The 71,219-nt window shown below is 49.9% G+C and overlaps 2 protein-coding genes and 7 pseudogenes across 2 annotated transcripts; all 9 read left to right on the top strand.

Moving 5' to 3' along the window:
• The window catches only part of LOC132486884 (Golgi-associated RAB2 interactor protein 3-like), a 2,350-nt pseudogene extending 1,296 nt beyond the window's left edge, over positions 1–1,054 (top strand).
• A 3,938-nt stretch (positions 1,055–4,992) lies between these two features.
• Positions 4,993–8,603, top strand: LOC132486883 (Golgi-associated RAB2 interactor protein 3-like; annotated as a pseudogene).
• An 11,384-nt stretch (positions 8,604–19,987) lies between these two features.
• LOC132485901 (Golgi-associated RAB2B interactor protein 3-like) lies at positions 19,988–20,503 on the top strand (the record flags this gene model as incomplete). Its single annotated transcript, XM_060092507.1, has 1 exon — positions 19,988–20,503. A coding segment is annotated over one exon (516 nt), but the record flags the coding sequence as incomplete, so codon positions are not given.
• Positions 20,504–27,190: 6,687 nt separating this feature from the next.
• On the top strand, positions 27,191–27,706 carry LOC132485899 (Golgi-associated RAB2B interactor protein 3-like; the record flags this gene model as incomplete). The annotated part of the gene is made up of 1 exon (XM_060092503.1): positions 27,191–27,706. A coding segment is annotated over one exon (516 nt), but the record flags the coding sequence as incomplete, so codon positions are not given.
• Positions 27,707–34,360: 6,654 nt separating this feature from the next.
• On the top strand, positions 34,361–38,236 carry LOC132486882 (Golgi-associated RAB2 interactor protein 3-like; annotated as a pseudogene).
• Positions 38,237–42,173: 3,937 nt separating this feature from the next.
• Positions 42,174–46,059, top strand: LOC132486881 (Golgi-associated RAB2 interactor protein 3-like; annotated as a pseudogene).
• A 3,936-nt stretch (positions 46,060–49,995) lies between these two features.
• Positions 49,996–52,345, top strand: LOC132486880 (Golgi-associated RAB2 interactor protein 3-like; annotated as a pseudogene).
• Positions 52,346–56,281: 3,936 nt separating this feature from the next.
• On the top strand, positions 56,282–60,167 carry LOC132486879 (Golgi-associated RAB2 interactor protein 3-like; annotated as a pseudogene).
• Positions 60,168–64,106: 3,939 nt separating this feature from the next.
• LOC132486878 (Golgi-associated RAB2 interactor protein 3-like) lies at positions 64,107–67,867 on the top strand (annotated as a pseudogene).
• Positions 67,868–71,219: the final 3,352 nt, after the last annotated feature.

The raw sequence follows: 71,219 nt of genomic DNA, 5'->3' as shown, positions 1-71,219 counted from the left end.
TTGCTCAGCTCCAGGAGGAGAGAGGAGCAGACAGTTCAGATCTCACTTTCTGTCACCTCTATCTTACCTGATTCTCCTCCCCTTGGCTCAGACCACAGAGCTCCACAGAGAAAGGGATCAGGATGAGGCTGGGATTCACAAGCTTCGTGACGTGACTGGACCCACAAAAAGCGCCGAACGATCAGCAGGAGGGATGACCGTGGGCCTGGCGGGAGCCACCATCAAGGATCCAGGAGAAATCGGATCCGGCGAGGCCATTGCAGGTGCCCCAATAGATCAAGTGCAGCCGTGAAAAGCGCCGAAGTATTCAGCGGCAGGAATAACCATGGGCCTGGAGGGAGCCATTATCAAGGATCCAGGAGAAAGCAGAGCCGGCGAGGCCATTGCAGGTGCCCCCCAAGGATTAACTGCAGCCGTGAAAAGTGCCGAAGGATCAGCGGCAGGGTTGACCATGGGCCTGGCGGGAGCCACCATCAAGGATCCAGGAGAAAGCGGATCCGGCGAGGACATTACAGGTGCTGCCAGCTTATCCTTGCAGGACACGAACCTGGTCTTGGCGGATGTTGCCAGCACATCCTCGACGGTGGCAGATGGTCCAGAGAGCAGCATGAGCATGGTGTTGCCAGTTGCAGTCACAACCAGCAAGCCTGCTGCTGGAAGAGCTGAAGGGAAGGTCGCAGACCCCGTGGTCTCCACCTTGCAGACTGAAGGCTACATGTCTGAACGGGATGGAAGCCAGAAGGGCTTCCACCCCAGGGATGAAGCCTGGAGAGAAAAAAAGAAAAGAAGGACACGTCTTCATCGAGGAAAAGTTCCCATCACCGCAGGACACGTGAAGGTCACCACAGGACAGGAGGGGACAAGACCCAGAAATCATCCTCCCACTGGTCCTCATCTGGCCATGGAAACTCCAAAGTTGACAAAGGACGGGAGGACAGCTCGCAAACTGAGGAACAGCCAGTCCGCCACCAGTTCAGGGACTCTAAGTAAGACATCCAGTAAGATCCTCTCCTTCTTTAGGAGCTTCAGAGTCATTCCTGGTTCAGAAACAAGGCTCACACATGACCACTGAGAGGCAGACAAAGCCCCGGTTGGCTTCCATGTTTAGCACACATTTGCTAAAAGGGGAGAAAAAAACAAGGACATGATAAACACAAAATTCACAATACTGGATTTCTGTAGGGTAAAAAGAAGGGAGGGATGGTCTGGGAGGAAAAGCTCTTATGCAAAGCCATATGTCCATGGGAATGTATTATCGTTTCCATTTTATTTTAACATCTCTGACATCAGGATGATTTTTATACTGCTGTCAGCCAAGTGGCAGTCACTGCCTTAGAAATATCTCAACCAATTTGTTTCACTGTTGTTTTCCTTTCAATATATGCACAAGAGATGGATGACAAAGTCTGAAAGAGATCTTTCAAAAACTATAAGATAAAGAAACTAAGGGACATAAATACTCACTATCCAGGAACACAAGAAAGGTTTAGAGGTATTGTTAAGGAATAACAGAATAATCCAAAATGCTCTGTACTGATGAACTATGCAAATTATGTATGCATGTGGAAAGCGATTCTAAAAATAAAAAAAATCATAAATGAGATTAGGAAATCTCATTTCATACTGAGATTATGCATTCTTAAATGCCCATCATAAAAAAGTCTTTCCAATTTAAAAAAAAGTTGTAAATAAATTTCATGAGTCCATGAAAATCATTCAATTGTTAACAACAGTTGATAACAGTTGGATTAGAGTAACTGTTGATAACAGTTAACCACCGTTGGATTTGAGAAGAATGCCTCTGAGAACCATGTGTGTTTTTTGTTTTTGGGGTTTCTTTTTTTGCGGTATGCGGGCCTCTCGCTGCTGTGGCCTCTCCCATTGCGGAGCACAGGCTCCGGACGCACAGGCTCAGCGGCCATGGCTCACGGGCCCAGCGGCTCCACGGCATGTAGGATCTTCCCGGACAGGGACACGAACCCGTGTCCCCTGCATCGGCACGTGGACTCCCAACCACTGCGCCACCAGGGAAGCCCCATGTGTCTTTGTATGAACCGGGGAGTCATCTGCTAGCCTTGCAATTCTCTGCTCATTCCCTTCTGTGACAACAGGGTCTACTAGGATGGAAGTTGGGTTTCCAGTAAAACTTAGGGACTTTCTCTGCAGAGCAAATTAAGTGGTAGAGGTGGAGGAGGTGAGAAATAAGATACGGATTCTGGGAGGAGTGGTAGCTTGGGAGGATGAGAGGAAGCCCTTCTCAGTTGCTCTGGTGGGTGGCTGGAAAATCCCATCTTGTGATTTCCGATACACAAAGACCAATAGATTGCGGGGATCAATGTGTCCTTGGAGTTCACTCTTGAAGCACTGGGTCTTGGTAAGAGGAGAGAAAGAGCCATGTTCTCTAAGACCTGAGAGGGATTTGGGGGAAGCCTTCCGGAAATGTGAGGAGTTACGGGGTAGAGGAGGGAGATAAAGGGGAACTCTTTCCCAAGCCTTTGACTCAGAGCCCCAGATTTTCACTATGCCAGAGGCTGAATCAGCCTACTTAAAACAGCTTCATCTTAGGATTCTGTACCCTTGGCTTTACCTTTTGTCTTTCTTAGCGTGTATTAGGCATTCTCACTCCCTCACCCCAAAGGACTTCTTTAACGTGAACCTAGTTAGTCCACTATGCAGGGCGTTCGCTGAGCAGACCCACAGTTGACACAGTTTACACCTCCAGTGCAGTAGTAAAGTGGAGGTGGGGACTTGCCCACCGCAACGTGCCCTGCCTGGCACTTTCTCTGGATTTCCTTTTCTATCTTGACAGTTCATCAAGAGACACGTGCACAGATACCTACGTATTTCAAAGCAACAGGCATCTTCCTCTGGAGGGAGACATCAATTTGGGTAGCAAGTCAGTACACCCTATCAGATCAAGGCCAGTATTTTGGACAGCAATATTCATCACCATGGTAGCAATTCTGCAGCTGCAAGTGCAATGAGGCAATGGATGGTTGATTACAGACTGACCAATGTCCCAAACTTCAAGTCTGGCAACACACATACATACTAGAAAGGTTTTTTTTTTCCCTACAGCAAAATAAGGTCCTTCACAGGATTGTTGAAGACGTGCTATGGTGGGAGGCATATTGAAGGCAGTGTCGTGGCTGGCACAGCAAGCGTGATGTGATGCTGGGGAACACAGCAGGGGCCACGCCATGCAAGGCTTTGAGGTCCATTTAAAGGATTTTGATTTCTGACCTTGGAGGGATGCAAAGCCATGATATGTTTTCAATAGGGGAGTGGCCTGATCAAATGTGCACTTTGTGGAGGGTACTGTGGTTTCTGTGAAAAGAAGTATTTGGCTGGGGGGGTTGTTAATATGGGACTTTATGTGACTTCCTATTTTTGGCCACAGGATCTATATAATGAGGAGATTGGAGAGTATGTTTTGAAAGACACCGTTCCATTTGAAATATCCACGTGGGGTGCATTTCTTCAACGAAGGACTTGTGGCCCCAGCTGCTGGGGGTGCATCCCACAGAAAGCCTTCAGCTGGCAGTGAGTTTGGAAATTGCCTGGGTTCCTCACCCGAGGTGCACGGCAAGAAATGATTGACGTGGAGTGTGAAGGTCAGGCCATCGTAGCCCAACACAGACCCTCTCGGAAGGGTCACTCCAGTTCAAGAGCTCAGCTTCGGGCTTCCCTGGTGGCGCAGTGGTTGGGAGTCCGCCTGCCGACACAGGGGACACGGGTTCGTGCCCCGGTCCGGGAGGACCCCACATGCCACGGAGCGGCTGGGCCCGTGAGCCATGGCTCCGGAGCCTGTGCTCCGCAACGAGAGAGGCCACAACAGTGAGAGGCCCACGTACCGCAAAAAAAAAAAAAAAAAAAAAAAAAAGCAGGGGTCAAGGAGGGAAGGATTGGGAGTTTGGGATTAGCAGATACAAACTACAGGATGGATAAACAGCACGGTCCTACTGTAGAGCACAGAGAACTATATTCAGTATCCTGTGATAAACCATAATGGAAAAGAATATGAAAAAGAATGTATGTATACAAAAAACTGAATCAGAAATTAACAGAAGAAATTAACACAACACAAATTAACACAACATTGTAAATCAACTATACATCAATAAAAAAGAAGAAGGAAAAGAAAAAAAATACAAACCAAGTTTGGGTTCCCTTTGTGGGGAGGGAGCATGCAGAAGAGGGGCTGGCAGGGTTCTATTTCTTGCTCTGGGTGGCAGCTACAAGGGTGTTCACTTTCTTGTTACTCATTAAGCTATATTTATGGTTTCTGCACTTTCATGAATGTGTGTTATATTTCACAATAAAAAGTTTCTAAAACTGTAAAAAATATAAATATAAATGTAAATATAAACAAAAGTTAGCCTCCTTGAAAAGAGAAAATGGGTGAGAAAATTCTCCATATCCTGGAAATGACAGTACCAATGGGACTCTGACAGGTAGCACTCTTTCTAAGTTCCTGCCAGCACTGTGTTATATACGCTGGGGGCACAGAGAACAGCAATTCCCATAGGATGCCTGCCCTTAGCAAGGACACAGTCCACTTCCAGGATTTTATCCCCAGGACATCATTCAGCAGAAGCACGAAGATGATCCCTGCAGGGAGATTTGTAACAACAAGACTGGAAACCACCCAGATATTTACAAAAGCAGGAGGGTTTTCTCAACCTTTTGATTACAAAGACTATCCAGCCTACCCACACCTATACCCTGGCAGGGTCAGCCTGTTCCCTATGGACATGGTGGTTGGTTTAGGGGGAGGCTGGTGAGCCTGCCCCAAGGGGGTGGGGACTTGGAGGCTCAACCAAGGGGTGTGCGATGTGATGGTGACGGGTCACAAAGGACTTGCGGTATAAATATGGTCGGGCCAAGAGACTCTGGCAGAGTCCTGCAGGGAGGTGACGAGTTGCTTTCGTTCCCTCTCTCTCTCCGAGACTCAATTTGTGGCTGGTGGCTCTGTCTTGAACGAAGAGAGCCATGAGCAGTGGGAGTTCACCTCATTACATGGCCAATAGCTACTGTTCAGTGGGGGTGTTGAGGACCTCCATAGGGGTCCTGCAACGACAACTGTACGAGGGAGGAGAGTATGACATTTTCAAGTACGCTCCCATGTTTGAGAGCGACTTTATCCAGGTCAGCAAGGAAGGAGAACTGATTGACCTAGACAACCGCGTCCGAAGGGTGACTGTGGGCGTCGCATCCACCAGCCCCCTCTTCCCACTACCTGACGTCATGCTGCTGGCCCGAACAACGAAAGTCTGTGAAGAGCATGTCAGATGCGCCCGGATCACCAAGGGGAGAGGTTGCAAGCCCGTGAAGACCCTAGAGCTCACCAGGCTGCTTCCCTTGAAGTTTGTCAAGATCTCCATCCACAACCGTGAGAAACAGCAGCTGTGCCTGAATCTTGCTATGGGCCGTACTTTCTATCTGCAGCTGTGCCCCTCTTCCGATGCACAAAAAGACCTCTTTTCCCATTGGGAAAAGCTTGTCTATATCCTGAGACCACCGGTAGACAGTTACAGCAGTACCCCGATGCTCCAAACTGGAGATGCAGCAACTACAGAGGATGCCAAAATCCTAGTGGGAAGCACCCACAGAGACTCAAGAACACGGGGCAGGGTGCTTTGGGAGAGCACGTCCTTCATAGCCTTTGGTGCTCTCTGAGACTCACCTGGGAAATACCTTCTATTGTTGAAAAGGGTCAGGGACAAACGAGCTATCACTATGGGATTCACCACACTGGAGAGGTTCCGAGTGCTTCTCCACCTTGTCCCACAGGGCTGAATTTCAGAGAGACCTTAGGTATCATATCAGCTGCACTGGTCTCATCACCAGGGCTGTAATCCCTTCTACAGCATCCTGATTGTCTGGTCGCTTCTTGAACACTTACCCCAGCCCAGGTAGTCTCATCAGTTGTGGAACATCATTCACAGTTAGGAAGTCCTTCCTTCGTTGTGTCTCCCCGTGACGCCGACATGCTGATTCAAATCAGCCCAACCCGTGTAGTCACCAAAATGCAGAAGGTGTGCATCCCTTGACCCAGGAACCCCACTTCTAGGAGTCTGTCCTGCAGAGAGAGAAGCACAAGGGTATAAAATTAAAGTGTATATCATGGAGAATTTTATCAGTGCTTTCCCTGACCCTGGGACTGTTCAAGTAAAATGGAGTGGCCGTTTGACAGTCGTGCAGTAGATGGGATCTTGCATCCAATGGGAGCTTAAACTGGGCGATTTCAAAGGTTATTCTAAGTATAAGCCCCTGAGTTGCTCAGCTCCAGGATGACAGAGGAGCAGACAGTTCAGATCTCACTTTCTGTCATCTCTATCTTACCTGATTCTCCTCCCCTTGGTTCAGACCACAGAGCTCCACAGAGAAAGGGATCAGGATGAGGCTGGGATTCACAAGCTTCGTGACGTGACTGGACCCACAAAAAGCGCCGAAGGATCAGCAGGAGGGATGACCGTGGGCCTGGCGGGAGCCACCATCAAGGATCCAGGAGAAAGCGGATCCGGCGAGGCCATTGCAGGTGCCCCCCTAGATCAAGCGCAGCCGTGAAAAGCACGGAAGTATTCAGCGGCAGGAATGACCATGGGCCTGGCGGGAGACATTATCAAGGATCCAGGAGAAAGTGGATCCGGCGAGGCCATTGCAGGTGCCCCCCATGGATCAACTGCAGCCGTGAAAAGCGGCGAAGGATCAGCGGCAGGGATGACCACCGGTCTGGCGGGAGCCACCATCAAGGATCCAGGAGAAAGTGGATCCGGTGAGGCCATTGCAGGTGCCCCCCATGGATCAACTGCAGCCGTGAAATGCATCGAAGGATCAGCGGCAGGGATGTCCATGGGCCTGGCTGGAGCCACCATCAAGGAAACAGGAGAAAGCGGATCTGGCAAGGCCATTGCAGGTGCCCCCCATGGATCAACTGCAGCCGTGAAAAGCGCCAAAGGATCAGCGGCAGGGTTAACCATGGGCCTGGGGGGAGCCATTATCAAGGATCCAGGAGAAAGCGGATTCGGCGAGGCCATTGCAGGTGCCCCCATAGATCAAGTGCAGCCGTGAAAAGTGCAGAAGGATCAGCGGCAGGAATGGCCATGGGCCTGGCTGGAGCCACCATCAAGGATCCAGGAGAAAGTGGATCTGGCGAGGTATTGCAGGTGCCCCCCATGGATCAACTGCAGCCGTGAAAAGCGCCGAAGGATCAGCGGCAGGGTTGACCATGGGCCTGGCGGGAGCCACCATCAAGGAGCCACCATCAAGGATCCTGGAGAAAGCAGATCCGGCGAGGCCATTGCAGGTGCCCACATAGTTCAAGTGCAGCCGTGAAAAGCGCCGAAGTATCAGCGGCAGGAATGACCATGGGCCTGGCGGGAGCCATTATCAAGGATCCAGGAGAAAGCAGATCTGGCGAGGCTATTGCAGGTTTCCCTCATGGATCAAATGCAGCCGTGAAAAGCGCCGAAGTATCAGCGGCAGAAATGACCATGGGCCTGGCTGGAGCCACCATCAAGGATCCAGGAGAAAGCGGATCCGGCGAGGCCATTGCAGGTGCCCCCCATGGATCAACTGCAGCCGTGAAAAGCGCCAAAGGATCAGCGGCAGGGTTAACCATGGGCCTGGGGGGAGCCATTATCAAGGATCCAGGAGAAAGCGGATCCAGCGAGGCCATTGAAGGTGCCCCCATAGATCAAGTGCAGCCGTGAAAAGTGCCGAAGTATTCAGCGGCAGGAATGACCATGGGCCTGGCGGAAGCCATTATCAAGGATCCAGGAGAAAGCGGATCCGGTGAGACCACTGCAGGTGCCCCCCATGGATTAAATGCAGCCGTGGAAAGCGCCGAAGGATCAGCGGCAGGAATGGCCATTGGCCTGGCTGGAGCCACCATCAAGGATCCAGGAGAAAGCGGATCTGGCGAGGCCATTGCAGGTGCCCCCCATGGATCAACTGCAGCCGTGACAAGTGCCAAAGGATCAGCGGCAGGGTTGACCATGGGCCTGGCGGGAGCCACCATCAAGGATCCAGGAGAAAGCGGATCCGGCGAGGACATTACAGGTGCTGCCAGTTTATCCTTGCAGGACATGAACCTGGTCTTGGCGGATGATGCCAGCACATCCTCGACGGTGGGAGATGGTCCAGAGAGCAGCATGAGCATGGTGTTGCCAGTTGCAGTCACAACCAGCAAGCGTGCTGCTGGAAGAGCTGAAGGGAAGGTCGCAGACCCCGTGGTCTCCACCTTGCAGACTGAAGGCTACATGTCTGAACGGGATGGAAGCCAGAAGGGCTTCCACCCCAGGGATGAAGCCTGGAGAGAAAAAAAGAAAAGAAGGACACGTCTTCATCGAGGAAAAGTTCCCATCACCGCAGGACACGTGAAGGTCACCACAGGACAGGAGGGGACAAGACCCAGAAATCATCCTCCCACTGGTCCTCATCTGGCCATGGAAACTCCAAAGTTGACAAAGGACGGGAGGACAGCTCGCAAACTGAGGAACAGCCAGTCCGCCACCAGTTCAGGGACTCTAAGTAAGACATCCAGTAAGATCCTCTCCTTCTTTAGGAGCTTCAGAGTCATTCCTGGTTCAGAAACAAGGCTCACACATGACCACTGAGAGGCAGACAAAGCCCCGGTTGGCTTCCATGTTTAGCACACATTTGCTAAAAGGGGAGAAAAAAACAAGGACATGATAAACACAAAATTCACAATACTGGATTTCTGTAGGGTAAAAAGAAGGGAGGGATGGTCTGGGAGGAAAAGCTCTTATGCAAAGCCGTATGTCCATGGGAATGTATTATCGTTTCCATTTTATTTTAACATCTCTGACATCAGGATGATTTTTATACTGCTGTCAGCCAAGTGGCAGTCACTGCCTTAGAAATATCTCAACCAATTTGTTTCACTGTTGTTTTCCTTTCAATATATGCACAAGAGATGGATGACAAAGTCTGAAAGAGATCTTTCAAGAACTATAAGATAAAGAAACTAAGGGACATAAATACTCACTATCCAGGAACACAAGAAAGGTTTAGAGGTATTGTTAAGGAATAACAGAATAATCCAAAATGCTCTGTACTGATGAACTATGCAAATTATGTATGCATGTGGAAAGCGATTCTAAAAATAAAAAAATCATAAATGAGATTATGAAATCTCATTTCATACTGAGATTATGCATTCTTAAATGCCCATCATAAAAAAGTCTTTCCAATTTAAAAAAAAGTTGTAAATAAATTTCATGAGTCCATGAAAATCATTCAATTGTTAACAACAGTTGATAACAGTTGGATTAGAGTAACTGTTGATAACAGTTAACCACCGTTGGATTTGAGAAGAATGCCTCTGAGAACCATGTGTGTTTTTTGTTTTTGGGGTTTCTTTTTTTGCGGTATGCGGGCCTCTCGCTGCTGTGGCCTCTCCCATTGCGGAGCACAGGCTCCGGACGCACAGGCTCAGCGGCCATGGCTCACGGGCCCAGCGGCTCCACGGCATGTAGGATCTTCCCGGACAGGGACACGAACCCGTGTCCCCTGCATCGGCACGTGGACTCCCAACCACTGCGCCACCAGGGAAGCCCCATGTGTCTTTGTATGAACCGGGGAGTCAACTGCTAGCCTTGCAATTCTCTGCTCATTCCCTTCTGTGACAACAGGGTCTACTAGGATGGAAGTTGGGTTTCCAGTAAAACTTAGGGACTTTCTCTGCAGAGCAAATTAAGTGGTAGAGGTGGAGGAGGTGAGAAATAAGATACGGATTCTGGGAGGAGTGGTAGCTTGGGAGGATGAGAGGAAGCCCTTCTCAGTTGCTCTGGTGGGTGGCTGGAAAATCCCATCTTGTGATTTCCGATACACAAAGACCAATAGATTGCGGGGATCAATGTGTCCTTGGAGTTCACTCTTGAAGCAGTGGGTCTTGGTAAGAGGAGAGAAAGAGCCATGTTCTCTAAGACCTGAGAGGGATTTAGGGGAAGCCTTCCGGAAATGTGAGGAGTTACGGGGTAGAGGAGGGAGATAAAGGGGAACTCTTTCCCAAGCCTTTGACTCAGAGCCCCAGATTTTCACTATGCCAGAGGCTGAATCAGCCTACTTAAAACAGCTTCATCTTAGGATTCTGTACCCTTGGCTTTACCTTTTGTCTTTCTTAGCGTGTATTAGGCATTCTCACTCCCTCACCCCAAAGGACTTCTTTAACGTGAACCTAGTTAGTCCACTATGCAGGGCGTTCGCTGAGCAGACCCACAGTTGACACAGTTTACACCTCCAGTGCAGTAGTAAAGTGGAGGTGGGGACTTGCCCACCGCAACGTGCCCTGCCTGGCACTTTCTCTGGATTTCCTTTTCTATCTTGACAGTTCATCAAGAGACACGTGCACAGATACCTACGTATTTCAAAGCAACAGGCATCTTCCTCTGGAGGGAGACATCAATTTGGGTAGCAAGTCAGTACACCCTATCAGATCAAGGCCAATATTTTGGACAGCAATATTCATCACCATGGTAGCAATTCTGCAGCTGCAAGTGCAATGAGGCAATGGATGGTTGATTACAAACTGACCAATGTCCCAAACTTCAAGTCTGGCAACACACATACATACTAGAAAGGGTTTTTTTTCCCTACAGCAAAATAAGGTCCTTCACAGGATTGTTGAAGACGTGCTATGGTGGGAGGCATATTGAAGGCAGTGTCGTGGCTGGCACAGCAAGCGTGATGTGATGCTGGGGAACACAGCAGGGGCCACGCCATGCAAGGCTTTGAGGTCCATTTAAAGGATTTTGATTTCTGACCTTGGAGGGATGCAAAGCCATGATATGTTTTCAATAGGGGAGTGGCCTGATCAAATGTGCACTTTGTGGAGGGTACTGTGGTTTCTGTGAAAAGAAGTATTTGGCTGGGGGGGTTGTTAATATGGGACTTTATGTGACTTCCTATTTTTGGCCACAGGATCTATATAATGAGGAGATTGGAGAGTATGTTTTGAAAGACACCGTTCCATTTGAAATATCCACGTGGGGTGCATTTCTTCAATGAAGGACTTGTGGCCCCAGCTGCTGGGGGTGCATCCCACAGAAAGCCTTCAGCTGGCAGTGAGTTTGGAAATTGCCTGGGTTCCTCACCCGAGGTGCACGGCAAGAAATGATTGACGTGGAGTGTGAAGGTCAGGCCATCGTAGCCCAACACAGACCCTCTCGGAAGGGTCACTCCAGTTCAAGAGCTCAGCTTCGGGCTTCCCTGGTGGCGCAGTGGTTGGGAGTCCGCCTGCCGACACAGGGGACACGGGTTCGTGCCCCGGTCCGGGAGGACCCCACATGCCACGGAGCGGCTGGGCCCGTGAGCCATGGCTCCGGAGCCTGTGCTCCGCAACGAGAGAGGCCACAACAGTGAGAGGCCCACGTACCGCAAAAAAAAAAAAAAAAAGCAGGGGTCAAGGAGGGAAGGATTGGGAGTTTGGGATTAGCAGATACAAACTACAGGATGGATAAACAGCACGGTCCTACTGTAGAGCACAGAGAACTATATTCAGTATCCTGTGATAAACCATAATGGAAAAGAATATGAAAAAGAATGTATGTATACAAAAAACTGAATCAGAAATTAACAGAAGAAATTAACACAACACAAATTAACACAACATTGTAAATCAACTATACATCAATATAAAAGAAGAAGGAAAAGAAAAAAAATACAAACCAAGTTTGGGTTCCCTTTGTGGGGAGGGAGCATGCAGAAGAGGGGCTGGCAGGGTTCTATTTCTTGCTCTGGGTGGCAGCTACAAGGGTGTTCACTTTCTTGTTACTCATTAAGCTATATTTATGGTTTCTGCACTTTCATGAATGTGTGTTATATTTCACAATAAAAAGTTTCTAAAACTGTAAAAAATATAAATATAAATGTAAATATAAACAAAAGTTAGCCTCCTTGAAAAGAGAAAATGGGTGAGAAAATTCTCCATATCCTGGAAATGACAGTACCAATGGGACTCTGACAGGTAGCACTCTTTCTAAGTTCCTGCCAGCACTGTGTTATATACGCTGGGGGCACAGAGAACAGCAATTCCCATAGGATGCCTGCCCTTAGCAAGGACACAGTCCACTTCCAGGATTTTATCCCCAGGACATCATTCAGCAGAAGCACGAAGATGATCCCTGCAGGGAGATTTGTAACAACAACAAGACTGGAAACCACCCAGATATTTACAAAAGCAGGAGGGTTTTCTCAACCTTTTGATTACAAAGACTATCCAGCCTACCCACACCTATACCCTGGCAGGGTCAGCCTGTTCCCTATGGACATGGTGGTTGGTTTAGGGGGAGGCTGGTGAGCCTGCCCCAAGGGGGTGGGGACTTGGAGGCTCAACCAAGGGGTGTGCGATGTGATGGTGACGGGTCACAAAGGACTTGCGGTATAAATATGGTCGGGCCAAGAGACTCTGGCAGAGTCCTGCAGGGAGGTGACGAGTTGCTTTCGTTCCCTCTCTCTCTCCGAGACTCAATTTGTGGCTGGTGGCTCTGTCTTGAACGAAGAGAGCCATGAGCAGTGGGAGTTCACCTCATTACATGGCCAATAGCTACTGTTCAGTGGGGGTGTTGAGGACCTCCATGGGGGTCCTGCAACGACAACTGTACGAGGGAGGAGAGTATGACATTTTCAAGTACGCTCCCATGTTTGAGAGCGACTTTATCCAGGTCAGCAAGGAAGGAGAACTGATTGACCTAGACAACCGCGTCCGAAGGGTGACTGTGGGCGTCGCATCCACCAGCCCCCTCTTCCCACTACCTGACGTCATGCTGCTGGCCCGAACAACGAAAGTCTGTGAAGAGCATGTCAGATGCACCGGGATCACCAAGGGGAGAGGTTGCAAGCCCGTGAAGACCCTAGAGCTCACCAGGCTGCTTCCCTTGAAGTTTGTCAAGATCTCCATCCACAACCGTGAGAAACAGCAGCTGTGCCTGAATCTTGCTATGGGCCGTACTTTCTATCTGCAGCTGTGCCCCTCTTCCGATGCACAAAAAGACCTCTTTTCCCATTGGGAAAAGCTTGTCTATATCCTGAGACCACCGGTAGTCAGTTACAGCAGTACCCCGATGCTCCAAACTGGAGATGCAGCGACTACAGAGGATGCCAAAATCCTAGTGGGAAGCACCCACAGAGACTCAAGAACCCGGGGCAGGGTGCTTTGGGAGAGCAGGGCCTTCATAGCCTTTGGTGCTCTCTGAGACTCGCCTGGGAAATACCTTCTATTGTTGAAAAGGGTCAGGGACAAACGAGCTATCACTATGGGATTCACCACACTGGAGAGGTTCCGAGTGCTTCTCCACCTTGTCCCACAGGGCTGAATTTCAGAGAGACCTTAGGTATCATATCAGCTGCACTGGTCTCATCACCAGGGCTGTAATCCCTTCTACAGCATCCTGATTGTCTGGTCGCTTCTTGAACACTTACCCCAGCCCAGGTAGTCTCATCAGTTGTGGAACATCATTCACAGTTAGGAAGTCCTTCCTTCGTTGTGTCTCCCCGTGACGCCGACATGCTGATTCAAATCAGCCCAACCCGTGTAGTCACCAAAATGCAGAAGGTGTGCATCCCTTGACCCAGGAACCCCACTTCTAGGAGTCTGTCCTGCAGAGAGAGAAGCGCAAGGGTATAAAATTAAAGTGTATATCATGGAGAATTGTATCAGTGCTTTCCCTGACCCTGGGACTGTTCAAGTAAAATGGAGTGGCCGTTTGACAGTCGTGCAGTAGATGGGATCTTGCATCCAACGGGAGCTTAGACTGCGTGATTTCAAAGGTTATTCTAAGTATAAGCCCCTGAGTTGCTCACCTCCAGGATGACAGAGGAGCAGACAGTTCAGATCTCACTTTCTGTCATCTCTATCTTACCTGATTCTCCTCCCCTTGGTTCAGACCACAGAGCTCCACAGAGAAAGGGATCAGGATGAGGCTGGGATTCACAAGCTTCGTGACGTGACTGGACCCACAAAAAGCGCCGAAGGATCAGCAGGAGGGATGACCGTGGGCCTGGCGGGAGCCACCATCAAGGATCCAGGAGAAATCGGATCCGGCGAGGCCATTGCAGGTGCCCCCATAGATCAAGTGCAGCCGTGAAAAGCAACGAAGTATTCAGCAGCAGGAATGACCATGGGCCTGGCGGGAGACATTATCAAGGATCCAGGAGAAAGTGGATCCGGCGAGGCCATTGCAGGTGCCCCCCATGGATCAACTGCAGCCGTGAAAAGCGCCGAAGGATCAGCGGCAGGGATGACCACCGGTCTGGCGGGAGCCACCATCAAGGATCCAGGAGAAAGCGGATCTGGCAAGGCCATTGCAGGTGACCCCCATGGATCAACTGCAGCCGTGAAAAGCGCCAAAGGATCAGCGGCAGGGTTAACCATGGGCCTGGGGGGAGCCATTATCAAGGATCCAGGAGAAAGTGGATTCGGCGAGGCCATTGCAGGTGCCCCCATAGATCAAGTGCAGCCGTGAAAAGTGCAGAAGGATCAGCGGCAGGAATGGCCATGGGCCTGGCTGGAGCCACCATCAAGGATCCAGGAGAAAGTGGATCTGGCGAGGTATTGCAGGTGCCCCCCATGGATCAACTGCAGCCGTGAAAAGCGCCGAAGGATCAGCGGCAGGGTTGACCATGGGCCTGGCGGGAGGCACCATCAAGGAGCCACCATCAAGGATCCTGGAGAAAGCAGATCCGGCGAGGCCATTGCAGGTGCCCACATAGTTCAAGTGCAGCCGTGAAAAGCGCCGAAGTATCAGCGGCAGGAATGACCATGGGCCTGGCGGGAGCCATTATCAAGGATCCAGGAGAAAGCAGATCTGGCGAGGCTATTGCAGGTTTCCCTCATGGATCAAATGCAGCCGTGAAAAGCGCCGAAGTATCAGCGGCAGAAATGACCATGGGCCTGGCTGGAGCCACCATCAAGGATCCAGGAGAAAGCGGATCCGGCGAGGCCATTGCAGGTGCCCCCCATGGATCAACTGCAGCCGTGAAAAGCGCCAAAGGATCAGCGGCAGGGTTAACCATGGGCCTGGGGGGAGCCATTATCAAGGATCCAGGAGAAAGCGGATCCAGCGAGGCCATTGCAGGTGCCCCCATAGATCAAGTGCAGCCGTGAAAAGTGCCGAAGTATTCAGCGGCAGGAATGACCATGGGCCTGGCGGAAGCCATTATCAAGGATCCAGGAGAAAGCGGATCCGGTGAGACCACTGCAGGTGCCCCCCATGGATTAAATGCATTCGTGGAAAGCGCCGAAGGATCAGTGGCAGGAATGGCCATTGGCCTGGCTGGAGCCACCATCAAGGATCCAGGAGAAAGCGGATCTGGCGAGGCCATTGCAGGTGCCCCCCATGGATCAACTGCAGCCGTGACAAGTGCCAAAGGATCAGCGGCAGGGTTGACCATGGGCCTGGCGGGAGCCACCATCAAGGATCCAGGAGAAAGCGGATCCGGCGAGGACATTACAGGTGCTGCCAGTTTATCCTTGCAGGACATGAACCTGGTCTTGGCGGATGATGCCAGCACATCCTCGACGGTGGGAGATGGTCCAGAGAGCAGCATGAGCATGGTGTTGCCAGTTGCAGTCACAACCAGCAAGCGTGCTGCTGGAAGAGTTGAAGGGAAGGTCGCAGACCCCGTGGTCTCCACCTTGCAGACTGAAGGCTACATGTCTGAACGGGATGGAAGCCAGAAGGGCTTCCACCCCAGGGATGAAGCCTGGAGAGAAAAAAAGAAAAGAAGGACACGTCTTCATCGAGGAAAAGTTCCCATCACCGCAGGACACGTGAAGGTCACCACAGGACAGGAGGGGACAAGACCCAGAAATCATCCTCCCACTGGTCCTCATCTGGCCATGGAAACTCCAAAGTTGACAAAGGACGGGAGGACAGCTCGCAAACTGAGGAACAGCCAGTCCGCCACCAGTTCAGGGACTCTAAGTAAGACATCCAGTAAGATCCTCTCCTTCTTTAGGAGCTTCAGAGTCATTCCTGGTTCAGAAACAAGGCTCACACATGACCATTGAGAGGCAGACAAAGCCCCGGTTGGCTTCCATGTTTAGCACACATTTGCTAAAAGGGGAGAAAAAAACAAGGACATGATAAACACAAAATTCACAATACTGGATTTCTGTAGGGTAAAAAGAAGGGAGGGATGGTCTGGGAGGAAAAGCTCTTATGCAAAGCCGTATGTCCATGGGAATGTATTATCGTTTCCATTTTATTTTAACATCTCTGACATCAGGATGATTTTTATACTGCTGTCAGCCAAGTGGCAGTCACTGCCTTAGAAATATCTCAACCAATTTGTTTCACTGTTGTTTTCCTTTTAATATATGCACAAGAGATGGATGACAAAGTCTGAAAGAGATCTTTCAAGAACTATAAGATAAAGAAACTAAGGGACATAAATACTCACTATCCAGGAACACAAGAAAGGTTTAGAGGTATTGTTAAGGAATAACAGAATAATCCAAAATGCTCTGTACTGATGAACTATGCAAATTATGTATGCATGTGGAAAGCGATTCTAAAAATAAAAAAAATCATAAATGAGATTATGAAATCTCATTTCATACTGAGATTATGCATTCTTAAATGCCCATCATAAAAAAGTCTTTCCAATTTAAAAAAAAGTTGTAAATAAATTTCATGAGTCCATGAAAATCATTCAATTGTTAACAACAGTTGATAACAGTTGGATTAGAGTAACTGTTGGTAACAGTTAACCACCGTTGGATTTGAGAAGAATGCCTCTGAGAACCATGTGTGTTTTTTGTTTTTGGGGTTTCTTTTTTTGCGGTATGCGGGCCTCTCGCTGCTGTGGCCTCTCCCATTGCGGAGCACAGGCTTCGGACGCACAGGCTCAGCGGCCATGGCTCACGGGCCCAGCGGCTCCACGGCATGTAGGATCTTCCCGGACAGGGACACGAACCCGTGTCCCCTCCATCGGCAGGTGGACTCCCAACCACTGCGCCACCAGGGAAGCCCCATGTGTCTTTGTATGAACCGGGGAGTCATCTGCTAGCCTTGCAATTCTCTGCTCATTCCCTTCTGTGACAACAGGGTCTACTAGGATGGAAGTTGGGTTTCCAGTAAAACTTAGGGACTTTCTCTGCAGAGCAAATTAAGTGGTAGAGGTGGAGGAGGTGAGAAATAAGATACGGATTCTGGGAGGAGTGGTAGCTTGGGAGGATGAGAGGAAGCCCTTCTCAGTTGCTCTGGTGGGTGGCTGGAAAATCCCATCTTGTGATTTCCGATACACAAAGACCAATAGATTGCGGGGATCAATGTTTCCTTGGAGTTCACTCTTGAAGCAGTGGGTCTTGGTAAGAGGAGAGAAAGAGCCATGTTCTCTAAGACCTGAGAGGGATTTGGGGGAAGCCTTCCAGAAATGTGAGGAGTTACGGGGTAGAGGAGGGAGATAAAGGGGAACTCTTTCCCAAGCCTTTGACTCAGAGCCCCAGATTTTCACTATGCCAGAGGCTGAATCAGCCTACTTAAAACAGCTTCATCTTAGGATTCTGTACCCTTGGCTTTACCTTTTGTCTTTCTTAGCGTGTATTAGGCATTCTCACTCCCTCACCCCAAAGGACTTCTTTAACGTGAACCTAGTTAGTCCACTATGCAGGGCGTTCGCTGAGCAGACCCACAGTTGACACAGTTTACACCTCCAGTGCAGTAGTAAAGTGGAGGTGGGGACTTGCCCACCGCAACGTGCCCTGCCTGGCACTTTCTCTGGATTTCCTTTTCTATCTTGACAGTTCATCAAGAGACACGTGCACAGATACCTACGTATTTCAAAGCAACAGGCATCTTCCTCTGGAGGGAGACATCAATTTGGGTAGCAAGTCAGTACACCCTATCAGATCAAGGCCAATATTTTGGACAGCAATATTCATCACCATGGTAGCAATTCTGCAGCTGCAAGTGCAATGAGGCAATGGATGGTTGATTACAGACTGACCAATGTCCCAAACTTCAAGTCTGGCAACACACATACATACTAGAAAGGGTTTTTTTTCCCTACAGCAAAATAAGGTCCTTCACAGGATTGTTGAAGACGTGCTATGGTGGGAGGCATATTGAAGGCAGTGTCGTGGCTGGCACAGCAAGCGTGATGTGATGCTGGGGAACACAGCAGGGGCCACGCCATGCAAGGCTTTGAGGTCCATTTAAAGGATTTTGATTTCTGACCTTGGAGGGATGCAAAGCCATGATATGTTTTCAATAGGGGAGTGGCCTGATCAAATGTGCACTTTGTGGAGGGTACTGTGGTTTCTGTGAAAAGAAGTATTTGGCTGGGGGGGTTGTTAATATGGGACTTTATGTGACTTCCTATTTTTGGCCACAGGATCTATATAATGAGGAGATTGGAGAGTATGTTTTGAAAGACACCGTTCCATTTGAAATATCCACGTGGGGTGCATTTCTTCAACGAAGGACTTGTGGCCCCAGCTGCTGGGGGTGCATCCCACAGAAAGCCTTCAGCTGGCAGTGAGTTTGGAAATTGCCTGGGTTCCTCACCTGAGGTGCACGGCAAGAAATGATTGACGTGGAGTGTGAAGGTCAGGCCATCGTAGCCCAACACAGACCCTCTCGGAAGGGTCACTCCAGTTCAAGAGCTCAGCTTCGGGCTTCCCTGGTGGCGCAGTGGTTGGGAGTCCGCCTGCCGACACAGGGGACACGGGTTCGTGCCCCGGTCCGGGAGGACCCCACATGCCACGGAGCGGCTGGGCCCGTGAGCCATGGCTCCGGAGCCTGTGCTCCGCAACGAGAGAGGCCACAACAGTGAGAGGCCCACGTACCGCAAAAAAAAAAAAAAAAAAAAAAAAAAAAAACAGCAGGGGTCAAGGAGGGAAGGATTGGGAGTTTGGGATTAGCAGATACAAACTACAGGATGGATAAACAGCAGGGTCCTACTGTAGAGCACAGAGAACTATATTAAGTATCCTGTGATAAACCATAATGGAAAGAATATGAAAAAGAATGTATGTATACAAAAAACTGAATCAGAAATTAACAGAAGAAATTAACACAACACAAATTAACACAACATTGTAAATCAACTATACATCAATAAAAAAGAAGAAGGAAAAGAAAAGAAATACAAACCAAGTTTGGGTTCCCTTTGTGGGGAGGGAGCATGCAGAAGAGGGGCTGGCAGGGTTCTATTTCTTGCTCTGGGTGGCAGCTACAAGGGTGTTCACTTTCTTGTTACTCATTAAGCTATATTTATGGTTTCTGCACTTTCATGAATGTGTGTTATATTTCACAATAAAAAGTTTCTAAAACTGTAAAAAATATAAATATAAATGTAAATATAAACAAAAGTTAGCCTCCTTGAAAAGAGAAAATGGGTGAGAAAATTCTCCATATCCTGGAAATGACAGTACCAATGGGACTCTGACAGGTAGCACTCTTTCTAAGTTCCTGCCAGCACTGTGTTATATACGCTGGGGGCACAGAGAACAGCAATTCCCATAGGATGCCTGCCCTTAGCAAGGACACAGTCCACTTCCAGGATTTTATCCCCAGGACATCATTCAGCAGAAGCACGAAGATGATCCCTGCAGGGAGATTTGTAACAACAACAAGACTGGAAACCACCCAGATATTTACAAAAGCAGGAGGGTTTTCTCAACCTTTTGATTACAAAGACTATCCAGCCTACCCACACCTATACCCTGGCAGGGTCAGCCTGTTCCCTATGGACATGGTGGTTGGTTTAGGGGGAGGCTGGTAAGCCTGCCCCAAGGGGGTGGGGACTTGGAGGCTCAACCAAGGGGTGTGCGATGTGATGGTGACGGGTCACAAAGGACTTGCGGTATAAATATGGTCGGGCCAAGAGACTCTGGCAGAGTCCTGCAGGGAGGTGACGAGTTGCTTTCGTTCCCTCTCTCTCTCCGAGACTCAATTTGTGGCTGGTGGCTCTGTCTTGAACGAAGAGAGCCATGAGCAGTGGGAGTTCACCTCATTACATGGCCAATAGCTACTGTTCAGTGGGGGTGTTGAGGACCTCCATGGGGGTCCTGCAACGACAACTGTACGAGGGAGGAGAGTATGACATTTTCAAGTACGCTCCCATGTTTGAGAGCGACTTTATCCAGGTCAGCAAGGAAGGAGAACTGATTGACCTAGACAACCGCGTCCGAAGGGTGACTGTGGGCGTCGCATCCACCAGCCCCCTCTTCCCACTACCTGACGTCATGCTGCTGGCCCGAACAACGAAAGTCTGTGAAGAGCATGTCAGATGCGCCGGGATCACCAAGGGGAGAGGTTGCAAGCCCGTGAAGACCCTAGAGCTCACCAGGCTGCTTCCCTTGAAGTTTGTCAAGATCTCCATCCACAACCGTGAGAAACAGCAGCTGTGCCTGAATCTTGCTACCGGCCGTACTTTCTATCTGCAGCTGTGCCCCTCTTCCGATGCACAAAAAGACCTCTTTTCCCATTGGGAAAAGCTTGTCTATATCCTGAGACCACCGGTAGTCAGTTACAGCAGTACCCCGATGCTCCAAACTGGAGATGCAGCGACTACAGAGGATGCCAAAATCCTAGTGGGAAGCACCCACAGAGACTCAAGAACACGGGGCAGGGTGCTTTGGGAGAGCAGGGCCTTCAAAGCCTTTGGTGCTCTCTGAGACTCACCTGGGAAATACCTTCTATTGTTGAAAAGGGTCAGGGACAAACGAGCTATCACTATGGGATTCACCACACTGGAGAGGTTCCGAGTGCTTCTCCACCTTGTCCCACAGGGCTGAATTTCAGAGAGACCTTAGGTATCATATCAGCTGCACTGGTCTCATCACCAGGGCTGTAATCCCTTCTACAGCATCCTGATTGTCTGGTCGCTTCTTGAACACTTACCCCAGCCCAGGTAGTCTCATCAGTTGTGGAACATCATTCACAGTTAGGAAGTCCTTCCTTCGTTGTGTCTCCCCGTGACGCCGACATGCTGATTCAAATCAGCCCAACCCGTGTAGTCACCAAAATGCAGAAGGTGTGCATCCCTTGACCCAGGAACCCCACTTCTAGGAGTCTGTCCTGCAGAGAGAGAAGCGCAAGGGTATAAAATTAAAGTGTATATCATGGAGAATTGTATCAGTGCTTTCCCTGACCCTGGGACTGTTCAAGTAAAATGGAGTGGCCGTTTGACAGTCGTGCAGTAGATGGGATCTTGCATCCAATGGGAGCTTAGACTGGGTGATTTCAAAGGTTATTCTAAGTATAAGCCCTTGAGTTGCTCAGCTCCAGGATGACAGAGGAGCAGACAGTTCAGATCTCACTTTCTGTCATCTCTATCTTACCTGATTCTCCTCCCCTTGGCTCAGACCACAGAGCTCCACAGAGAAAGGGATCAGGATGAGGCTGGGATTCACAAGCTTCGTGACGTGACTGGACCCACAAAAAGCGCCGAAGGATCAGCAGGAGGGATGACCGTGGGCCTGGCGGGAGCCACCATCAAGGATCCAGGAGAAAGCGGAATCGGCGAGGCCACTGCAGGTGCCCCCATAGATCAAGTGCAGCCGTGAAAAGCACCGAAGTATTCAGCGGCAGGAATGACCATGGGCCTGGCGGGAGCCATTATCAAGGATCCAGGAGAAAGCGGAGCCGGCGAGGCCATTGCAGGTGCCCCCCATGGATCAAATGCAGCCGTGAAAAGTGCCGAAGGATCAGCGGCAGGAATGGCCATGGGCCTGGCTGGAGCCACCATCAAGGATCCAGGAGAAAGCGGATCTGGCGAGGCCATTGCAGGTTTCCCCCATGGATCAAATGCAGCCGTGAAAAGCGCCGAAGAATCAGCGGCAGGGTTGACCATGGGCCTGGCGGGAGCCACCATCAAGGAGCCACCATCAAGGATCCTGGAGAAAGCGGATCCGGCGAGGCCATTGCAGGTGCCCACATAGTTCAACTGCAGCCGTGAAAAGCGACGAAGTATCAGCGGCAGGAATGACCAGGGGCCTGGCGGGAGCCATTATCAAGGATCCAGGAGAAAGCAGATCCGGCGAGGCTATTGCAGGTTTCCCGCATGGATCAAATGCAGCCGTGAAAAGCGCCGAAGTATCAGCAGCAGAAATGACCATGGGCCTGGCTGGAGCCACCATCAAGGATCCAGGAGAAAGCAGATCTGGCGAGGCCATTGCAGGTGCCCCCCATGGATCAACTGCAGCCGTGAAAAGCGCCAAAGGATCAGCGGCAGGGTTAACCATGGGCCTGGGGGGAGCCATTATCAAGGATCCAGGAGAAAGCGGATCCGGCGAGGCCATTGCAGGTGCCCCCATAGATCAAGTGCAGCCGTGAAAAGTGCCGAAGTATTCAGCGGCAGGAATGACCATGGGCCTGGCGGAAGCCATTATCAAGGATCCAGGAGAAAGCGGATCCGGTGAGGCCACTGCAGGTGCCCCCCATGGATTAAATGCAGCCGTTGAAAGCGCCGAAGGATCAGCGGCAGGAATGGCCATTGGCCTGGCTGGAGCCACCATCAAGGATCCAGGAGAAAGCGGATCTGGTGAGGCCATTGCAGGTGCCCCCCATGGATCAACTGCAGCCGTGAAAAGTGCCGAAGGATCAGCGGCAGGGTTGACCATGGGCCTGGCGGGAGCCACCATCAAGGATCCAGGAGAAAGCGGATCCGGCGAGGACATTACAGGTGCTGCCAGCTTATCCTTGCAGGACACGAACCTGGTCTTGGCGGATGTTGCCAGCACATCCTCGACGGTGGCAGATGGTCCAGAGAGCAGCATGAGCATGGTGTTGCCAGTTGCAGTCACAACCAGCAAGCCTGCTGCTGGAAGAGCTGAACGGAAGGTCGCAGACCCCGTGGTCTCCACCTTGCAGACTGAAGGCTACATGTCTGAACGGGATGGAAGCCAGAAGGGCTTCCACCCCAGGGATGAAGCCTGGAGAGAAAAAAAGAAAAGAAGGACACGTCTTCATCGAGGAAAAGTTCCCATCACCGCAGGACACGTGAAGGTCACCACAGGACAGGAGGGGACAAGACCCAGAAATCATCCTCCCACTGGTCCTCATCTGGCCATGGAAACTCCAAAGTTGACAAAGGACGGGAGGACAGCTCGCAAACTGAGGAACAGCCAGTCCGCCACCAGTTCAGGGACTCTAAGTAAGACATCCAGTAAGATCCTCTCCTTCTTTAGGAGCTTCAGAGTCATTCCTGGTTCAGAAACAAGGCTCACACATGACCACTGAGAGGCAGACAAAGCCCTGGTTGGCTTCCATGTTTAGCACACATTTGCTAAAAGGGGAGAAAAAAACAAGGACATGATAAACACAAAATTCACAATACTGGATTTCTGTAGGGTAAAAAGAAGGGAGGGATGGTCTGGGAGGAAAAGCTTCAACAGAGTGGGAATTTTTCTATTATGCAAAGGGTATGTCCATGGGAATGTATTATCGTTTCCATTTTATTTTAACATCTCTGACATCAGGATGATTTTTATACTGCTGTCAGCCAAGTGGCAGTCACTGCCTTAGAAATATCTCAACCAATTTGTTTCACTGTTGTTTTCCTTTTAATATATGCACAAGAGATGGATGACAAAGTCTGAAAGAGATCTTTCAAGAACTATAAGATAAAGAAACTAAGGGACATAAATACTCACTATCCAGGAACACAAGAAAGGTTTAGAGGTATTGTTAAGGAATAACAGAATAATCCAAAATGCTCTGTACTGATGAACTATGCAAATTATGTATGCATGTGGAAAGCGATTCTAAAAATAAAAAAAATCATAAATGAGATTATGAAATCTCATTTCATACTGAGATTATGCATTCTTAAATGCCCATCATAAAAAAGTCTTTCCAATTTAAAAAAAAGTTGTAAATAAATTTCATGAGTCCATGAAAATCATTCAATTGTTAACAACAGTTGATAACAGTTGGATTAGAGTAACTGTTGGTAACAGTTAACCACCGTTGGATTTGAGAAGAATGCCTCTGAGAACCATGTGTGTTTTTTGTTTTTGGGGTTTCTTTTTTTGCGGTATGCGGGCCTCTCGCTGCTGTGGCCTCTCCCATTGCAGAGCACAGGCTCCGGACGCACAGGCTCAGCGGCCATGGCTCACGGGCCCAGCGGCTCAACGGCATGTAGGATCTTCCCGGACAGGGACACGAACCCGTGTCCCCTCCATCGGCAGGTGGACTCCCAACCACTGCGCCACCAGGGAAGCCCCATGTGTCTTTGTATGAACCGGGGAGTCATCTGCTAGCCTTGCAATTCTCTGCTCATTCCCTTCTGTGACAACAGGGTCTACTAGGATGGAAGTTGGGTTTCCAGTAAAACTTAGGGACTTTCTCTGCAGAGCAAATTAAGTGGTAGAGGTGGAGGAGGTGAGAAATAAGATACGGATTCTGGGAGGAGTGGTAGCTTGGGAGGATGAGAGGAAGCCCTTCTCAGTTGCTCTGGTGGGTGGCTGGAAAATCCCATCTTGTGATTTCCGATACACAAAGACCAATAGATTGCGGGGATCAGTGTGTCCTTGGAGTTCACTCTTGAAGCACTGGGTCTTGGTAAGAGGAGAGAAAGAGCCATGTTCTCTAAGACCTGAGAGGGATTTGGGGGAAGCCTTCCGGAAATGTGAGGAGTTACGGGGTAGAGGAGGGAGATAAAGGGGAACTCTTTCCCAAGCCTTTGACTCAGAGCCCCAGATTTTCACTATGCCAGAGGCTGAATCAGCCTACTTAAAACAGCTTCATCTTAGGATTCTGTACCCTTGGCTTTACCTTTTGTCTTTCTTAGCGTGTATTAGGCATTCTCACTCCCTCACCCCAAAGGACTTCTTTAACATGAACCTAGTTAGTCCACTATGCAGGGCGTTCGCTGAGCAGACCCACAGTTGACACAGTTTACACCTCCAGTGCAGTAGTAAAGTGGAGGTGGGGACTTGCCCACCGCAACGTGCCCTGCCTGGCACTTTCTCTGGATTTCCTTTTCTATCTTGACAGTTCATCAAGAGACACGTGCACAGATACCTACGTATTTCAAAGCAACAGGCATCTTCCTCTGGAGGGAGACATCAATTTGGGTAGCAAGTCAGTACACCCTATCAGATCAAGGCCAATATTTTGGACAGCAATATTCATCACCATGGTAGCAATTCTGCAGCTGCAAGTGCAATGAGGCAATGGATGGTTGATTACAGACTGACCAATGTCCCAAACTTCAAGTCTGGCAACACACATACATACTAGAAAGGGTTTTTTTTCCCTACAGCAAAATAAGGTCCTTCACAGGATTGTTGAAGACGTGCTATGGTGGGAGGCATATTGAAGGCAGTGTCGTGGCTGGCACAGCAAGCGTGATGTGATGCTGGGGAACACAGCAGGGGCCACGCCATGCAAGGCTTTGAGGTCCATTTAAAGGATTTTGATTTCTGACCTTGGAGGGATGCAAAGCCATGATATGTTTTCAATAGGGGAGTGGCCTGATCAAATGTGCACTTTGTGGAGGGTACTGTGGTTTCTGTGAAAAGAAGTATTTGGCTGGGGGGGTTGTTAATATGGGACTTTATGTGACTTCCTATTTTTGGCCACAGGATCTATATAATGAGGAGATTGGAGAGTATGTTTTGAAAGACACCGTTCCATTTGAAATATCCACGTGGGGTGCATTTCTTCAACGAAGGACTTGTGGCCCCAGCTGCTGGGGGTGCATCCCACAGAAAGCCTTCAGCTGGCAGTGAGTTTGGAAATTGCCTGGGTTCCTCACCTGAGGTGCACGGCAAGAAATGATTGACGTGGAGTGTGAAGGTCAGGCCATCGTAGCCCAACACAGACCCTCTCGGAAGGGTCACTCCAGTTCAAGAGCTCAGCTTCGGGCTTCCCTGGTGGCGCAGTGGTTGGGAGTCCGCCTGCCGACACAGGGGACACGGGTTCGTGCCCCGGTCCGGGAGGACCCCACATGCCACGGAGCGGCTGGGCCCGTGAGCCATGGCTCCGGAGCCTGTGCTCCGCAACGAGAGAGGCCACAACAGTGAGAGGCCCACGTACCGCAAAAAAAAAAAAAAAAAAAAAAAAAAAAAAAACAGCAGGGGTCAAGGAGGGAAGGATTGGGAGTTTGGGATTAGCAGATACAAACTACAGGATGGATAAACAGCAGGGTCCTACTGTAGAGCACAGAGAACTATATTAAGTATCCTGTGATAAACCATAATGGAAAGAATATGAAAAAGAATGTATGTATACAAAAAACTGAATCAGAAATTAACAGAAGAAATTAACACAACACAAATTAACACAACATTGTAAATCAACTATACATCAATAAAAAAGAAGAAGGAAAAGAAAAGAAATACAAACCAAGTTTGGGTTCCCTTTGTGGGGAGGGAGCATGCAGAAGAGGGGCTGGCAGGGTTCTATTTCTTGCTCTGGGTGGCAGCTACAAGGGTGTTCACTTTCTTGTTACTCATTAAGCTATATTTATGGTTTCTGCACTTTCATGAATGTGTGTTATATTTCACAATAAAAAGTTTCTAAAACTGTAAAAAATATAAATATAAATGTAAATATAAACAAAAGTTAGCCTCCTTGAAAAGAGAAAATGGGTGAGAAAATTCTCCATATCCTGGAAATGACAGTACCAATGGGACTCTGACAGGTAGCACTCTTTCTAAGTTCCTGCCAGCACTGTGTTATATACGCTGGGGGCACAGAGAACAGCAATTCCCATAGGATGCCTGCCCTTAGCAAGGACACAGTCCACTTCCAGGATTTTATCCCCAGGACATCATTCAGCAGAAGCACGAAGATGATCCCTGCAGGGAGATTTGTAACAACAACAAGACTGGAAACCACCCAGATATTTACAAAAGCAGGAGGGTTTTCTCAACCTTTTGATTACAAAGACTATCCAGCCTACCCACACCTATACCCTGGCAGGGTCAGCCTGTTCCCTATGGACATGGTGGTTGGTTTAGGGGGAGGCTGGTAAGCCTGCCCCAAGGGGGTGGGGACTTGGAGGCTCAACCAAGGGGTGTGCGATGTGATGGTGACGGGTCACAAAGGACTTGCGGTATAAATATGGTCGGGCCAAGAGACTCTGGCAGAGTCCTGCAGGGAGGTGACGAGTTGCTTTCGTTCCCTCTCTCTCTCCGAGACTCAATTTGTGGCTGGTGGCTCTGTCTTGAACGAAGAGAGCCATGAGCAGTGGGAGTTCACCTCATTACATGGCCAATAGCTACTGTTCAGTGGGGGTGTTGAGGACCTCCATGGGGGTCCTGCAACGACAACTGTACGAGGGAGGAGAGTATGACATTTTCAAGTACGCTCCCATGTTTGAGAGCGACTTTATCCAGGTCAGCAAGGAAGGAGAACTGATTGACCTAGACAACCGCGTCCGAAGGGTGACTGTGGGCGTCGCATCCACCAGCCCCCTCTTCCCACTACCTGACGTCATGCTGCTGGCCCGAACAACGAAAGTCTGTGAAGAGCATGTCAGATGCGCCGGGATCACCAAGGGGAGAGGTTGCAAGCCCGTGAAGACCCTAGAGCTCACCAGGCTGCTTCCCTTGAAGTTTGTCAAGATCTCCATCCACAACCGTGAGAAACAGCAGCTGTGCCTGAATCTTGCTACCGGCCGTACTTTCTATCTGCAGCTGTGCCCCTCTTCCGATGCACAAAAAGACCTCTTTTCCCATTGGGAAAAGCTTGTCTATATCCTGAGACCACCGGTAGTCAGTTACAGCAGTACCCCGATGCTCCAAACTGGAGATGCAGCGACTACAGAGGATGCCAAAATCCTAGTGGGAAGCACCCACAGAGACTCAAGAACACGGGGCAGGGTGCTTTGGGAGAGCAGGGCCTTCAAAGCCTTTGGTGCTCTCTGAGACTCACCTGGGAAATACCTTCTATTGTTGAAAAGGGTCAGGGACAAACGAGCTATCACTATGGGATTCACCACACTGGAGAGGTTCCGAGTGCTTCTCCACCTTGTCCCACAGGGCTGAATTTCAGAGAGACCTTAGGTATCATATCAGCTGCACTGGTCTCATCACCAGGGCTGTAATCCCTTCTACAGCATCCTGATTGTCTGGTCGCTTCTTGAACACTTACCCCAGCCCAGGTAGTCTCATCAGTTGTGGAACATCATTCACAGTTAGGAAGTCCTTCCTTCGTTGTGTCTCCCCGTGACGCCGACATGCTGATTCAAATCAGCCCAACCCGTGTAGTCACCAAAATGCAGAAGGTGTGCATCCCTTGACCCAGGAACCCCACTTCTAGGAGTCTGTCCTGCAGAGAGAGAAGCGCAAGGGTATAAAATTAAAGTGTATATCATGGAGAATTGTATCAGTGCTTTCCCTGACCCTGGGACTGTTCAAGTAAAATGGAGTGGCCGTTTGACAGTCGTGCAGTAGATGGGATCTTGCATCCAATGGGAGCTTAGACTGGGTGATTTCAAAGGTTATTCTAAGTATAAGCCCTTGAGTTGCTCAGCTCCAGGATGACAGAGGAGCAGACAGTTCAGATCTCACTTTCTGTCATCTCTATCTTACCTGATTCTCCTCCCCTTGGCTCAGACCACAGAGCTCCACAGAGAAAGGGATCAGGATGAGGCTGGGATTCACAAGCTTCGTGACGTGACTGGACCCACAAAAAGCGCCGAAGGATCAGCAGGAGGGATGACCGTGGGCCTGGCGGGAGCCACCATCAAGGATCCAGGAGAAAGCGGAATCGGCGAGGCCACTGCAGGTGCCCCCATAGATCAAGTGCAGCCGTGAAAAGCACCGAAGTATTCAGCGGCAGGAATGACCATGGGCCTGGCGGGAGCCATTATCAAGGATCCAGGAGAAAGCGGAGCCGGCGAGGCCATTGCAGGTGCCCCCCATGGATCAAATGCAGCCGTGAAAAGTGCCGAAGGATCAGCGGCAGGAATGGCCATGGGCCTGGCTGGAGCCACCATCAAGGATCCAGGAGAAAGCGGATCTGGCGAGGCCATTGCAGGTTTCCCCCATGGATCAAATGCAGCCGTGAAAAGCGCCGAAGAATCAGCGGCAGGGTTGACCATGGGCCTGGCGGGAGCCACCATCAAGGAGCCACCATCAAGGATCCTGGAGAAAGCGGATCCGGCGAGGCCATTGCAGGTGCCCACATAGTTCAACTGCAGCCGTGAAAAGCGACGAAGTATCAGCGGCAGGAATGACCAGGGGCCTGGCGGGAGCCATTATCAAGGATCCAGGAGAAAGCAGATCCGGCGAGGCTATTGCAGGTTTCCCGCATGGATCAAATGCAGCCGTGAAAAGCGCCGAAGTATCAGCAGCAGAAATGACCATGGGCCTGGCTGGAGCCACCATCAAGGATCCAGGAGAAAGCAGATCTGGCGAGGCCATTGCAGGTGCCCCCCATGGATCAACTGCAGCCGTGAAAAGCGCCAAAGGATCAGCGGCAGGGTTAACCATGGGCCTGGGGGGAGCCATTATCAAGGATCCAGGAGAAAGCGGATCCGGCGAGGCCATTGCAGGTGCCCCCATAGATCAAGTGCAGCCGTGAAAAGTGCCGAAGTATTCAGCGGCAGGAATGACCATGGGCCTGGCGGAAGCCATTATCAAGGATCCAGGAGAAAGCGGATCCGGTGAGGCCACTGCAGGTGCCCCCCATGGATTAAATGCAGCCGTTGAAAGCGCCGAAGGATCAGCGGCAGGAATGGCCATTGGCCTGGCTGGAGCCACCATCAAGGATCCAGGAGAAAGCGGATCTGGTGAGGCCATTGCAGGTGCCCCCCATGGATCAACTGCAGCCGTGAAAAGTGCCGAAGGATCAGCGGCAGGGTTGACCATGGGCCTGGCGGGAGCCACCATCAAGGATCCAGGAGAAAGCGGATCCGGCGAGGACATTACAGGTGCTGCCAGCTTATCCTTGCAGGACACGAACCTGGTCTTGGCGGATGTTGCCAGCACATCCTCGACGGTGGCAGATGGTCCAGAGAGCAGCATGAGCATGGTGTTGCCAGTTGCAGTCACAACCAGCAAGCCTGCTGCTGGAAGAGCTGAACGGAAGGTCGCAGACCCCGTGGTCTCCACCTTGCAGACTGAAGGCTACATGTCTGAACGGGATGGAAGCCAGAAGGGCTTCCACCCCAGGGATGAAGCCTGGAGAGAAAAAAAGAAAAGAAGGACACGTCTTCATCGAGGAAAAGTTCCCATCACCGCAGGACACGTGAAGGTCACCACAGGACAGGAGGGGACAAGACCCAGAAATCATCCTCCCACTGGTCCTCATCTGGCCATGGAAACTCCAAAGTTGACAAAGGACGGGAGGACAGCTCGCAAACTGAGGAACAGCCAGTCCGCCACCAGTTCAGGGACTCTAAGTAAGACATCCAGTAAGATCCTCTCCTTCTTTAGGAGCTTCAGAGTCATTCCTGGTTCAGAAACAAGGCTCACACATGACCACTGAGAGGCAGACAAAGCCCTGGTTGGCTTCCATGTTTAGCACACATTTGCTAAAAGGGGAGAAAAAAACAAGGACATGATAAACACAAAATTCACAATACTGGATTTCTGTAGGGTAAAAAGAAGGGAGGGATGGTCTGGGAGGAAAAGCTTCAACAGAGTGGGAATTTTTCTATTATGCAAAGGGTATGTCCATGGGAATGTATTATCGTTTCCATTTTATTTTAACATCTCTGACATCAGGATGATTTTTATACTGCTGTCAGCCAAGTGGCAGTCACTGCCTTAGAAATATCTCAACCAATTTGTTTCACTGTTGTTTTCCTTTTAATATATGCACAAGAGATGGATGACAAAGTCTGAAAGAGATCTTTCAAGAACTATAAGATAAAGAAACTAAGGGACATAAATACTCACTATCCAGGAACACAAGAAAGGTTTAGAGGTATTGTTAAGGAATAACAGAATAATCCAAAATGCTCTGTACTGATGAACTATGCAAATTATGTATGCATGTGGAAAGCGATTCTAAAAATAAAAAAAATCATAAATGAGATTATGAAATCTCATTTCATACTGAGATTATGCATTCTTAAATGCCCATCATAAAAAAGTCTTTCCAATTTAAAAAAAAGTTGTAAATAAATTTCATGAGTCCATGAAAATCATTCAATTGTTAACAACAGTTGATAACAGTTGGATTAGAGTAACTGTTGGTAACAGTTAACCACCGTTGGATTTGAGAAGAATGCCTCTGAGAACCATGTGTGTTTTTTGTTTTTGGGGTTTCTTTTTTTGCGGTATGCGGGCCTCTCGCTGCTGTGGCCTCTCCCATTGCGGAGCACAGGCTTCGGACGCACAGGCTCAGCAGCCATGGCTCACGGGCCCAGCGGCTCCACGGCATGTAGGATCTTCCCGGACAGGGACACGAACCCGTGTCCCCTCCATCGGCAGGTGGACTCCCAACCACTGCGCCACCAGGGAAGCCCCATGTGTCTTTGTATGAACCGGGGAGTCATCTGCTAGCCTTGCAATTCTCTGCTCATTCCCTTCTGTGACAACAGGGTCTACTAGGATGGAAGTTGGGTTTCCAGTAAAACTTAGGGACTTTCTCTGCAGAGCAAATTAAGTGGTAGAGGTGGAGGAGGTGAGAAATAAGATACGGATTCTGGGAGGAGTGGTAGCTTGGGAGGATGAGAGGAAGCCCTTCTCAGTTGCTCTGGTGGGTGGCTGGAAAATCCCATCTTGTGATTTCCGATACACAAAGACCAATAGATTGCGGGGATCAATGTGTCCTTGGAGTTCACTCTTGAAGCAGTGGGTCTTGGTAAGAGGAGAGAAAGAGCCATGTTCTCTAAGACCTGAGAGGGATTTGGGGGAAGCCTTCCGGAAATGTGAGGAGTTACGGGGTAGAGGAGGGAGATAAAGGGGAACTCTTTCCCAAGCCTTTGACTCAGAGCCCCAGATTTTCACTATGCCAGAGGCTGAATCAGCCTACTTAAAACAGCTTCATCTTAGGATTCTGTACCCTTGGCTTTACCTTTTGTCTTTCTTAGCGTGTATTAGGCATTCTCACTCCCTCACCCCAAAGGACTTCTTTAACGTGAACCTAGTTAGTCCACTATGCAGGGCGTTCGCTGAGCAGACCCACAGTTGACACAGTTTACACCTCCAGTGCAGTAGTAAAGTGGAGGTGGGGACTTGCCCACCGCAACGTGCCCTGCCTGGCACTTTCTCTGGATTTCCTTTTCTATCTTGACAGTTCATCAAGAGACACGTGCACAGATACCTACGTATTTCAAAGCAACAGGCATCTTCCTCTGGAGGGAGACATCAATTTGGGTAGCAAGTCAGTACACCCTATCAGATCAAGGCCAATATTTTGGACAGCAATATTCATCACCATGGTAGCAATTCTGCAGCTGCAAGTGCAATGAGGCAATGGATGGTTGATTACAGACTGACCAATGTCCCAAACTTCAAGTCTGGCAACACACATACATACTAGAAAGGGTTTTTTTTCCCTACAGCAAAATAAGGTCCTTCACAGGATTGTTGAAGACGTGCTATGGTGGGAGGCATATTGAAGGCAGTGTCGTGGCTGGCACAGCAAGCGTGATGTGATGCTGGGGAACACAGCAGGGGCCACGCCATGCAAGGCTTTGAGGTCCATTTAAAGGATTTTGATTTCTGACCTTGGAGGGATGCAAAGCCATGATATGTTTTCAATAGGGGAGTGGCCTGATCAAATGTGCACTTTGTGGAGGGTACTGTGGTTTCTGTGAAAAGAAGTATTTGGCTGGGGGGGTTGTTAATATGGGACTTTATGTGACTTCCTATTTTTGGCCACAGGATCTATATAATGAGGAGATTGGAGAGTATGTTTTGAAAGACACCGTTCCATTTGAAATATCCACGTGGGGTGCATTTCTTCAACGAAGGACTTGTGGCCCCAGCTGCTGGGGGTGCATCCCACAGAAAGCCTTCAGCTGGCAGTGAGTTTGGAAATTGCCTGGGTTCCTCACCCGAGGTGCACGGCAAGAAATGATTGACGTGGAGTGTGAAGGTCAGGCCATCGTAGCCCAACACAGACCCTCTCGGAAGGGTCACTCCAGTTCAAGAGCTCAGCTTCGGGCTTCCCTGGTGGCGCAGTGGTTGGGAGTCCGCCTGCCGACACAGGGGACACGGGTTCGTGCCCCGGTCCGGGAGGACCCCACATGCCACGGAGCGGCTGGGCCCGTGAGCCATGGCTCCGGAGCCTGTGCTCCGCAACGAGAGAGGCCACAACAGTGAGAGGCCCACGTACCGCAAAAAAAAAAAAACAAAAAAAAACAGCAGGGGTCAAGGAGGGAAGGATTGGGAGTTTGGGATTAGCAGATACAAACTACAGGATGGATAAACAGCAGGGTCCTACTGTAGAGCACAGAGAACTATATTAAGTATCCTGTGATAAACCATAATGGAAAGAATATGAAAAAGAATGTATGTATACAAAAAACTGAATCAGAAATTAACAGAAGAAATTAACACAACACAAATTAACACAACATTGTAAATCAACTATACATCAATAAAAAAGAAGAAGGAAAAGAAAAGAAATACAAACCAAGTTTGGGTTCCCTTTGTGGGGAGGGAGCATGCAGAAGAGGGGCTGGCAGGGTTCTATTTCTTGCTCTGGGTGGCAGCTACAAGGGTGTTCACTTTCTTGTTACTCATTAAGCTATATTTATGGTTTCTGCACTTTCATGAATGTGTGTTATATTTCACAATAAAAAGTTTCTAAAACTGTAAAAAATATAAATATAAATGTAAATATAAACAAAAGTTAGCCTCCTTGAAAAGAGAAAATGGGTGAGAAAATTCTCCATATCCTGGAAATGACAGTACCAATGGGACTCTGACAGGTAGCACTCTTTCTAAGTTCCTGCCAGCACTGTGTTATATACGCTGGGGGCACAGAGAACAGCAATTCCCATAGGATGCCTGCCCTTAGCAAGGACACAGTCCACTTCCAGGATTTTATCCCCAGGACATCATTCAGCAGAAGCACGAAGATGATCCCTGCAGGGAGATTTGTAACAACAACAAGACTGGAAACCACCCAGATATTTACAAAAGCAGGAGGGTTTTCTCAACCTTTTGATTACAAAGACTATCCAGCCTACCCACACCTATACCCTGGCAGGGTCAGCCTGTTCCCTATGGACATGGTGGTTGGTTTAGGGGGAGGCTGGTAAGCCTGCCCCAAGGGGGTGGGGACTTGGAGGCTCAACCAAGGGGTGTGCGATGTGATGGTGACGGGTCACAAAGGACTTGCGGTATAAATATGGTCGGGCCAAGAGACTCTGGCAGAGTCCTGCAGGGAGGTGACGAGTTGCTTTCGTTCCCTCTCTCTCTCCGAGACTCAATTTGTGGCTGGTGGCTCTGTCTTGAACGAAGAGAGCCATGAGCAGTGGGAGTTCACCTCATTACATGGCCAATAGCTACTGTTCAGTGGGGGTGTTGAGGACCTCCATGGGGGTCCTGCAACGACAACTGTACGAGGGAGGAGAGTATGACATTTTCAAGTACGCTCCCATGTTTGAGAGCGACTTTATCCAGGTCAGCAAGGAAGGAGAACTGATTGACCTAGACAACCGCGTCCGAAGGGTGACTGTGGGCGTCGCATCCACCAGCCCCCTCTTCCCACTACCTGACGTCATGCTGCTGGCCCGAACAACGAAAGTCTGTGAAGAGCATGTCAGATGCGCCGGGATCACCAAGGGGAGAGGTTGCAAGCCCGTGAAGACCCTAGAGCTCACCAGGCTGCTTCCCTTGAAGTTTGTCAAGATCTCCATCCACAACCGTGAGAAACAGCAGCTGTGCCTGAATCTTGCTACCGGCCGTACTTTCTATCTGCAGCTGTGCCCCTCTTCCGATGCACAAAAAGACCTCTTTTCCCATTGGGAAAAGCTTGTCTATATCCTGAGACCACCGGTAGTCAGTTACAGCAGTACCCCGATGCTCCAAACTGGAGATGCAGCGACTACAGAGGATGCCAAAATCCTAGTGGGAAGCACCCACAGAGACTCAAGAACACGGGGCAGGGTGCTTTGGGAGAGCAGGGCCTTCAAAGCCTTTGGTGCTCTCTGAGACTCACCTGGGAAATACCTTCTATTGTTGAAAAGGGTCAGGGACAAACGAGCTATCACTATGGGATTCACCACACTGGAGAGGTTCCGAGTGCTTCTCCACCTTGTCCCACAGGGCTGAATTTCAGAGAGACCTTAGGTATCATATCAGCTGCACTGGTCTCATCACCAGGGCTGTAATCCCTTCTACAGCATCCTGATTGTCTGGTCGCTTCTTGAACACTTACCCCAGCCCAGGTAGTCTCATCAGTTGTGGAACATCATTCACAGTTAGGAAGTCCTTCCTTCGTTGTGTCTCCCCGTGACGCCGACATGCTGATTCAAATCAGCCCAACCCGTGTAGTCACCAAAATGCAGAAGGTGTGCATCCCTTGACCCAGGAACCCCACTTCTAGGAGTCTGTCCTGCAGAGAGAGAAGCACAAGGGTATAAAATTAAAGTGTATATCATGGAGAATTGTATCAGTGCTTTCCCTGACCCTGGGACTGTTCAAGTAAAATGGAGTGGCCGTTTGACAGTCGTGCAGTAGATGGGATCTTGCATCCAATGGGAGCTTAGACTGGGTGATTTCAAAGGTTATTCTAAGTATAAGCCCTTGAGTTGCTCAGCTCCAGGAGGAGAGAGGAGCAGACAGTTCAGATCTCACTTTCTGTCATCTCTATCTTACCTGATTCTCCTCCCCTTGGCTCAGACCACAGAGCTCCACAGAGAAAGGGATCAGGATGAGGCTGGGATTCACAAGCTTCGTGACGTGACTGGACCCACAAAAAGCGCCGAAGGATCAGCAGGAGGGATGACCGTGGGCCTGGCGGGAGCCACCATCAAGGATCCAGGAGAAATCGGATCCGGCGAGGCCATTGCAGGTGCCCCCATAGATCAAGTGCAGCCGTGAAAAGCGCCGAAGTATTCAGCGGCAGGAATAACCATGGGCCTGGAGGGAGCCATTATCAAGGATCCAGGAGAAAGCGGAGCCGGCGAGGCCATTGCAGGTGCCCCCCAAGGACCAACTGCAGCCGTGAAAAGCGCCGAAGGATCAGCGGCAGGGATGACCACCGGTCTGGCGGGAGCCACCATCAAGGATCCAGGAGAAAGTGGATCCGGTGAGGCCATTGCAGGTGCCCCCCATGGATCAACTGCAGCCGTGAAAAGCACCGAAGGATCAGCGGCAGGGTTGACCATGGGCCTGGCGGGAGCCACCATCAAGGAGCCACCATCAAGGATCCTGGAGAAAGCGGATCCGGCGAGGCCATTGCAGGTGCCCACATAGTTCAAGTGCAGCCGTGAAAAGCGACGAAGTATCAGCGGCAGGAATGACCATGGGCCTGGCAGGAGCCATTATCAACGATCCAGGAGAAAGCAGATCCGGCGAGGCTATTGCAGGTTTCCCGCATGGATCAAATGCAGCCGTGAAAAGCGCCGAAGTATCAGCGGCAGAAATGACCATGGGCCTGGCTGGAGCCACCATCAAGGATCCAGGAGAAAGCGGATCTGGCAAGGCCATTGCAGGTGCCCCCCATGGATCAACTGCAGCCGTGAAAAGCGCCAAAGGATCAGCGGCAGGGTTAACCATGGGCCTGGGGGGAGCCATTATCAAGGATCCAGGAGAAAGCGGATTCGGCGAGGCCATTGCAGGTGCCCCCATAGGTCAAGTGCAGCCGTGAAAAGTGCAGAAGGATCAGCGGCAGGAATGGCCATGGGCCTGGCTGGAGCCACCATCAAGGATCCAGGAGAAAGTGGATCTGGCGAGGTATTGCAGGTGCCCCCCATGGATCAACTGCAGCCGTGAAAAGCGCCGAAGGATCAGCGGCAGGGTTGACCATGGGCCTGGCGGGAGCCACCATCAAGGAGCCACCATCAAGGATCCTGGAGAAAGCAGATCCGGCGAGGCCATTGCAGGTGCCCACATAGTTCAAGTGCAGCCGTGAAAAGCGCCGAAGTATCAGCGGCAGGAATGACCATGGGCCTGGCGGGAGCCATTATCAAGGATCCAGGAGAAAGCAGATCTGGCGAGGCTATTGCAGGTTTCCCTCATGGATCAAATGCAGCCGTGAAAAGCGCCGAAGTATCAGCGGCAGAAATGACCATGGGCCTGGCTGGAGCCACCATCAAGGATCCAGGAGAAAGCGGATCCGGCGAGGCCATTGCAGGTGCCCCCCATGGATCAACTGCAGCCGTGAAAAGCGCCAAAGGATCAGCGGCAGGGTTAACCATGGGCCTGGGGGGAGCCATTATCAAGGATCCAGGAGAAAGCGGATCCAGCGAGGCCATTGCAGGTGCCCCCATAGATCAAGTGCAGCCGTGAAAAGTGCCGAAGTATTCAGCGGCAGGAATGACCATGGGCCTGGCGGAAGCCATTATCAAGGATCCAGGAGAAAGCGGATCCGGTGAGACCACTGCAGGTGCCCCCCATGGATTAAATGCAGCCGTGGAAAGCGCCGAAGGATCAGCGGCAGGAATGGCCATTGGCCTGGCTGGAGCCACCATCAAGGATCCAGGAGAAAGCGGATCTGGCGAGGCCATTGCAGGTGCCCCCCATGGATCAACTGCAGCCGTGACAAGTGCCAAAGGATCAGCGGCAGGGTTGACCATGGGCCTGGCGGGAGCCACCATCAAGGATCCAGGAGAAAGCAGATCCGGCGAGGACATTACAGGTGCTGCCAGTTTATCCTTGCAGGACATGAACCTGGTCTTGGCGGATGATGCCAGCACATCCTCGACGGTGGGAGATGGTCCAGAGAGCAGCATGAGCATGGTGTTGCCAGTTGCAGTCACAACCAGCAAGCGTGCTGCTGGAAGAGCTGAAGGGAAGGTCGCAGACCCCGTGGTCTCCACCTTGCAGACTGAAGGCTACATGTCTGAACGGGATGGAAGCCAGAAGGGCTTCCACCCCAGGGATGAAGCCTGGAGAGAAAAAAAGAAAAGAAGGACACGTCTTCATCGAGGAAAAGTTCCCATCACCGCAGGACACGTGAAGGTCACCACAGGACAGGAGGGGACAAGACCCAGAAATCATCCTCCCACTGGTCCTCATCTGGCCATGGAAACTCCAAAGTTGACAAAGGACGGGAGGACAGCTCGCAAACTGAGGAACAGCCAGTCCGCCACCAGTTCAGGGACTCTAAGTAAGACATCCAGTAAGATCCTCTCCTTCTTTAGGAGCTTCAGAGTCATTCCTGGTTCAGAAACAAGGCTCACACATGACCATTGAGAGGCAGACAAAGCCCCGGTTGGCTTCCATGTTTAGCACACATTTGCTAAAAGGGGAGAAAAAAACAAGGACATGATAAACACAAAATTCACAATACTGGATTTCTGTAGGGTAAAAAGAAGGGAGGGATGGTCTGGGAGGAAAAGCTCTTATGCAAAGCCGTATGTCCATGGGAATGTATTATCGTTTCCATTTTATTTTAACATCTCTGACATCAGGATGATTTTTATACTGCTGTCAGCCAAGTGGCAGTCACTGCCTTAGAAATATCTCAACCAATTTGTTTCACTGTTGTTTTCCTTTCAATATATGCACAAGAGATGGATGACAAAGTCTGAAAGAGATCTTTCAAGAACTATAAGATAAAGAAACTAAGGGACATAAATACTCACTATCCAGGAACACAAGAAAGGTTTAGAGGTATTGTTAAGGAATAACAGAATAATCCAAAATGCTCTGTACTGATGAACTATGCAAATTATGTATGCATGTGGAAAGCGATTCTAAAAATAAAAAAAATCATAAATGAGATTATGAAATCTCATTTCATACTGAGATTATGCATTCTTAAATGCCCATCATAAAAAAGTCTTTCCAATTTAAAAAAAAGTTGTAAATAAATTTCATGAGTCCATGAAAATCATTCAATTGTTAACAACAGTTGATAACAGTTGGATTAGAGTAACTGTTGATAACAGTTAACCACCGTTGGATTTGAGAAGAATGCCTCTGAGAACCATGTGTGTTTTTTGTTTTTGGGGTTTCTTTTTTTGCGGTATGCGGGCCTCTCGCTGCTGTGGCCTCTCCCATTGCGGAGCACAGGCTCCGCACGCACAGGCTCAGCGGCCATGGCTCACGGGCCCAGCGGCTCCACGGCATGTAGGATCTTCCCGGACAGGGACATGAACCCGTGTCCCCTGCATCGGCACGTGGACTCCCAACCACTGCGCCACCAGGGAAGCCCCATGTGTCTTTGTATGAACCGGGGAGTCATCTGCAACCTTGCAATTCTCTGCTCATTCCCTTCTGTGACAACAGGGTCTACTAGGATGGAAGTTGGGTTTCCAGTAAAACTTAGGGACTTTCTCTGCAGAGCAAATTAAGTGGTAGAGGTGGAGGAGGTGAGAAATAAGATACGGATTCTGGGAGGAGTGGTAGCTTGGGAGGATGAGAGGAAGCCCTTCTCAGTTGCTCTGGTGGGTGGCTGGAAAATCCCATCTTGTGATTTCCGATACACAAAGACCAATAGATTGCGGGGATCAATGTGTCCTTGGAGTTCACTCTTGAAGCAGTGGGTCTTGGTAAGAGGAGAGAAAGAGCCATGTTCTCTAAGACCTGAGAGGGATTTGGGGGAAGCCTTCCGGAAATGTGAGGAGTTACGGGGTAGAGGAGGGAGATAAAGGGGAACTCTTTCCCAAGCCTTTGACTCAGAGCCCCAGATTTTCACTATGCCAGAGGCTGAATCAGCCTACTTAAAACAGCTTCATCTTAGGATTCTGTACCCTTGGCTTTACCTTTTGTCTTTCTTAGCGTGTATTAGGCATTCTCACTCCCTCACCCCAAAGGACTTCTTTAACGTGAACCTAGTTAGTCCACTATGCAGGGCGTTCGCTGAGCAGACCCACAGTTGACACAGTTTACACCTCCAGTGCAGTAGTAAAGTGGAGGTGGGGACTTGCCCACCGCAACGTGCCCTGCCTGGCACTTTCTCTGGATTTCCTTTTCTATCTTGACAGTTCATCAAGAGACACGTGCACAGATACCTATGTATTTCAAAGCAACAGGCATCTTCCTCTGGAGGGAGACATCAATTTGGGTAGTAAGTCAGTACACCCTATCAGATCAAGGCCAGTATTTTGGACAGCAATATTCATCACCATGGTAGCAATTCTGCAGCTGCAAGTGCAATGAGGCAATGGATGGTTGATTACAGACTGACCAATGTCCCAAACTTCAAGTCTGGCAACACACATACATACTAGAAAGGGTTTTTTTTTCCCTACAGCAAAATAAGGTCCTTCACAGGATTGTTGAAGACGTGCTATGGTGGGAGGCATATTGAAGGCAGTGTCGTGGCTGGCACAGCAAGCGTGATGTGATGCTGGGGAACACAGCAGGGGCCACGCCATGCAAGGCTTTGAGGTCCATTTAAAGGATTTTGATTTCTGACCTTGGAGGGATGCAAAGCCATGATATGTTTTCAATAGGGGAGTGGCCTGATCAAATGTGCACTTTGTGGAGGGTACTGTGGTTTCTGTGAAAAGAAGTATTTGGCTGGGGGGGTTGTTAATATGGGACTTTATGTGACTTCCTATTTTTGGCCACAGGATCTATATAATGAGGAGATTGGAGAGTATGTTTTGAAAGACACCGTTCCATTTGAAATATCCACGTGGGGTGCATTTCTTCAACGAAGGACTTGTGGCCCCAGCTGCTGGGGGTGCATCCCACAGAAAGCCTTCAGCTGGCAGTGAGTTTGGAAATTGCCTGGGTTCCTCACCCGAGGTGCACGGCAAGAAATGATTGACGTGGAGTGTGAAGGTCAGGCCATCGTAGCCCAACACAGACCCTCTCGGAAGGGTCACTCCAGTTCAAGAGCTCAGCTTCGGGCTTCCCTGGTGGCGCAGTGGTTGGGAGTCCGCCTGCCGACACAGGGGACACGGGTTCGTGCCCCGGTCCGGGAGGACCCCACATGCCACGGAGCGGCTGGGCCCGTGAGCCATGGCTCTGGAGCCTGTGCTCCGCAACGAGAGAGGCCACAACAGTGAGAGGCCCACGTACCGCCAAAAAAAAAAAAAAAAAAAAAAGCAGGGGTCAAGGAGGGAAGGATTGGGAGTTTGGGATTAGCAGATACAAACTACAGGATGGATAAACAGCACGGTCCTACTGTAGAGCACAGAGAACTATATTCAGTATCCTGTGATAAACCATAATGGAAAAGAATATGAAAAAGAATGTATGTATACAAAAAACTGAATCAGAAATTAACAGAAGAAATTAACACAACACAAATTAACACAACATTGTAAATCAACTATACATCAATAAAAAAGAAGAAGGAAAAGAAAAAAAATACAAACCAAGTTTGGGTTCCCTTTGTGGGGAGGGAGCATGCAGAAGAGGGGCTGGCAGGGTTCTATTTCTTGCTCTGGGTGGCAGCTACAAGGGTGTTCACTTTCTTGTTACTCATTAAGCTATATTTATGGTTTCTGCACTTTCATGAATGTGTGTTATATTTCACAATAAAAAGTTTCTAAAACTGTAAAAAATATAAATATAAATGTAAATATAAACAAAAGTTAGCCTCCTTGAAAAGAGAAAATGGGTGAGAAAATTCTCCATATCCTGGAAATGACAGTACCAATGGGACTCTGACAGGTAGCACTCTTTCTAAGTTCCTGCCAGCACTGTGTTATATACGCTGGGGGCACAGAGAACAGCAATTCCCATAGGATGCCTGCCCTTAGCAAGGACACAGTCCACTTCCAGGATTTTATCCCCAGGACATCATTCAGCAGAAGCACGAAGATGATCCCTGCAGGGAGATTTGTAACAACAACAAGACTGGAAACCACCCAGATATTTACAAAAGCAGGAGGGTTTTCTCAACCTTTTGATTACAAAGACTATCCAGCCTACCCACACCTATACCCTGGCAGGGTCAGCCTGTTCCCTATGGACATGGTGGTTGGTTTAGGGGGAGGCTGGTGAGCCTGCCCCAAGGGGGTGGGGACTTGGAGGCTCAACCAAGGGGTGTGCGATGTGATGGTGACGGGTCACAAAGGACTTGCGGTATAAATATGGTCGGGCCAAGAGACTCTGGCAGAGTCCTGCAGGGAGGTGACGAGTTGCTTTCGTTCCCTCTCTCTCTCCGAGACTCAATTTGTGGCTGGTGGCTCTGTCTTGAACGAAGAGAGCCATGAGCAGTGGGAGTTCACCTCATTACATGGCCAATAGCTACTGTTCAGTGGGGGTGTTGAGGACCTCCATGGGGGTCCTGCAACGACAACTGTACGAGGGAGGAGAGTATGACATTTTCAAGTACGCTCCCATGTTTGAGAGCGACTTTATCCAGGTCAGCAAGGAAGGAGAACTGATTGACCTAGACAACCGCGTCCGAAGGGTGACTGTGGGCGTCGCATCCACCAGCCCCCTCTTCCCACTACCTGACGTCATGCTGCTGGCCCGAACAACGAAAGTCTGTGAAGAGCATGTCAGATGCGCCCGGATCACCAAGGGGAGAGGTTGCAAGCCCGTGAAGACCCTAGAGCTCACCAGGCTGCTTCCCTTGAAGTCTGTCAAGATCTCCATCCACAACCGTGAGAAACAGCAGCTGTGCCTGAATCTTGCTACCGGCCGTACTTTCTATCTGCAGCTGTGCCCCTCTTCCGATGCACAAAAAGACCTCTTTTCCCATTGGGAAAAGCTTGTCTATATCCTGAGACCACCGGTAGTCAGTTACAGCAGTACCCCGATGCTCCAAACTGGAGATGCAGCGACTACAGAGGATGCCAAAATCCTAGTGGGAAGCACCCACAGAGACTCAAGAACACGGGGCAGGGTGCTTTGGGAGAGCAGGGCAAAGCTGGTCCTTCATAGCCTTTGGTGCTCTCTGAGACTCGCCTGGGAAATACCTTCTATTGTTGAAAAGGGTCAGGGACAAACGAGCTATCACTATGGGATTCACCACACTGGAGAGGTTCCGAGTGCTTCTCCACCTTGTCCCACAGGGCTGAATTTCAGAGAGACCTTAGGTATCATATCAGCTGCACTGGTCTCATCACCAGGGCTGTAATCCCTTCTACAGCATCCTGATTGTCTGGTCGCTTCTTGAACACTTACCCCAGCCCAGGTAGTCTCATCAGTTGTGGAACATCATTCACAGTTAGGAAGTCCTTCCTTCGTTGTGTCTCCCCGTGACGCCGACATGCTGATTCAAATCAGCCCAACCCGTGTAGTCACCAAAATGCAGAAGGTGTGCATCCCTTGACCCAGGAACCCCACTTCTAGGAGTCTGTCCTGCAGAGAGAGAAGCACAAGGGTATAAAATTAAAGTGTATATCATGGAGAATTGTATCAGTGCTTTCCCTGACCCTGGGACTGTTCAAGTAAAATGGAGTGGCCGTTTGACAGTCGTGCAGTAGATGGGATCTTGCATCCAATGGGAGCTTAGACTGGGTGATTTCAAAGGTTATTCTAAGTATAAGCCCTTGAGTTGCTCAGCTCCAGGAGGAGAGAGGAGCAGACAGTTCAGATCTCACTTTCTGTCATCTCTATCTTACCTGATTCTCCTCCCCTTGGCTCAGACCACAGAGCTCCACAGAGAAAGGGATCAGGATGAGGCTGGGATTCACAAGCTTCGTGACGTGACTGGACCCACAAAAAGCGCCGAAGGATCAGCAGGAGGGATGACCGTGGGCCTGGCGGGAGCCACCATCAAGGATCCAGGAGAAATCGGATCCGGCGAGGCCATTGCAGGTGCCCCCATAGATCAAGTGCAGCCGTGAAAAGCACCGAAGTATTCAGCGGCAGGAATAACCATGGGCCTGGAGGGAGCCATTATCAAGGATCCAGGAGAAAGCGGAGCCGGCGAGGCCATTGCAGGTGCCCCCCAAGGATCAACTGCAGCCGTGAAAAGCGCCGAAGGATCAGCGGCAGGGATGACCACCGGTCTGGCGGGAGCCACCATCAAGGATCCAGGAGAAAGTGGATCCGGAGAGGCCATTGCAGGTGCCCCCCATGGATCAACTGCAGCCGTGAAAAGCACCGAAGGATCAGCGGCAGGGTTGACCATGGGCCTGGCGGGAGCCACCATCAAGGAGCCACCATCAAGGATCCTGGAGAAAGCGGATCCGGCGAGGCCATTGCAGGTGCCCACATAGTTCAAGTGCAGCCGTGAAAAGCGACGAAGTATCAGCGGCAGGAATGACCATGGGCCTGGCAGGAGCCATTATCAACGATCCAGGAGAAAGCAGATCCGGCGAGGCTATTGCAGGTTTCCCGCATGGATCAAATGCAGCCGTGAAAAGCGCCGAAGTATCAGCGGCAGAAATGACCATGGGCCTGGCTGGAGCCACCATCAAGGATCCAGGAGAAAGCGGATCTGGCAAGGCCATTGCAGGTGCCCCCCATGGATCAACTGCAGCCGTGAAAAGCGCCAAAGGATCAGCGGCAGGGTTAACCATGGGCCTGGGGGGAGCCATTATCAAGGATCCAGGAGAAAGCGGATTCGGCGAGGCCATTGCAGGTGCCCCCATAGATCAAGTGCAGCCGTGAAAAGTGCAGAAGGATCAGCGGCAGGAATGGCCATGGGCCTGGCTGGAGCCACCATCAAGGATCCAGGAGAAAGTGGATCTGGCGAGGTATTGCAGGTGCCCCCCATGGATCAACTGCAGCCGTGAAAAGCGCCGAAGGATCAGCGGCAGGGTTGACCATGGGCCTGGCGGGAGCCACCATCAAGGAGCCACCATCAAGGATCCTGGAGAAAGCAGATCCGGCGAGGCCATTGCAGGTGCCCACATAGTTCAAGTGCAGCCGTGAAAAGCGCCGAAGTATCAGCGGCAGGAATGACCATGGGCCTGGCGGGAGCCATTATCAAGGATCCAGGAGAAAGCAGATCTGGCGAGGCTATTGCAGGTTTCCCTCATGGATCAAATGCAGCCGTGAAAAGCGCCGAAGTATCAGCGGCAGAAATGACCATGGGCCTGGCTGGAGCCACCATCAAGGATCCAGGAGAAAGCGGATCCGGCGAGGCCATTGCAGGTGCCCCCCATGGATCAACTGCAGCCGTGAAAAGCGCCAAAGGATCAGCGGCAGGGTTAACCATGGGCCTGGGGGGAGCCATTATCAAGGATCCAGGAGAAAGCGGATCCAGCGAGGCCATTGCAGGTGCCCCCATAGATCAAGTGCAGCCGTGAAAAGTGCCGAAGTATTCAGCGGCAGGAATGACCATGGGCCTGGCGGAAGCCATTATCAAGGATCCAGGAGAAAGCGGATCCGGTGAGACCACTGCAGGTGCCCCCCATGGATTAAATGCAGCCGTGGAAAGCGCCGAAGGATCAGCGGCAGGAATGGCCATTGGCCTGGCTGGAGCCACCATCAAGGATCCAGGAGAAAGCGGATCTGGCGAGGCCATTGCAGGTGCCCCCCATGGATCAACTGCAGCCGTGACAAGTGCCAAAGGATCAGCGGCAGGGTTGACCATGGGCCTGGCGGGAGCCACCATCAAGGATCCAGGAGAAAGCGGATCCAGCGAGGACATTACAGGTGCTGCCAGTTTATCCTTGCAGGACATGAACCTGGTCTTGGCGGATGATGCCAGCACATCCTCGACGGTGGGAGATGGTCCAGAGAGCAGCATGAGCATGGTGTTGCCAGTTGCAGTCACAACCAGCAAGCGTGCTGCTGGAAGAGCTGAAGGGAAGGTCGCAGACCCCGTGGTCTCCACCTTGCAGACTGAAGGCTACATGTCTGAACGGGATGGAAGCCAGAAGGGCTTCCACCCCAGGGATGAAGCCTGGAGAGAAAAAAAGAAAAGAAGGACACGTCTTCATCGAGGAAAAGTTCCCATCACCGCAGGACACGTGAAGGTCACCACAGGACAGGAGGGGACAAGACCCAGAAATCATCCTCCCACTGGTCCTCATCTGGCCATGGAAACTCCAAAGTTGACAAAGGACGGGAGGACAGCTCGCAAACTGAGGAACAGCCAGTCCGCCACCAGTTCAGGGACTCTAAGTAAGACATCCAGTAAGATCCTCTCCTTCTTTAGGAGCTTCAGAGTCATTCCTGGTTCAGAAACAAGGCTCACACATGACCACTGAGAGGCAGACAAAGCCCCGGTTGGCTTCCATGTTTAGCACACATTTGCTAAAAGGGGAGAAAAAAACAAGGACATGATAAACACAAAATTCACAATACTGGATTTCTGTAGGGTAAAAAGAAGGGAGGGATGGTCTGGGAGGAAAAGCTCTTATGCAAAGCGGTATGTCCATGGGAATGTATTATCGTTTCCATTTTATTTTAACATCTCTGACATCAGGATGATTTTTATACTGCTGTCAGCCAGTGGCAGTCACTGCCTTAGAAATATCTCAACCAATTTGTTTCACTGTTGTTTTCCTTTCAATATATGCACAAGAGATGGATGACAAAGTCTGAAAGAGATCTTTCAAGAACTATAAGATAAAGAAACTAAGGGACATAAATACTCACTATCCAGGAACACAAGAAAGGTTTAGAGATATTGTTAAGGAATAACAGAATAATCCAAAATGCTCTGTACTGATGAACTATGCAAATTATGTATGCATGTGGAAAGCGATTCTAAAAATAAAAAAAATCATAAATGAGATTAGGAAATCTCATTTCATACTGAGATTATGCATTTTTAAATGTCCATCATAAAAAAGTCTTTCCAATTTAAAAAAAAGTTGTAAATAAATTTCATGAGTCCATGAAAATCATTCAATTGTTAACAACAGTTGATAACAGTTGGATTAGAGTAACTGTTGATAACAGTTAACCACCGTTGGATTTGAGAAGAATGCCTCTGAGAACCATGTGTGTTTTTTGTTTTTGGGGTTTCTTTTTTTGCGGTATGCGGGCCTCTCGCTGCTGTGGCCTCTCCCATTGCGGAGCACAGGCTCCGGACGCACAGGCTCAGCGGCCATGGCTCACGGGCCCAGCGGCTCCACGGCATGTAGGATCTTCCCGGACAGGGACACGAACCCGTGTCCCCTCCATCGGCAGGTGGACTCCCAACCACTGCGCCACCAGGGAAGCCCCATGTGCCTTTGTATGAACCGGGGAGTCATCTGCTAGCCTTGCAATTCTCTGCTCATTCCCTTCTGTGACAACAGGGTCTACTAGGATGGAAGTTGGGTTTCCAGTAAAACTTAGGGACTTTCTCTGCAGAGCAAATTAAGTGGTAGAGGTGGAGGAGGTGAGAAATAAGATACGGATTCTGGGAGGAGTGGTAGCTTGGGAGGATGAGAGGAAGCCCTTCTCAGTTGCTCTGGTGGGTGGCTGGAAAATCCCATCTTGTGATTTCCGATACACAAAGACCAATAGATTGTGGGGATCAATGTGTCCTTGGAGTTCACTCTTGAAGCACTGGGTCTTGGTAAGAGGAGAGAAAGAGCCATGTTCTCTAAGACCTGAGAGGGATTTGGGGGAAGCCTTCCGGAAATGTGAGGAGTTACGGGGTAGAGGAGGGAGATAAAGGGGAACTCTTTCCCAAGCCTTTGACTCAGAGCCCCAGATTTTCACTATGCCAGAGGCTGAATCAGCCTACTTAAAACAGCTTCATCTTAGGATTCTGTACCCTTGGCTTTACCTTTTGTCTTTCTTAGCGTGTATTAGGCATTCTCACTCCCTCACCCCAAAGGACTTCTTTAACGTGAACCTAGTTAGTCCACTATGCAGGGCGTTCGCTGAGCAGACCCACAGTTGACACAGTTTACACCTCCAGTGCAGTAGTAAAGTGGAGGTGGGGACTTGCCCACCGCAACGTGCCCTGCCTGGCACTTTCTCTGGATTTCCTTTTCTATCTTGACAGTTCATCAAGAGACACGTGCACAGATACCTACGTATTTCAAAGCAACAGGCATCTTCCTCTGGAGGGAGACATCAATTTGGGTAGCAAGTCAGTACACCCTATCAGATCAAGGCCAGTATTTTGGACAGCAATATTCATCACCATGGTAGCAATTCTGCAGCTGCAAGTGCAATGAGGCAATGGATGGTTGATTACAGACTGACCAATGTCCCAAACTTCAAGTCTGGCAACACACATACATACTAGAAAGGGTTTTTTTTCCCTACAGCAAAATAAGGTCCTTCACAGGATTGTTGAAGACGTGCTATGGTGGGAGGCATATTGAAGGCAGTGTCGTGGCTGGCACAGCAAGCGTGATGTGATGCTGGGGAACACAGCAGGGGCCACGCCATGCAAGGCTTTGAGGTCCATTTAAAGGATTTTGATTTCTGACCTTGGAGGGATGCAAAGCCATGATATGTTTTCAATAGGGGAGTGGCCTGATCAAATGTGCACTTTGTGGAGGGTACTGTGGTTTCTGTGAAAAGAAGTATTTGGCTGGGGGGGTTGTTAATATGGGACTTTATGTGACTTCCTATTTTTGGCCACAGGATCTATATAATGAGGAGATTGGAGAGTATGTTTTGAAAGACACCGTTCCATTTGAAATATCCACGTGGGGTGCATTTCTTCAACGAAGGACTTGTGGCCCCAGCTGCTGGGGGTGCATCCCACAGAAAGCCTTCAGCTGGCAGTGAGTTTGGAAATTGCCTGGGTTCCTCACCCGAGGTGCATGGCAAGAAATGATTGACGTGGAGTGTGAAGGTCAGGCCATCGTAGCCCAACACAGACCCTCTCGGAAGGGTCACTCCAGTTCAAGAGCTCAGCTTCGGGCTTCCCTGGTGGCGCAGTGGTTGGGAGTCCGCCTGCCGACACAGGGGACACGGGTTCGTGCCCCGGTCCGGGAGGACCCCACATGCCACGGAGCGGCTGGGCCCGTGAGCCATGGCTCCGGAGCCTGTGCTCCGCAACGAGAGAGGCCACAACAGTGAGAGGCCCACGTACCGCAAAAAAAAAAAAAAAAAAAAACAGCAGGGGTCAAGGAGGGAAGGATTGGGAGTTTGGGATTAGCAGATACAAACTACAGGATGGATAAACAGCAGGGTCCTACTGTAGAGCACAGAGAACTATATTCAGTATCCTGTGATAAACCATAATGGAAAAGAATATGAAAAAGAATGTATGTATACAAAAAACTGAATCAGAAATTAACAGAAGAAATTAACACAACACAAATTAACACAACATTGTAAATCAACTATACATCAATAAAAAAGAAGAAGGAAAAGAAAAAAAATACAAACCAAGTTTGGGTTCCCTTTGTGGGGAGGGAGCATGCAGAAGAGGGGCTGGCAGGGTTCTATTTCTTGCTCTGGGTGGCAGCTACAAGGGTGTTCACTTTCTTGTTACTCATTAAGCTATATTTATGGTTTCTGCACTTTCATGAATGTGTGTTATATTTCACAATAAAAAGTTTCTAAAACTGTAAAAAATATAAATATAAATGTAAATATAAACAAAAGTTAGCCTCCTTGAAAAGAGAAAATGGGTGAGAAAATTCTCCATATCCTGGAAATGACAGTACCAATGGGACTCTGACAGGTAGCACTCTTTCTAAGTTCCTGCCAGCACTGTGTTATATACGCTGGGGGCACAGAGAACAGCAATTCCCATAGGATGCCTGCCCTTAGCAAGGACACAGTCCACTTCCAGGATTTTATCCCCAGGACATCATTCAGCAGAAGCACGAAGATGATCCCTGCAGGGAGATTTGTAACAACAACAAGACTGGAAACCACCCAGATATTTACAAAAGCAGGAGGGTTTTCTCAACCTTTTGATTACAAAGACTATCCAGCCTACCCACACCTATACCCTGGCAGGGTCAGCCTGTTCCCTATGGACATGGTGGTTGGTTTAGGGGGAGGCTGGTGAGCCTGCCCCAAGGGGGTGGGGACTTGGAGGCTCAACCAAGGGGTGTGCGATGTGATGGTGACGGGTCACAAAGGACTTGCGGTATAAATATGGTCGGGCCAAGAGACTCTGGCAGAGTCCTGCAGGGAGGTGACGAGTTGCTTTCGTTCCCTCTCTCTCTCCGAGACTCAATTTGTGGCTGGTGGCTCTGTCTTGAACGAAGAGAGCCATGAGCAGTGGGAGTTCACCTCATTACATGGCCAATAGCTACTGTTCAGTGGGGGTGTTGAGGACCTCCATGGGGGTCCTGCAACGACAACTGTACGAGGGAGGAGAGTATGACATTTTCAAGTACGCTCCCATGTTTGAGAGCGACTTTATCCAGGTCAGCAAGGAAGGAGAACTGATTGACCTAGACAACCGCGTCCGAAGGGTGACTGTGGGCGTCGCATCCACCAGCCCCCTCTTCCCACTACCTGACGTCATGCTGCTGGCCCGAACAACGAAAGTCTGTGAAGAGCATGTCAGATGCGCCCGGATCACCAAGGGGAGAGGTTGCAAGCCCGTGAAGACCCTAGAGCTCACCAGGCTGCTTCCCTTGAAGTTTGTCAAGATCTCCATCCACAACCGTGAGAAACAGCAGCTGTGCCTGAATCTTGCTACCGGCCGTACTTTCTATCTGCAGCTGTGCCCCTCTTCCGATGCACAAAAAGACCTCTTTTCCCATTGGGAAAAGCTTGTCTATATCCTGAGAACACCGGTAGACAGTTACAGCAGTACCCCGATGCTCCAAACTGGAGATGCAGCGACTACAGAGGATGCCAAAATCCTAGTGGGAAGCACCCACAGAGACTCAAGAACACGGGGCAGGGTGCTTTGGGAGAGCAGGGCAAAGCTGGTCCTTCATAGCCTTTGGTGCTCTCTGAGACTCGCCTGGGAAATACCTTCTATTGTTGAAAAGGGTCAGGGACAAACGAGCTATCACTATGGGATTCACCACACTGGAGAGGTTCCGAGTGCTTCTCCACCTTGTCCCACAGGGCTGAATTTCAGAGAGACCTTAGGTATCATATCAGCTGCACTGGTCTCATCACCAGGGCTGTAATCCCTTCTACAGCATCCTGATTGTCTGGTCGCTTCTTGAACACTTACCCCAGCCCAGGTAGTCTCATCAGTTGTGGAACATCATTCACAGTTAGGAAGTCCTTCCTTCGTTGTGTCTCCCCGTGACGCCGACATGCTGATTCAAATCAGCCCAACCCGTGTAGTCACCAAAATGCAGAAGGTGTGCATCCCTTGACCCAGGAACCCCACTTCTAGGAGTCTGTCCTGCAGAGAGAGAAGCACAAGGGTATAAAATTAAAGTGTATATCATGGAGAATTGTATCAGTGCTTTCCCTGACCCTGGGACTGTTCAAGTAAAATGGAGTGGCCGTTTGACAGTGGTGCAGTAGATGGGATCTTGCATCCAATGGGAGCTTAGACTGGGTGATTTCAAAGGTTATTCTAAGTATAAGCCCTTGAGTTGCTCAGCTCCAGGAGGAGAGAGGAGCAGACAGTTCAGATCTCACTTTCTGTCATCTCTATCTTACCTGATTCTCCTCCCCTTGGCTCAGACCACAGAGCTCCACAGAGAAAGGGATCAGGATGAGGCTGGGATTCACAAGCTTCGTGACGTGACTGGACCCACAAAAAGCGCCGAAGGATCAGCAGGAGGGATGACCGTGGGCCTGGCGGGAGCCACCATCAAGGATCCAGGAGAAATCGGATCCGGCGAGGCCATTGCAGGTGCCCCAATAGATCAAGTGCAGCCGTGAAAAGCGCCGAAGTATTCAGCGGCAGGAATAACCATGGGCCTGGAGGGAGCCATTATCAAGGATCCAGGAGAAAGCAGAGCCGGCGAGGCCATTGCAGGTGCCCCCCAAGGATCAACTGCAGCCGTGAAAAGTGCCGAAGGATCAGCGGCAGGGTTGACCATGGGCCTGGCGGGAGCCACCATCAAGGATCCAGGAGAAAGCGGATCCGGCGAGGACATTACAGGTGCTGCCAGCTTATCCTTGCAGGACACGAACCTGGTCTTGGCGGATGTTGCCAGCACATCCTCGACGGTGGCAGATGGTCCAGAGAGCAGCATGAGCATGGTGTTGCCAGTTGCAGTCACAACCAGCAAGCGTGCTGCTGGAAGAGCTGAAGGGAAGGTCGCAGACCCCGTGGTCTCCACCTTGCAGACTGAAGGCTACATGTCTGAACGGGATGGAAGCCAGAAGGGCTTCCACCCCAGGGATGAAGCCTGGAGAGAAAAAAAGAAAAGAAGGACACGTCTTCATCGAGGAAAAGTTCCCATCACCGCAGGACACGTGAAGGTCACCACAGGACAGGAGGGGACAAGACCCAGAAATCATCCTCCCACTGGTCCTCATCTGGCCATGGAAACTCCAAAGTTGACAAAGGACGGGAGGACAGCTCGCAAACTGAGGAACAGCCAGTCCGCCACCAGTTCAGGGACTCTAAGTAAGACATCCAGTAAGATCCTCTCCTTCTTTAGGAGCTTCAGAGTCATTCCTGGTTCAGAAACAAGGCTCACACATGACCATTGAGAGGCAGACAAAGCCCCGGTTGGCTTCCATGTTTAGCACACATTTGCTAAAAGGGGAGAAAAAAACAAGGACATGATAAACACAAAATTCACAATACTGGATTTCTGTAGGGTAAAAAGAAGGGAGGGATGGTCTGGGAGGAAAAGCTCTTATGCAAAGCCGTATGTCCATGGGAATGTATTATCGTTTCCATTTTATTTTAACATCTCTGACATCAGGATGATTTTTATACTGCTGTCAGCCAAGTGGCAGTCACTGCCTTAGAAATATCTCAACCAATTTATTTCACTGTTGTTTTCCTTTCAATATATGCACAAGAGATGGATGACAAAGTCTGAAAGAGATCTTTCAAGAACTATAAGATAAAGAAACTAAGGGACATAAATACTCACTATCCAGGAACACAAGAAAGGTTTAGAGGTATTGTTAAGGAATAACAGAATAATCCAAAATGCTCTGTACTGATGAACTATGCAAATTATGTATGCATGTGGAAAGCGATTCTAAAAATAAAAAAAATCATAAATGAGATTAGGAAATCTCATTTCATACTGAGATTATGCATTCTTAAATGCCCATCATAAAAAAGTCTTTCCAATTTAAAAAAAAGTTGTAAATAAATTTCATGAGTCCATGAAAATCATTCAATTGTTAACAACAGTTGATAACAGTTGGATTAGAGTAACTGTTGATAACAGTTAACCACCGTTGGATTTGAGAAGAATGCCTCTGAGAACCATGTGTGTTTTTTGTTTTTGGGGTTTCTTTTTTTGCGGTATGCGGGCCTCTCGCTGCTGTGGCCTCTCCCATTGCGGAGCACAGGCTCCGGACGCACAGGCTCAGCGGCCATGGCTCACGGGCCCAGCGGCTCCACGGCATGTAGGATCTTCCCGGACAGGGACACGAACCCGTGTCCCCTGCATCGGCACGTGGACTCCCAACCACTGCGCCACCAGGGAAGCCCCATGTGTCTTTGTATGAACCGGGGAGTCATCTGCTAGCCTTGCAATTCTCTGCTCATTCCCTTCTGTGACAACAGGGTCTACTAGGATGGAAGTTGGGTTTCCAGTAAAACTTAGGGACTTTCTCTGCAGAGCAAATTAAGTGGTAGAGGTGGAGGAGGTGAGAAATAAGATACGGATTCTGGGAGGAGTGGTAGCTTGGGAGGATGAGAGGAAGCCCTTCTCAGTTGCTCTGGTGGGTGGCTGGAAAATCCCATCTTGTGATTTCCGATACACAAAGACCAATAGATTGCGGGGATCAATGTGTCCTTGGAGTTCACTCTTGAAGCAGTGGGTCTTGGTAAGAGGAGAGAAAGAGCCATGTTCTCTAAGACCTGAGAGGGATTTGGGGGAAGCCTTCCGGAAATGTGAGGAGTTACGGGGTAGAGGAGGGAGATAAAGGGGAACTCTTTCCCAAGCCTTTGACTCAGAGCCCCAGATTTTCACTATGCCAGAGGCTGAATCAGCCTACTTAAAACAGCTTCATCTTAGGATTCTGTACCCTTGGCTTTACCTTTTGTCTTTCTTAGCGTGTATTAGGCATTCTCACTCCCTCACCCCAAAGGACTTCTTTAACGTGAACCTAGTTAGTCCACTATGCAGGGCGTTCGCTGAGCAGACCCACAGTTGACACAGTTTACACCTCCAGTGCAGTAGTAAAGTGGAGGTGGGGACTTGCCCACCGCAACGTGCCCTGCCTGGCACTTTCTCTGGATTTCCTTTTCTATCTTGACAGTTCATCAAGAGACACGTGCACAGATACCTACGTATTTCAAAGCAACAGGCATCTTCCTCTGGAGGGAGACATCAATTTGGGTAGCAAGTCAGTACACCCTATCAGATCAAGGCCAATATTTTGGACAGCAATATTCATCACCATGGTAGCAATTCTGCAGCTGCAAGTGCAATGAGGCAATGGATGGTTGATTACAGACTGACCAATGTCCCAAACTTCAAGTCTGGCAACACACATACATACTAGAAAGGGTTTTTTTTCCCTACAGCAAAATAAGGTCCTTCACAGGATTGTTGAAGACGTGCTATGGTGGGAGGCATATTGAAGGCAGTGTCGTGGCTGGCACAGCAAGCGTGATGTGATGCTGGGGAACACAGCAGGGGCCACGCCATGCAAGGCTTTGAGGTCCATTTAAAGGATTTTGATTTCTGACCTTGGAGGGATGCAAAGCCATGATATGTTTTCAATAGGGGAGTGGCCTGATCAAATGTGCACTTTGTGGAGGGTACTGTGGTTTCTGTGAAAAGAAGTATTTGGCTGGGGGGGTTGTTAATATGGGACTTTATGTGACTTCCTATTTTTGGCCACAGGATCTATATAATGAGGAGATTGGAGAGTATGTTTTGAAAGACACCGTTCCATTTGAAATATCCACGTGGGGTGCATTTCTTCAACGAAGGACTTGTGGCCCCAGCTGCTGGGGGTGCATCCCACAGAAAGCCTTCAGCTGGCAGTGAGTTTGGAAATTGCCTGGGTTCCTCACCCGAGGTGCACGGCAAGAAATGATTGACGTGGAGTGTGAAGGTCAGGCCATCGTAGCCCAACACAGACCCTCTCGGAAGGGTCACTCCAGTTCAAGAGCTCAGCTTCGGGCTTCCCTGGTGGCGCAGTGGTTGGGAGTCCGCCTGCCGACACAGGGGACACGGGTTCGTGCCCCGGTCCGGGAGGACCCCACATGCCACGGAGCGGCTGGGCCCGTGAGCCATGGCTCCGGAGCCTGTGCTCCGCAACGAGAGAGGCCACAACAGTGAGAGGCCCACGTACCGCAAAAAAAAAAAAAAAAAAAACAGCAGGGGTCAAGGAGGGAAGGATTGGGAGTTTGGGATTAGCAGATACAAACTACAGGATGGATAAACAGCAGGGTCCTACTGTAGAGCACAGAGAACTATATTCAGTATCCTGTGATAAACCATAATGGAAAAGAATATGAAAAAGAATGTATGTATACAAAAAACTGAATCAGAAATTAACAGAAGAAATTAACACAACACAAATTAACACAACATTGTAAATCAACTATACATCAATAAAAAAGAAGAAGGAAAAGAAAAAAAATACAAACCAAGTTTGGGTTCCCTTTGTGGGGAGGGAGCATGCAGAAGAGGGGCTGGCAGGGTTCTATTTCTTGCTCTGGGTGGCAGCTACAAGGGTGTTCACTTTCTTGTTACTCATTAAGCTATATTTATGGTTTCTGCACTTTCATGAATGTGTGTTATATTTCACAATAAAAAGTTTCTAAAACTGTAAAAAATATAAATATAAATGTAAATATAAACAAAAGTTAGCCTCCTTGAAAAGAGAAAATGGGTGAGAAAATTCTCCATATCCTGGAAATGACAGTACCAATGGGACTCTGACAGGTAGCACTCTTTCTAAGTTCCTGCCAGCACTGTGTTATATACGCTGGGGGCACAGAGAACAGCAATTCCCATAGGATGCCTGCCCTTAGCAAGGACACAGTCCACTTCCAGGATTTTATCCCCAGGACATCATTCAGCAGAAGCACGAAGATGATCCCTGCAGGGAGATTTGTAACAACAACAAGACTGGAAACCACCCAGATATTTACAAAAGCAGGAGGGTTTTCTCAACCTTTTGATTACAAAGACTATCCAGCCTACCCACACCTATACCCTGGCAGGGTCAGCCTGTTCCCTATGGACATGGTGGTTGGTTTAGGGGGAGGCTGGTGAGCCTGCCCCAAGGGGGTGGGGACTTGGAGGCTCAACCAAGGGGTGTGCGATGTGATGGTGACGGGTCACAAAGGACTTGCGGTATAAATATGGTCGGGCCAAGAGACTCTGGCAGAGTCCTGCAGGGAGGTGACGAGTTGCTTTCGTTCCCTCTCTCTCTCCGAGACTCAATTTGTGGCTGGTGGCTCTGTCTTGAACGAAGAGAGCCATGAGCAGTGGGAGTTCACCTCATTACATGGCCAATAGCTACTGTTCAGTGGGGGTGTTGAGGACCTCCATGGGGGTCCTGCAACGACAACTGTACGAGGGAGGAGAGTATGACATTTTCAAGTACGCTCCCATGTTTGAGAGCGACTTTATCCAGGTCAGCAAGGAAGGAGAACTGATTGACCTAGACAACCGCGTCCGAAGGGTGACTGTGGGCGTCGCATCCACCAGCCCCCTCTTCCCACTACCTGACGTCATGCTGCTGGCCCGAACAACGAAAGTCTGTGAAGAGCATGTCAGATGCGCCCGGATCACCAAGGGGAGAGGTTGCAAGCCCGTGAAGACCCTAGAGCTCACCAGGCTGCTTCCCTTGAAGTTTGTCAAGATCTCCATCCACAACCGTGAGAAACAGCAGCTGTGCCTGAATCTTGCTACCGGCCGTACTTTCTATCTGCAGCTGTGCCCCTCTTCCGATGCACAAAAAGACCTCTTTTCCCATTGGGAAAAGCTTGTCTATATCCTGAGAACACCGGTAGACAGTTACAGCAGTACCCCGATGCTCCAAACTGGAGATGCAGCGACTACAGAGGATGCCAAAATCCTAGTGGGAAGCACCCACAGAGACTCAAGAACACGGGGCAGGGTGCTTTGGGAGAGCAGGGCAAAGCTGGTCCTTCATAGCCTTTGGTGCTCTCTGAGACTCGCCTGGGAAATACCTTCTATTGTTGAAAAGGGTCAGGGACAAACGAGCTATCACTATGGGATTCACCACACTGGAGAGGTTCCGAGTGCTTCTCCACCTTGTCCCACAGGGCTGAATTTCAGAGAGACCTTAGGTATCATATCAGCTGCACTGGTCTCATCACCAGGGCTGTAATCCCTTCTACAGCATCCTGATTGTCTGGTCGCTTCTTGAACACTTACCCCAGCCCAGGTAGTCTCATCAGTTGTGGAACATCATTCACAGTTAGGAAGTCCTTCCTTCGTTGTGTCTCCCCGTGACGCCGACATGCTGATTCAAATCAGCCCAACCCGTGTAGTCACCAAAATGCAGAAGGTGTGCATCCCTTGACCCAGGAACCCCACTTCTAGGAGTCTGTCCTGCAGAGAGAGAAGCACAAGGGTATAAAATTAAAGTGTATATCATGGAGAATTGTATCAGTGCTTTCCCTGACCCTGGGACTGTTCAAGTAAAATGGAGTGGCCGTTTGACAGTGGTGCAGTAGATGGGATCTTGCATCCAATGGGAGCTTAGACTGGGTGATTTCAAAGGTTATTCTAAGTATAAGCCCTTGAGTTGCTCAGCTCCAGGAGGAGAGAGGAGCAGACAGTTCAGATCTCACTTTCTGTCATCTCTATCTTACCTGATTCTCCTCCCCTTGGCTCAGACCACAGAGCTCCACAGAGAAAGGGATCAGGATGAGGCTGGGATTCACAAGCTTCGTGACGTGACTGGACCCACAAAAAGCGCCGAAGGATCAGCAGGAGGGATGACCGTGGGCCTGGCGGGAGCCACCATCAAGGATCCAGGAGAAATCGGATCCGGCGAGGCCATTGCAGGTGCCCCCATAGATCAAGTGCAGCCGTGAAAAGCGCCGAAGTATTCAGCGGCAGGAATAACCATGGGCCTGGAGGGAGCCATTATCAAGGATCCAGGAGAAAGCGGAGCCGGCGAGGCCATTGCAGGTGCCCCCCAAGGACCAACTGCAGCCGTGAAAAGCGCCGAAGGATCAGCGGCAGGGATGACCACCGGTCTGGCGGGAGCCACCATCAAGGATCCAGGAGAAAGTGGATCCGGTGAGGCCATTGCAGGTGCCCCCCATGGATCAACTGCAGCCGTGAAAAGCACCGAAGGATCAGCGGCAGGGTTGACCATGGGCCTGGCGGGAGCCACCATCAAGGAGCCACCATCAAGGATCCTGGAGAAAGCGGATCCGGCGAGGCCATTGCAGGTGCCCACATAGTTCAAGTGCAGCCGTGAAAAGCGACGAAGTATCAGCGGCAGGAATGACCATGGGCCTGGCAGGAGCCATTATCAACGATCCAGGAGAAAGCAGATCCGGCGAGGCTATTGCAGGTTTCCCGCATGGATCAAATGCAGCCGTGAAAAGCGCCGAAGTATCAGCGGCAGAAATGACCATGGGCCTGGCTGGAGCCACCATCAAGGATCCAGGAGAAAGCGGATCTGGCAAGGCCATTGCAGGTGCCCCCCATGGATCAACTGCAGCCGTGAAAAGCGCCAAAGGATCAGCGGCAGGGTTAACCATGGGCCTGGGGGGAGCCATTATCAAGGATCCAGGAGAAAGCGGATTCGGCGAGGCCATTGCAGGTGCCCCCATAGGTCAAGTGCAGCCGTGAAAGGTGCAGAAGGATCAGCGGCAGGAATGGCCATGGGCCTGGCTGGAGCCACCATCAAGGATCCAGGAGAAAGTGGATCTGGCGAGGTATTGCAGGTGCCCCCCATGGATCAACTGCAGCCGTGAAAAGCGCCGAAGGATCAGCGGCAGGGTTGACCATGGGCCTGGCGGGAGCCACCATCAAGGAGCCACCATCAAGGATCCTGGAGAAAGCAGATCCGGCGAGGCCATTGCAGGTGCCCACATAGTTCAAGTGCAGCCGTGAAAAGCGCCGAAGTATCAGCGGCAGGAATGACCATGGGCCTGGCGGGAGCCATTATCAAGGATCCAGGAGAAAGCAGATCTGGCGAGGCTATTGCAGGTTTCCCTCATGGATCAAATGCAGCCGTGAAAAGCGCCGAAGTATCAGCGGCAGAAATGACCATGGGCCTGGCTGGAGCCACCATCAAGGATCCAGGAGAAAGCGGATCCGGCGAGGCCATTGCAGGTGCCCCCCATGGATCAACTGCAGCCGTGAAAAGCGCCAAAGGATCAGCGGCAGGGTTAACCATGGGCCTGGGGGGAGCCATTATCAAGGATCCAGGAGAAAGCGGATCCAGCGAGGCCATTGCAGGTGCCCCCATAGATCAAGTGCAGCCGTGAAAAGTGCCGAAGTATTCAGCGGCAGGAATGACCATGGGCCTGGCGGAAGCCATTATCAAGGATCCAGGAGAAAGCGGATCCGGTGAGACCACTGCAGGTGCCCCCCATGGATTAAATGCAGCCGTGGAAAGCGCCGAAGGATCAGCGGCAGGAATGGCCATTGGCCTGGCTGGAGCCACCATCAAGGATCCAGGAGAAAGCGGATCTGGCGAGGCCATTGCAGGTGCCCCCCATGGATCAACTGCAGCCGTGACAAGTGCCAAAGGATCAGCGGCAGGGTTGACCATGGGCCTGGCGGGAGCCACCATCAAGGATCCAGGAGAAAGCGGATCCAGCGAGGACATTACAGGTGCTGCCAGTTTATCCTTGCAGGACATGAACCTGGTCTTGGCGGATGATGCCAGCACATCCTCGACGGTGGGAGATGGTCCAGAGAGCAGCATGAGCATGGTGTTGCCAGTTGCAGTCACAACCAGCAAGCGTGCTGCTGGAAGAGCTGAAGGGAAGGTCGCAGACCCCGTGGTCTCCACCTTGCAGACTGAAGGCTACATGTCTGAACGGGATGGAAGCCAGAAGGGCTTCCACCCCAGGGATGAAGCCTGGAGAGAAAAAAAGAAAAGAAGGACACGTCTTCATCGAGGAAAAGTTCCCATCACCGCAGGACACGTGAAGGTCACCACAGGACAGGAGGGGACAAGACCCAGAAATCATCCTCCCACTGGTCCTCATCTGGCCATGGAAACTCCAAAGTTGACAAAGGACGGGAGGACAGCTCGCAAACTGAGGAACAGCCAGTCCGCCACCAGTTCAGGGACTCTAAGTAAGACATCCAGTAAGATCCTCTCCTTCTTTAGGAGCTTCAGAGTCATTCCTGGTTCAGAAACAAGGCTCACACATGACCATTGAGAGGCAGACAAAGCCCCGGTTGGCTTCCATGTTTAGCACACATTTGCTAAAAGGGGAGAAAAAAACAAGGACATGATAAACACAAAATTCACAATACTGGATTTCTGTAGGGTAAAAAGAAGGGAGGGATGGTCTGGGAGGAAAAGCTCTTATGCAAAGCCGTATGTCCATGGGAATGTATTATCGTTTCCATTTTATTTTAACATCTCTGACATCAGGATGATTTTTATACTGCTGTCAGCCAAGTGGCAGTCACTGCCTTAGAAATATCTCAACCAATTTGTTTCACTGTTGTTTTCCTTTCAATATATGCACAAGAGATGGATGACAAAGTCTGAAAGAGATCTTTCAAGAACTATAAGATAAAGAAACTAAGGGACATAAATACTCACTATCCAGGAACACAAGAAAGGTTTAGAGGTATTGTTAAGGAATAACAGAATAATCCAAAATGCTCTGTACTGATGAACTATGCAAATTATGTATGCATGTGGAAAGCGATTCTAAAAATAAAAAAAATCATAAATGAGATTATGAAATCTCATTTCATACTGAGATTATGCATTCTTAAATGCCCATCATAAAAAAGTCTTTCCAATTTAAAAAAAAGTTGTAAATAAATTTCATGAGTCCATGAAAATCATTCAATTGTTAACAACAGTTGATAACAGTTGGATTAGAGTAACTGTTGATAACAGTTAACCACCGTTGGATTTGAGAAGAATGCCTCTGAGAACCATGTGTGTTTTTTGTTTTTGGGGTTTCTTTTTTTGCGGTATGCGGGCCTCTCGCTGCTGTGGCCTCTCCCATTGCGGAGCACAGGCTCCGGACGCACAGGCTCAGCGGCCATGGCTCACGGGCCCAGTGGCTCCACGGCATGTAGGATCTTCCCGGACAGGGACACGAACCCGTGTCCCCTCCATCGGCAGGTGGACTCCCAACCACTGCGCCACCAGGGAAGCCCCATGTGTCTTTGTATGAACCGGGGAGTCATCTGCTAGCCTTGCAATTCTCTGCTCATTCCCTTCTGTGACAACAGGGTCTACTAGGATGGAAGTTGGGTTTCCAGTAAAACTTAGGGACTTTCTCTGCAGAGCAAATTAAGTGGTAGAGGTGGAGGAGGTGAGAAATAAGATACGGATTCTGGGAGGAGTGGTAGCTTGGGAGGATGAGAGGAAGCCCTTCTCAGTTGCTCTGGTGGGTGGCTGGAAAATCCCATCTTGTGATTTCCGATACACAAAGACCAATAGATTGCGGGGATCAATGTGTCCTTGGAGTTCACTCTTGAAGCAGTGGGTCTTGGTAAGAGGAGAGAAAGAGCCATGTTCTCTAAGACCTGAGAGGGATTTGGGGGAAGCCTTCCGGAAATGTGAGGAGTTACGGGGTAGAGGAGGGAGATAAAGGGGAACTCTTTCCCAAGCCTTTGACTCAGAGCCCCAGATTTTCACTATGCCAGAGGCTGAATCAGCCTACTTAAAACAGCTTCATCTTAGGATTCTGTACCCTTGGCTTTACCTTTTGTCTTTCTTAGCGTGTATTAGGCATTCTCACTCCCTCACCCCAAAGGACTTCTTTAACGTGAACCTAGTTAGTCCACTATGCAGGGCGTTCGCTGAGCAGACCCACAGTTGACACAGTTTACACCTCCAGTGCAGTAGTAAAGTGGAGGTGGGGACTTGCCCACCGCAACGTGCCCTGCCTGGCACTTTCTCTGGATTTCCTTTTCTATCTTGACAGTTCATCAAGAGACACGTGCACAGATACCTACGTATTTCAAAGCAACAGGCATCTTCCTCTGGAGGGAGACATCAATTTGGGTAGCAAGTCAGTACACCCTATCAGATCAAGGCCAATATTTTGGACAGCAATATTCATCACCATGGTAGCAATTCTGCAGCTGCAAGTGCAATGAGGCAATGGATGGTTGATTACAGACTGACCAATGTCCCAAACTTCAAGTCTGGCAACACACATACATACTAGAAAGGGTTTTTTTTCCCTACAGCAAAATAAGGTCCTTCACAGGATTGTTGAAGACGTGCTATGGTGGGAGGCATATTGAAGGCAGTGTCGTGGCTGGCACAGCAAGCGTGATGTGATGCTGGGGAACACAGCAGGGGCCACGCCATGCAAGGCTTTGAGGTCCATTTAAAGGATTTTGATTTCTGACCTTGGAGGGATGCAAAGCCATGATATGTTTTCAATAGGGGAGTGGCCTGATCAAATGTGCACTTTGTGGAGGGTACTGTGGTTTCTGTGAAAAGAAGTATTTGGCTGGGGGGGTTGTTAATATGGGACTTTATGTGACTTCCTATTTTTGGCCACAGGATCTATATAATGAGGAGATTGGAGAGTATGTTTTGAAAGACACCGTTCCATTTGAAATATCCACGTGGGGTGCATTTCTTCAACGAAGGACTTGTGGCCCCAGCTGCTGGGGGTGCATCCCACAGAAAGCCTTCAGCTGGCAGTGAGTTTGGAAATTGCCTGGGTTCCTCACCCGAGGTGCACGGCAAGAAATGATTGACGTGGAGTGTGAAGGTCAGGCCATCGTAGCCCAACACAGACCCTCTCGGAAGGGTCACTCCAGTTCAAGAGCTCAGCTTCGGGCTTCCCTGGTGGCGCAGTGGTTGGGAGTCCGCCTGCCGACACAGGGGACACGGGTTCGTGCCCCGGTCCGGGAGGACCCCACATGCCACGGAGCGGCTGGGCCCGTGAGCCATGGCTCCGGAGCCTGTGCTCCGCAACGAGAGAGGCCACAACAGTGAGAGGCCCACGTACCGCAAAAAAAAAAAAAAAAAAAAAAAACAGCAGGGGTCAAGGAGGGAAGGATTGGGAGTTTGGGATTAGCAGATACAAACTACAGGATGGATAAACAGCAGGGTCCTACTGTAGAGCACAGAGAACTATATTAAGTATCCTGTGATAAACCATAATGGAAAGAATATGAAAAAGAATGTATGTATACAAAAAACTGAATCAGAAATTAACAGAAGAAATTAACACAACACAAATTAACACAACATTGTAAATCAACTATACATCAATAAAAAAGAAGAAGGAAAAGAAAAGAAATACAAACCAAGTTTGGGTTCCCTTTGTGGGGAGGGAGCATGCAGAAGAGGGGCTGGCAGGGTTCTATTTCTTGCTCTGGGTGGCAGCTACAAGGGTGTTCACTTTCTTGTTACTCATTAAGCTATATTTATGGTTTCTGCACTTTCATGAATGTGTGTTATATTTCACAATAAAAAGTTTCTAAAACTGTAAAAAATATAAATATAAATGTAAATATAAACAAAAGTTAGCCTCCTTGAAAAGAGAAAATGGGTGAGAAAATTCTCCATATCCTGGAAATGACAGTACCAATGGGACTCTGACAGGTAGCACTCTTTCTAAGTTCCTGCCAGCACTGTGTTATATACGCTGGGGGCACAGAGAACAGCAATTCCCATAGGATGCCTGCCCTTAGCAAGGACACAGTCCACTTCCAGGATTTTATCCCCAGGACATCATTCAGCAGAAGCACGAAGATGATCCCTGCAGGGAGATTTGTAACAACAACAAGACTGGAAACCACCCAGATATTTACAAAAGCAGGAGGGTTTTCTCAACCTTTTGATTACAAAGACTATCCAGCCTACCCACACCTATACCCTGGCAGGGTCAGCCTGTTCCCTATGGACATGGTGGTTGGTTTAGGGGGAGGCTGGTGAGCCTGCCCCAAGGGGGTGGGGACTTGGAGGCTCAACCAAGGGGTGTGCGATGTGATGGTGACGGGTCACAAAGGACTTGCGGTATAAATATGGTCGGGCCAAGAGACTCTGGCAGAGTCCTGCAGGGAGGTGACGAGTTGCTTTCGTTCCCTCTCTCTCTCCGAGACTCAATTTGTGGCTGGTGGCTCTGTCTTGAACGAAGAGAGCCATGAGCAGTGGGAGTTCACCTCATTACATGGCCAATAGCTACTGTTCAGTGGGGGTGTTGAGGACCTCCATGGGGGTCCTGCAACGACAACTGTACGAGGGAGGAGAGTATGACATTTTCAAGTACGCTCCCATGTTTGAGAGCGACTTTATCCAGGTCAGCAAGGAAGGAGAACTGATTGACCTAGACAACCGCGTCCGAAGGGTGACTGTGGGCGTCGCATCCACCAGCCCCCTCTTCCCACTACCTGACGTCATGCTGCTGGCCCGAACAACGAAAGTCTGTGAAGAGCATGTCAGATGCGCCTGGATCACCAAGGGGAGAGGTTGCAAGCCCGTGAAGACCCTAGAGCTCACCAGGCTGCTTCCCTTGAAGTTTGTCAAGATCTCCATCCACAACCGTGAGAAACAGCAGCTGTGCCTGAATCTTGCTACCGGCCGTACTTTCTATCTGCAGCTGTGCCCCTCTTCCGATGCACAAAAAGACCTCTTTTCCCATTGGGAAAAGCTTGTCTATATCCTGAGAACACCGGTAGACAGTTACAGCAGTACCCCGATGCTCCAAACTGGAGATGCAGCGACTACAGAGGATGCCAAAATCCTAGTGGGAAGCACCCACAGAGACTCAAGAACACGGGGCAGGGTGCTTTGGGAGAGCAGGGCAAAGCTGGTCCTTCATAGCCTTTGGTGCTCTCTGAGACTCGCCTGGGAAATACCTTCTATTGTTGAAAAGGGTCAGGGACAAACGAGCTATCACTATGGGATTCACCACACTGGAGAGGTTCCGAGTGCTTCTCCACCTTGTCCCACAGGGCTGAATTTCAGAGAGACCTTAGGTATCATATCAGCTGCACTGGTCTCATCACCAGGGCTGTAATCCCTTCTACAGCATCCTGATTGTCTGGTCGCTTCTTGAACACTTACCCCAGCCCAGGTAGTCTCATCAGTTGTGGAACATCATTCACAGTTAGGAAGTCCTTCCTTCGTTGTGTCTCCCCGTGACGCCGACATGCTGATTCAAATCAGCCCAACCCGTGTAGTCACCAAAATGCAGAAGGTGTGCATCCCTTGACCCAGGAACCCCACTTCTAGGAGTCTGTCCTGCAGAGAGAGAAGCACAAGGGTATAAAATTAAAGTGTATATCATGGAGAATTGTATCAGTGCTTTCCCTGACCCTGGGACTGTTCAAGTAAAATGGAGTGGCCGTTTGACAGTGGTGCAGTAGATGGGATCTTGCATCCAATGGGAGCTTAGACTGGGTGATTTCAAAGGTTATTCTAAGTATAAGCCCTTGAGTTGCTCAGCTCCAGGAGGAGAGAGGAGCAGACAGTTCAGATCTCACTTTCTGTCATCTCTATCTTACCTGATTCTCCTCCCCTTGGCTCAGACCACAGAGCTCCACAGAGAAAGGGATCAGGATGAGGCTGGGATTCACAAGCTTCGTGACGTGACTGGACCCACAAAAAGCGCCGAAGGATCAGCAGGAGGGATGACCGTGGGCCTGGCGGGAGCCACCATCAAGGATCCAGGAGAAATCGGATCCGGCGAGGCCATTGCAGGTGCCCCCATAGATCAAGTGCAGCCGTGAAAAGCGCCGAAGTATTCAGCGGCAGGAATAACCATGGGCCTGGAGGGAGCCATTATCAAGGATCCAGGAGAAAGCGGAGCCGGCGAGGCCATTGCAGGTGCCCCCCAAGGACCAACTGCAGCCGTGAAAAGCGCCGAAGGATCAGCGGCAGGGATGACCACCGGTCTGGCGGGAGCCACCATCAAGGATCCAGGAGAAAGTGGATCCGGTGAGGCCATTGCAGGTGCCCCCCATGGATCAACTGCAGCCGTGAAAAGCACCGAAGGATCAGCGGCAGGGTTGACCATGGGCCTGGCGGGAGCCACCATCAAGGAGCCACCATCAAGGATCCTGGAGAAAGCGGATCCGGCGAGGCCATTGCAGGTGCCCACATAGTTCAAGTGCAGCCGTGAAAAGCGACGAAGTATCAGCGGCAGGAATGACCATGGGCCTGGCAGGAGCCATTATCAACGATCCAGGAGAAAGCAGATCCGGCGAGGCTATTGCAGGTTTCCCGCATGGATCAAATGCAGCCGTGAAAAGCGCCGAAGTATCAGCGGCAGAAATGACCATGGGCCTGGCTGGAGCCACCATCAAGGATCCAGGAGAAAGCGGATCTGGCAAGGCCATTGCAGGTGCCCCCCATGGATCAACTGCAGCCGTGAAAAGCGCCAAAGGATCAGCGGCAGGAATGGCCATGGGCCTGGCTGGAGCCACCATCAAGGATCCAGGAGAAAGTGGATCTGGCGAGGTATTGCAGGTGCCCCCCATGGATCAACTGCAGCCGTGAAAAGCGCCAAAGGATCAGCGGCAGGGTTGACCATGGGCCTGGCGGGAGCCACCATCAAGGAGCCACCATCAAGGATCCTGGAGAAAGCAGATCCGGCGAGGCCATTGCAGGTGCCCACATAGTTCAAGTGCAGCCGTGAAAAGCGCCGAAGTATCAGCGGCAGGAATGACCATGGGCCTGGCGGGAGCCATTATCAAGGATCCAGGAGAAAGCAGATCTGGCGAGGCTATTGCAGGTTTCCCTCATGGATCAAATGCAGCCGTGAAAAGCGCCGAAGTATCAGCGGCAGAAATGACCATGGGCCTGGCTGGAGCCACCATCAAGGATCCAGGAGAAAGCGGATCCGGCGAGGCCATTGCAGGTGCCCCCCATGGATCAACTGCAGCCGTGAAAAGCGCCAAAGGATCAGCGGCAGGGTTAACCATGGGCCTGGGGGGAGCCATTATCAAGGATCCAGGAGAAAGCGGATCCAGCGAGGCCACTGCAGGTGCCCCCATAGATCAAGTGCAGCCGTGAAAAGTGCCGAAGTATTCAGCGGCAGGAATGACCATGGGCCTGGCGGAAGCCATTATCAAGGATCCAGGAGAAAGCGGATCCGGTGAGACCACTGCAGGTGCCCCCCATGGATTAAATGCAGCCGTGGAAAGCGCCGAAGGATCAGCGGCAGGAATGGCCATTGGCCTGGCTGGAGCCACCATCAAGGATCCAGGAGAAAGCGGATCTGGCGAGGCCATTGCAGGTGCCCCCCATGGATCAACTGCAGCCGTGACAAGTGCCAAAGGATCAGCGGCAGGGTTGACCATGGGCCTGGCGGGAGCCACCATCAAGGATCCAGGAGAAAGCGGATCCAGCGAGGACATTACAGGTGCTGCCAGTTTATCCTTGCAGGACATGAACCTGGTCTTGGCGGATGATGCCAGCACATCCTCGACGGTGGGAGATGGTCCAGAGAGCAGCATGAGCATGGTGTTGCCAGTTGCAGTCACAACCAGCAAGCGTGCTGCTGGAAGAGCTGAAGGGAAGGTCGCAGACCCCGTGGTCTCCACCTTGCAGACTGAAGGCTACATGTCTGAACGGGATGGAAGCCAGAAGGGCTTCCACCCCAGGGATGAAGCCTGGAGAGAAAAAAAGAAAAGAAGGACACGTCTTCATCGAGGAAAAGTTCCCATCACCGCAGGACACGTGAAGGTCACCACAGGACAGGAGGGGACAAGACCCAGAAATCATCCTCCCACTGGTCCTCATCTGGCCATGGAAACTCCAAAGTTGACAAAGGACGGGAGGACAGCTCGCAAACTGAGGAACAGCCAGTCCGCCACCAGTTCAGGGACTCTAAGTAAGACATCCAGTAAGATCCTCTCCTTCTTTAGGAGCTTCAGAGTCATTCCTGGTTCAGAAACAAGGCTCACACATGACCATTGAGAGGCAGACAAAGCCCCGGTTGGCTTCCATGTTTAGCACACATTTGCTAAAAGGGGAGAAAAAAACAAGGACATGATAAACACAAAATTCACAATACTGGATTTCTGTAGGGTAAAAAGAAGGGAGGGATGGTCTGGGAGGAAAAGCTCTTATGCAAAGCCGTATGTCCATGGGAATGTATTATCGTTTCCATTTTATTTTAACATCTCTGACATCAGGATGATTTTTATACTGCTGTCAGCCAAGTGGCAGTCACTGCCTTAGAAATATCTCAACCAATTTGTTTCACTGTTGTTTTCCTTTCAATATATGCACAAGAGATGGATGACAAAGTCTGAAAGAGATCTTTCAAGAACTATAAGATAAAGAAACTAAGGGACATAAATACTCACTATCCAGGAACACAAGAAAGGTTTAGAGGTATTGTTAAGGAATAACAGAATAATCCAAAATGCTCTGTACTGATGAACTATGCAAATTATGTATGCATGTGGAAAGCGATTCTAAAAATAAAAAAAATCATAAATGAGATTATGAAATCTCATTTCATACTGAGATTATGCATTCTTAAATGCCCATCATAAAAAAGTCTTTCCAATTTAAAAAAAAGTTGTAAATAAATTTCATGAGTCCATGAAAATCATTCAATTGTTAACAACAGTTGATAACAGTTGGATTAGAGTAACTGTTGATAACAGTTAACCACCGTTGGATTTGAGAAGAATGCCTCTGAGAACCATGTGTGTTTTTTGTTTTTGGGGTTTCTTTTTTTGCAGTATGCGGGCCTCTCGCTGCTGTGGCCTCTCCCATTGCAGAGCACAGGCTCCGGACGCACAGGCTCAGCGGCCATGGCTCACGGGCCCAGCGGCTCCACGGCATGTAGGATCTTCCCGGACAGGGACACGAACCCGTGTCCCCTCCATCGGCAGGTGGACTCCCAACCACTGCGCCACCAGGGAAGCCCCATGTGTCTTTGTATGAACCGGGGAGTCATCTGCTAGCCTTGCAATTCTCTGCTCATTCCCTTCTGTGACAACAGGGTCTACTAGGATGGAAGTTGGGTTTCCAGTAAAACTTAGGGACTTTCTCTGCAGAGCAAATTAAGTGGTAGAGGTGGAGGAGGTGAGAAATAAGATACGGATTCTGGGAGGAGTGGTAGCTTGGGAGGATGAGAGGAAGCCCTTCTCAGTTGCTCTGGTGGGTGGCTGGAAAATCCCATCTTGTGATTTCCGATACACAAAGACCAATAGATTGCGGGGATCAATGTGTCCTTGGAGTTCACTCTTGAAGCAGTGGGTCTTGGTAAGAGGAGAGAAAGAGCCATGTTCTCTAAGACCTGAGAGGGATTTGGGGGAAGCCTTCCGGAAATGTGAGGAGTTACGGGGTAGAGGAGGGAGATAAAGGGGAACTCTTTCCCAAGCCTTTGACTCAGAGCCCCAGATTTTCACTATGCCAGAGGCTGAATCAGCCTACTTAAAACAGCTTCATCTTAGGATTCTGTACCCTTGGCTTTACCTTTTGTCTTTCTTAGCGTGTATTAGGCATTCTCACTCCCTCACCCCAAAGGACTTCTTTAACGTGAACCTAGTTAGTCCACTATGCAGGGCGTTCGCTGAGCAGACCCACAGTTGACACAGTTTACACCTCCAGTGCAGTAGTAAAGTGGAGGTGGGGACTTGCCCACCGCAACGTGCCCTGCCTGGCACTTTCTCTGGATTTCCTTTTCTATCTTGACAGTTCATCAAGAGACACGTGCACAGATACCTACGTATTTCAAAGCAACAGGCATCTTCCTCTGGAGGGAGACATCAATTTGGGTAGCAAGTCAGTACACCCTATCAGATCAAGGCCAATATTTTGGACAGCAATATTCATCACCATGGTAGCAATTCTGCAGCTGCAAGTGCAATGAGGCAATGGATGGTTGATTACAGACTGACCAATGTCCCAAACTTCAAGTCTGGCAACACACATACATACTAGAAAGGGTTTTTTTTCCCTACAGCAAAATAAGGTCCTTCACAGGATTGTTGAAGACGTGCTATGGTGGGAGGCATATTGAAGGCAGTGTCGTGGCTGGCACAGCAAGCGTGATGTGATGCTGGGGAACACAGCAGGGGCCACGCCATGCAAGGCTTTGAGGTCCATTTAAAGGATTTTGATTTCTGACCTTGGAGGGATGCAAAGCCATGATATGTTTTCAATAGGGGAGTGGCCTGATCAAATGTGCACTTTGTGGAGGGTACTGTGGTTTCTGTGAAAAGAAGTATTTGGCTGGGGGGGTTGTTAATATGGGACTTTATGTGACTTCCTATTTTTGGCCACAGGATCTATATAATGAGGAGATTGGAGAGTATGTTTTGAAAGACACCGTTCCATTTGAAATATCCACGTGGGGTGCATTTCTTCAACGAAGGACTTGTGGCCCCAGCTGCTGGGGGTGCATCCCACAGAAAGCCTTCAGCTGGCAGTGAGTTTGGAAATTGCCTGGGTTCCTCACCCGAGGTGCACGGCAAGAAATGATTGACGTGGAGTGTGAAGGTCAGGCCATCGTAGCCCAACACAGACCCTCTCGGAAGGGTCACTCCAGTTCAAGAGCTCAGCTTCGGGCTTCCCTGGTGGCGCAGTGGTTGGGAGTCCGCCTGCCGACACAGGGGACACGGGTTCGTGCCCCGGTCCGGGAGGACCCCACATGCCACGGAGCGGCTGGGCCCGTGAGCCATGGCTCCGGAGCCTGTGCTCCGCAACGAGAGAGGCCACAACAGTGAGAGGCCCACGTACCGCAAAAAAAAAAAAAAAAAAAAAAAAAAAGCAGGGGTCAAGGAGGGAAGGATTGGGAGTTTGGGATTAGCAGATACAAACTACAGGATGGATAAACAGCACGGTCCTACTGTAGAGCACAGAGAACTATATTCAGTATCCTGTGATAAACCATAATGGAAAAGAATATGAAAAAGAATGTATGTATACAAAAAACTGAATCAGAAATTAACAGAAGAAATTAACACAACACAAATTAACACAACATTGTAAATCAACTATACATCAATAAAAAAGAAGAAGGAAAAGAAAAAAAATACAAACCAAGTTTGGGTTCCCTTTGTGGGGAGGGAGCATGCAGAAGAGGGGCTGGCAGGGTTCTATTTCTTGCTCTGGGTGGCAGCTACAAGGGTGTTCACTTTCTTGTTACTCATTAAGCTATATTTATGGTTTCTGCACTTTCATGAATGTGTGTTATATTTCACAATAAAAAGTTTCTAAAACTGTAAAAAATATAAATATAAATGTAAATATAAACAAAAGTTAGCCTCCTTGAAAAGAGAAAATGGGTGAG

This window comes from Mesoplodon densirostris, chromosome 3 (assembly GCF_025265405.1).
Source record: "Mesoplodon densirostris isolate mMesDen1 chromosome 3, mMesDen1 primary haplotype, whole genome shotgun sequence".
NCBI lineage: Eukaryota > Metazoa > Chordata > Mammalia > Artiodactyla > Ziphiidae > Mesoplodon > Mesoplodon densirostris.
This window is presented reverse-complemented; position numbering and strand designations above follow the sequence as displayed.